This window comes from Trematomus bernacchii, unplaced genomic scaffold, assembly GCF_902827165.1.
Source record: "Trematomus bernacchii unplaced genomic scaffold, fTreBer1.1, whole genome shotgun sequence".
NCBI lineage: Eukaryota > Metazoa > Chordata > Actinopteri > Perciformes > Nototheniidae > Trematomus > Trematomus bernacchii.
In genome coordinates this window covers 927,600-999,688 of record NW_022987840.1, presented here as the reverse complement: position 1 = coordinate 999,688, position 72,089 = coordinate 927,600, and the positions used below count along the sequence as shown (strand labels likewise).

Genomic DNA, 72,089 nt, shown 5'->3' with positions numbered 1-72,089 from the left:
CGAAATTTGCAAACAGCACCAGACGCTAAAAGGGGAATTCTTAACGTATTTTATTTTATTTGGGGGGGGGGTTGATTGTTTTCAAATTATTGTTTTCTTTGCATGGAGCACTTATTCTTTCGTTGATATTATTATTGCGATTTTATATTTGTTAATACAATTGTGAGTGGAGCAGATCTCCATAGGCTTAAACACAATAAATCCCATGTTTACAGGTTCCTGGTTATCACCACAGAGCGCTGTCAGCTCACACTGCTCACTGCCTGTTAATCCTGTTGTATTCCAAACATTTCAAGAGAGATTGGTCAAATACGAAATGAAAAGTAATAGTAACTCAGGTAACTTCAGTGCCCCATGTCGGAATATCACGCCTGTACATGATTTATTTTGTTCCTCTGTGTTTTAGTTCTTTCAATCTGGTTACAACCACACCGTTTTCCTTTGTCCCCTAAATCCATTGTATTATATTAAAACGCTGGATTCGGAGAAAAAGAAAAATAATAATTCCTTAAGGAGGAGCGATGAAGGGACTTAACTTTAGATATATTTATTTTTTTCTGACCTGAAAAGAAATCTTGCATTGTGTGTCATTTTCTCAAAGTTGGACCAGTCCAAAAGCCTACAGCAATGCTATTCAATACAGATGAGGGAAACGTTTTTTTTTTTTCAAGAAAAAATAATAATAGTAAAAAAAGATTTTAGAGAAAATGTTGCCAGGATTATTTCCGAAATGTAAATATGTCCAATATGTAAACTTGTATTTGTTCTGAGATATTGTTTTGTTTTTGTTTCTTTCCGGGCAGTTTTGTACACTTACTAATTCCAAGAAGATATTTTAATATGATTTCATTTATGAATCTGACCATTTATATATATATATTTATTTCTTAAACGTGTTTGGAGCTTTTTGTTTAGCTCTGTTAATGGTTATGTTGCAGTGGATTTCAGTATGTTTTTCCTTTTTGTTTACTACATTGGTTGTATGTTGATTGCTAAATGTAGACTGCAAAGTCACATTTATATTTATGTTATAGTAATATTTTATTACTTACATAAAACATATATACAAGAAATGGTCTTTTGTCTTCATTAAGATGCAAACCACTCTCCCTTTGTTGTTGTCTATTGTAGCACCACCAGGCAAACAAGATAAACATGATCATAAAGTTTAATGCTGTTCGGTGTGCGGAGCAGCTCGCCATGTGTTCAGTTAGCAGTGATTCGTTATGTAACAAGAGGTCGTTTCAATCAGAGGCTGTGTACATGTGCTGTTAAAGGGAGTAGACAACAGTATTTTACCTCAGGCATTCCCTGCTAAGTTCACACAGTATCTGACGTTGTTCACATCTTTGTGTAATAATCGCAGTATTAAATTGTGCAATATCAACACGGAATTATTGTCTGTTCATTGAGTGACGACTATCATTATTTTTATGATGATAATTATTATTAGTATTACTCTTAGGATGATTATTATTATTATTATAAGTTGTAGGCCTAGTCTCTATGTTTATTTAGAGTAGTCTAAATAGGCCTCCCTCAATCATACTGAGCTGTTAGCCTTATATAAACCATCATCCCCTGTCATGTGTTAAGCGTTTAAAAGGCAAATTGTGACGAATCTTTGATCTGAGACAGAGGTGCCTGCAGGCAAAAAATCAGCCTCCTTTCCAAAGATAGAGAAAACACATTAAGCATCAACAAATAACGGCAGGCCCAGAAGTTTAATAACTGGAAGGACAGGCCAACATTTACAGGCAACATATATTAATGTTTTTAGCACCTAAATACATGTGAAAAATCTCTAAATCATATATATGTAATGTTGTCCAAAAGTTGTCTCATATTATTACGGGCCAGAGCGGCTGTGCGCAATGTTTCTACATTTACATCCAAATATTAGAGCAGGATACAGTTTGGGTCCATGGAGAAATTCAACGAGGCGTTGCATTTTAATTCCTTCTACTACATTTACGGTTTTATAGGCCTATATACTTTTTTTAAATCATCGTGGAAAGTAAAACGCTGAAGAAACAAACTCTACATATTCGAAGATACTTAGAATACAATTTCTAGGGTTTGTTGAATAATTTAATCAGTATACATTAAGGATTTTTTAATTAATTATCTTAGACACGTTACATCAAACATAGTTATATGTTATACGGCTGGTTCCTCAGTGAAAGTGTCTCGTTATCTAATACAATTAGCCTATACGCAATACCAAGTTTGGAGTAGAATCCGCTTTCAAAAGAAAACTGGTTCATATTTTGGAATTTGAAATTTACTCGACTATTATTCATTTTAATGCCATTTTTCAAAACCATTAACGCCTAATATCCACGAATATTTTCCTTCATTTAGTGTTTTGCGATTATGTTTAGAGAGATGAAGTTGGGTGCCACGAATACAATGTGTCATGCTTTGTAAGAACTATTTTACAAAGTTACAAGACAGAATATAGAGGCTTCCGACTTTTTGTAAATCAGGCCTTTTGTGCTTCTGGAAAACAAAAAGTCTTTGCACCGGCTGAGGTGTTCAAACTGTGAGGAGGCCAACATTAGGAAGCAAACGGTGTGAGAGAACAGCGGGACACAGGCGCCCCCTGCTGGCAGTATCCAAGTACTGCACCATCAAACCTGTACCTGAAGGTTTGATGGAAATTCACTATAATAACAACCGATATAACTATAACAAATTGTCTAATCATCATCATTTTACCTGTTTTTGTACGACTGTCCAAAACACAAATAACACAAACATGCTTGACAAATAACTCCAACTGCTAAATTACTGTGTGTACTACTGTGCAGGAGTTTACAACAGAGACTAAGTTGAGATCTACTTGTTAATTCAAATATCTAGCTAATGCATAAATAGCATATGGAAACAGGTGTGCAACACTGCTGGAGGTAAACTGTTGTTTCTGTGCAGGTGCAAAGTACCCTTGCCCCCCGTTATCTTATCCCCAGTCTGTCACCTCTTCACTGTAGTGAGCCGAGCAGAGAGACCCCGGGTTACCTTCTTAAAGGATTTAAATGTGACTCAGTCAGGGTTCAACTATTAAACCTCCCAGTATGAGGAGAGGCACCACAGAGGGCCTCTTAGTGACCACAGAAATGGCTTGAAATGCAATGCCAAACAGAGGCCTACTGGGTGAACTTGATAGGCAAACAGAAGGAGCCCAGTCGACCAGACAAGAGAGATAGTGACTGGTACAACTGTTGTTGTTTGATGATATGCAATTTTCCTTCTGTGGCATATGGAAGGACACAACACACATTATTCTGATAAATCAATAATACATGAGCATAACTCATCGCAAAACAGCAAGAACCTGCTATTTGACCATTTGACCATTGATTTGCATCACAGTTCATTGTTTCCTCCTATCCTCTTCCCTCTCAGCAGCTCTCCTACATTGAGGGGGCCCTCGGCAGCACGCAGAGGAGCTCCAGCCTCAGCAGGGCCCAGCGCCCGTGAATACGATGCCTCCTTCATCAGGGAAGTATCGTCACACACAGGAGATGTGGATTAGTGATGATTAGCAGGGATTATGGCTGGTTAATGGTGGGAAAATACATTAGGAACCATCGGCTCTGGGAGGGGGAAGGGGATTTCACTCACGCTAGCGGATTTGCATTGATCCACAGCAAATGAATGAGGATTAGCAGCATCAAGCTATCTGCCAACAGATAAATAACATTAAGCGTATTATACGCCAACGCCTGTTATTAATGACATTATAAACACTACAATGCTGGCAATTATGGAAATAATGGGAGCGGCTGAATAATTTACTTGGTTGGGATTCTTATGATTTCAGATCATCCTCATGTACAGAGACATGGGGTGATGGAGAGCCAAGAAACTGGTAGGCAGAGGGATAAGCCCTTTGTAAGAATAACTTTTGAGTTGTCAGACAGCGAAACAACCCTTTGGCTGTGGTATATTCTCTAAGCGACGCTTACAAAAGAGCAAAAGTGCTCTCTCAAAATCATCATGGAGACCCTTCTAATGGATAAACTGATTAATTATAAAGATTGGAACATCTGGATGAAAAGCCAAACATATAAACACATTTTCTTACTCCTTACTAACGCAACAAGTGTTCGTCATTTAAGTCCATAACCTGGGATTGCCCTTATGAATCTCTAATTGCTGTCTATGAAGTGTTGATAAATACAAAAAAGTATACATAATTAAAAATTGCTTTTATACCCTGCTGCAACAGATGGCACACTTAGAAAATAGCACTTGAAAATGTTTTGTGCATTATTTAAACTGTGTTAATACTGTAAGTCAGTGCAGATTTAAAATACAGTTCTGCTTTCAATAAATGCATCCTTTTCATTTGATTGCAGGTAATGTTAAAGCTCTTTTGGATCAATACGGAAATCTGTTTGAAACGTATTAAATTGCATAGAGAGGTCATCTACAATATACACCCTCTGCTTAGCCATATTACTCTGAAGGAGAAAGAAGTGCTCATTCCTCTATCCGACCCACATTCTTAACCCGACAGGTGAAGAGCCTGTAGCTTTCTTACTCTCTATTACTCCCTCTTCCTCCAGCCGAGTTCTCTTCTCCTCTTTTTACCGTTTATGTAATAAATACTCCACTCCCACAGTGAGTGGCAGAGAAAGGAGGGGGGGGGGGGGGCGGGGGGGACTGGAAAAAGAACAGAATAATGCATTTTTTCATCAAAAATTCCTTCTCTTCCCCTACCTCAAGGTTTCCTCCTCTGAGCCACTTGAAAGATGGGCAACAATGTGGCCACACAGTGAACACCTAGTTACCATATGAAACACTCCAGCAGTGAACTGGAGGAGCCGGAGACGGCAGAGGAGAAGTCTTGTGTTATTTATGATACCGGGCCTTGTAGCTATATGGGTTCCCCCTTCATGTCTACTCCAAGCTATGGCCCCCATATGCGATGGGTTTAAGTGCAGCTTTAGAAAGTTACTCTCCCCACCCCTCTGCATCTCTTTGCTCCTCTCTCTGAGGTTTTGAAGAAGAGAAGTAACCCGTCTCCCCCTTTCATGGCTTTGAGGGACATTTTATATCGCCTCAGGTGTCTGTCAGTGTGACTAACAGTTCTGAGAGTGGAGAACTAATATCTCAGGAACTTGCCTCCAGGCAGCAGCACATGGATGTTACTGTTGGTGGCATACAATGAGAAGAAAGTCATACTTTAGAGGCTTCCAGCAGCAGCAATTACTACTGATTCAGTGAGCTGGTAGGTATTAAACAATGGCTGTGACAACCTTAACCGGTGATAAGAACACAGTGGGAAAGGCAAGATAAATGCAGTCATCAGCTCTGCACAATCTGCCTTCATTTTGTGGGATGTCTGATAAAATGTTGCAAATAGCCCAAGGACACGTATTAGGGATAACACACTAACCAAACAAAGCAGTAATAATAATGGTTTCATTTTTTTTTTTCATTTCCGGATGACAAATCTGAAATCACACAGCCCAGGTGCTGAGGAGTCTTTTTAAACTACTACACGAGGTTGCAAAGTTAATTGTTGCGCCTAAGAGGACTTGACGTTCCTATGTTAAAGGTTGTCCCCTCTTGTCAACTTCCAGCCTGGCTTTTGTCAACTGTAGCAAAAGCATGGCAATGCCTCCTGACTTAAATAACAAGGTTCAGTGCAGGAGAGAGGAGAGTCAAAGGCAAGACAAGACCTTGCAGTAGAGAGACACACGCAGATAGACAATAGGAAGGTCGTCTAACCCTACAGCACTGTGATGGCCTTCCTTCATCCAGGGTATTCAAAATGAAATGAAAAAAACACGGCTATTCAGAATTCAAAAATGTAAAGGCACATCAGCGGAAATATCGCCTTTCTGAATATCCTCGGCAGCTCTTTTCTTTCTTTAAGAAGACTTATGGACACTCTAGAAAAGGAAAGCAAAGACTCTCACACAAAGGTCTTTGTAGGGCAAAAGTAATTAAGGAAGTTCCAGCTCTGCTTTATACTATTTGTGTACAAGCCCGATAATCCAAACCCAGAAATATTCTTTGCTGTGGGCCTTTACCCATGACTGATCCTTCGTCTTATGCATGCTGGAATGGATGATATATTGTGGACCCCGGTAAATTGGACAATAAACAGATCATCAAAGATGATCCCACTGCCCCCGACAGTCGACTTCGCGTCACAATGCTGAGTTCAAAGGACGAAGATCGGTCGGCAAATGAGTGCAGTTGCTCAGTCCTAGAGAAGCAACAACAAAGATAAGGCGGATGGAAATAAATAAGGAAAGATAGAGGAGAGGGGAGAAGGGAAAAAATAAGGCAAGTGAGGCGGGTAGAAACAGCACAGAGATGAAATGGAGACCTGCCACTGTGCTCAAGGACACCGCGTGCCACTTTCTAATTAGGAATGTACACAGATGATTTGGATGCAGCGATATGATTAGGCAAAGCAGTCCCCAGTCTTAGGACTAATCAGCTCACTTCTGAGAGATACTCCAAGAGTGCCGCTGTCTGTGTGTGCGCACGAGTGTGTGTGTGTGTGTGTGTGTGTGTGTGTGCGTGTGCGTGTGTGTGTGTGTGTGTGCATGAGTGTGTGTGTGTGCGCATGAGTGTGTGTGTGTGCGCATGAGTGTGTGTGTGTGTGTGTGTGTGTGTGTGTGTGTGTGTTACTCACTACTAGGTACTGTATCTCTCCCCCCAGTGGAAGGGTACACTAGAGAAACTGGCACACAGACACCAATGCACCTAAAGTTTGACATCCAGAAATGAGAAATGTCATAGCGGTGGATATGAGCCGCCAGTTCATTTGAACATGCAAACACATATGAAGCTGGATCCATTTGAGACTTAAGGCCATCATTTGTAGAAGAGGGAGCTATAACTAAATGTGCTGCATGCATTATCAACCTTTCTGCCACTCTCAGGGACTTGCAATGATGAAAACTGAAAGGATTGGCGAATAGCGAATGTGTAGGAAACCGATTGCCATGACGGATAATATCAAGGGAAGAATGAAAAGAGAAATAGAGTCAAAGGTGGCCTTCGTCATACAGTTTTTCTGAGAAGGCATAGTTAGTGAGTAATTCTGTATTTCACTCGGAGTAGGATTCGAGGGCATCACGAAAGAAAATGTGTCACGGCTCTACTCTAAGTCGCTTTCAGGTCGAACTTCAAACCGGTCTTTTGAGAGCTCCGCATTCTAAGGTCAGCTTAAGAAGAATCGAGCGAAAACACCTAAAACCCCAACACATATGGGCCCTGCAGCCAGAGGCCGGGACATGCACAAAAGAGGCGATGGTCTACAAAGACCCAAGTAATGAGCAGAGGCCAATTAAAAAGAGCTGCTCCCTCCTCCTTCTCCTCATCCACTGTCCTTCTGTCTCTCCTCCTCCAGTGGCTTGTTATTGATCACCTTTAACCCCGTCTCTCAGCGGTGTCAAAACTACCATTTAGGATCATCCCTAGAGCTGAGCGTGTGTCGATCGCACCCTGCCCCATAAATCATTACTGGGAGGGGGGGGCTCAGGAGGGCCTGGCTTTCGTGAAGAGCAGAGGGGATGCCTGACTTTCACAGACACATTTCGGCAGAGCCCAACCCAATGCCCCCAGGGGTCAAGGGTCATCGATGGTCCCATGGATTAGCACCCAGACACCCCCACTAACCATGGTTCCTCCAGCCAACCCACTTCTATTCCCCCTTTGGGCCCGGCAGCGGCACCCCTTTGATTTTTAAATAACACAAAAGGTCATTTGGCGTTGTGACCTGTCTTCGCAGTGATCTCCCACCCTCTACGTGGCGCTTCTTCTTTATTCATGCTGGATCCTAGTTTTGAAACTAAACCAAAGATGAATAAAGTTTTAGGTAAGATGTAAAGGGAAGTTTGCAGAAGGATATGGTCCAGAGAGTTTTTGTCAGTGGCGCGAGAGCCTGGAGCTGCAGCGACAGGAGGCTATTGTTGTCACTGTCTATCTGTTTGGCTATCTGTGTTGGCCTCATACAAACTCCCCTTCACCTCCTCCGGGGCTGGAGGCGCCTCATCGCCTCAGTACACGGCTTCATATCAGCCAGATGCTGCATCCACCCACAGCCCTCCTCCTCCCCTCTACGCCCCTTTCTTCCCCTCTCCATCCCCACTATGCTTAACTTCCCATGTAGAGAGGCAAATAAACACTCTTCTCAAATCCACCCTCTCTGTCTATTCCCTTCTAATATGCCTCTGTGTGTGTCTGTCTGTGTGTCTGTGTGTCTGTGTGTGTGTCTGTGTGTCTGTGTTTATGCGTGTCTGTCTGTCTGTGTGTGTGTGTGTCTGTCTGTTTGTGTGTGTGTCTGTACGTCTGTGTGTGTGTGTGTGTGTGTGTCTGTCTGTCTGTCTGTCTGTGTCTGTGTCTGTGTGTGTGTGTGTGTGTGTGTGTGTGTGTGTCTGTGTGTCTGTGTGTCTGTCTGTGTCTGTGTGTCTGTGTGTGTGTGTGTGTGTCTGTGTGTGTGTGGTGTGTGTGTGTGTGTGTTGTGTGTGTGTGTGTGTGTGTGTGTGTGTGTGTGTGTGTGTGTGTGTGTCTGTTTGTGTGTCTGTGTGTGTGTGTCAAGGAGCCTGGGGAAGAGGGGATGATGGGTGGAGGTGACAGGTCTTTTGTTGGGGTAAAGACTCATGACCCATGGGTAGGCGGGGAAAAGGAAGGAGTAGGGGAATCTATCACTTTCTTCACATGCTGACCCTTCACCTCACAGTGGATGATGGGTAGTTTGAGGTCATTTTGTCACTTTTATTTTAAGAGTTAACTATCAGTGTTAGATCTTAACCATATGCATTTATGCAAATACGACTGAAGCACTACCTTTTTATGCAACTGCATATTTACATTTTTTATTTTCAACTTTATACGTCTACTTGACTCACAAAGCAACTATTATATTTCAACTACAGTACATTGAAGTGACATGTTTAGTTAAAAGTTGCATTGCAGAACACCTTTAAGCTTTGTTATGGATGTATCTAACTAATCTAAGTATATTACATTGTTTGATAAATTAACAAGAGTACATCTTCCATTATTTTTAGCAAGAAATATGAATATTCCAATCTCTGTTGCCAAGCTTCTGTATTCACCTTAATTTAAATATGATCAATGCAGCTGCGTCATGTTCTTTTAAAAGAGTGAATCGGGGATCACTCATACCAATCAGCTTGTGTTACTTGCATATAAAGATGAAAGGTGATCCATTGATGATGAGGGGGGGGGGGGGGATGGTGGTGAAGTGGAGCAGAGGGTATGGATTTGGCACCCATTGTTGGTACTGGGTTCCCATGTGCCTCTCCACCCACTCCGACCCACCAACCTCTCCCCTGCGGGGCAACACTACCAGGGGGTGCAGGCGTGGGACAGGACACTACGCCACTGAGGAGATTAATTGGTGTGGCACCTCTTTGGTGCACATGGCCAAAGCAATTAAATAGTGGCCCTAGGCCTTCAGGTTGCCATTACTAAACCGGTGACAAAGCAGCAAATTGGGCCTTTCTCTCCGTATTTCTACCCACATGTGCGCACATATGCCGGTAAGATGAAACAGATTCTGTGTCATCAGAAGTTATATTATGAGGGGTTATTACTGGGGGGAAGGTCTACAGGTATGGCAGCATTAACAACATGAAGATGAATGAATTCAAACATACTTTAAAATGTGTGCTATGTGCTTACCGTGTGTTTATTTGTGTCCGTGTGTTTCTGCATGGACATCTGAATGCACAATGTGCAGAGTATGAGCGGGGTCTGGTGGCTTTCTCATCTCTCCCACTGTCTCTCCCACTCCCTGCAGCCGTCAATTAGTGAGCCTGGGTGTGAGAAGGCCTTGCGCTCTTTCACATGAGCCTTTGTTGCTTCTCTCTCCCTCTCTCTGTCTCCCCCGTGTTTGAAGATAGAGAAAAGACATGAGGCAGGTTACTGTAGCTCCTCTCTGGGGTGTTGGTTGCTGTCTGCCCCTCTGTATGCCTGCCTGGGCCTGAAGCAGCAGACCACAGTATCCACAGAGCCTTCAAACACAGGAGGGAAAACACAGGCCTCGCCATGGAGAGCCAAACTCCGTCAGAAAAGGATGGCAGTGTCAGATACACCATCACCTCTACCAGTGCAGAAAGACGATTGGCCCCTGAGATGTGTAGGTCCAGTAAATGAATAATGTTAGATGTTGGTAGAAGGTGAAGGAGAGAAAAAAAGAAGGACGGGGAGCAAAGACAGGTGATGAAAGGTTCGAGACGGGAAAGTGGAAGAACATGTAGAAAGAAAAGATGAATGCGCAGATTTGATCAGAAAGACAAGAAGTAAGTAAAGGGAAGGGGATGAAACTGAAGCAAAGGAAAGGAGAAAGAAAATAAGGATGAGTAGGAGCAGGAAAAAACTATTTACAAAAGAAAGGATGAGGTTTTTGAAGGAAATCATAGGAAACAAGTAAGTGTAAGGAAGAGCACAAACCCAGTGAGAAGACTGAAAAGGAAAGAGAAAAAAGTACATGTGGGGACAATCTATAATTGTTTTACTATTATCGAATTTCCTTTATGCTGCTCAGGCTAAACAACACTAAGCTTATATTACACTGTACACAACAAGATTCTCATTTTGGTCCTATAATGTTCCCTAAAGCATATCCGTCTATAAAAAGTGATATATAAAAGCCTATGACATATTATATGTCATTTGTGATGTCCGTTTTTCATATATAGACAGGTGGAGGATTTATCAGTTCACAGGTTCTAAGTCGAGGTAAAACCAGATTCAGAAAAACACAAATGTGAAGCTGTTTTTGTCTGTAAGCCGTCAATGTCAAACTGAGAGATCCATTCAGAAATTCAAGTGGTTTAGCTAGTAGCAAGTGTTCCATTTAATACAATTTAGCCTATAAAGCACCACTGAATACGTTTTTCTTTTCTTTTTATGTGGAGACAACCTTTGTCTCACAAAGGCCAGACATGTTCACCCCCAACCGCCAAGCCCCTAAACCCCTCCACCCAATACCATAGCTCCAGACACTGGGCTGGAGAGAGGCGTGGAGAAGGGGCCAGACTGCTAACCATCCATCACACCCGTCTGACCCGCGGTGCTGAAAAGACCACGGTTATCACTCACCCCTGACACAGGCATCGACGTTTGCCCTTAGACGCGCACACACACCAACTCACGCACACAAAGACACTGAAGCACACATATGGACAATCTAAAACACCTTAGCGGTCAATCCAAAATGTCCCGTCACCTCTTGTCCTTCCCTCCATTGAACCCTCATCACCATCCATCAACTCTCATCATTCACAAAATGCCATCGAGCTCAACAGATGGCTCAAAACCAATGAGAACCTGAGAAAGGGCAGGTAACTCCCAACAGGGACCAATTACATTAGTTTGCACTTTCAACAAGAAACAGTTATTTCCAGTGCTGGAGAACAGTTATGCATATCTAGTGTCTGCTTAGGTCTGGACTAGCGGGGGCCTTTGTGCTAATCTGAGTTGGGCGTTACAATAACTTGTATTGTCCCACTGCCTCTCAGCGATATTACATATGTATGTGTTGATTGCTGCAAAACAACAATGCTTGTGCATGGCATTAAGCAGTAACAATAACAGTGATGCTTGGCGCTCCTACTCAGCGTTGGATGTTTATCCAACAAACCTCTGTGTTGACGCCCAGTACCCAATAGTGTGAAATACCAGCAGGAGAGCCAGCTCGGGAAATATCATGAATGGGAACTTTGACTGCATTGTACATATTGTAAAAATAATAAGTAATTAGAATAACTTCGTTTTGGCTGTATCCAGATTGCTTTGAATAGGTTTGGACACTAAGCTTTGTATAGGAAACCAATGAGATCCATGCTGTGTAGATGTGTGCAATTGATACAGAATTCAATGGCACAATGCACACATATGAGAGAACTCTATAGGCTCAAAGGTCACCTGGCCCACCCACGTCACTGTGGTGTAGCAAGCGTGTGAGGAATGCCAGCGGGTCCTTCTGGTCGAAAATCTTGGGTTTGTCAGCCGCACAACCCGCCAAGCATTGTGACACACCCGAGCGGCCAAGCAATGTGCCACCCCCGCCAGCACCCCGTGGTATCAGAGACCTCCCCACCCTTGGTTCCCATTCACACAAACCCACACATGGGTGTACGCACACAACAGCCATCTCTGATGCCCTTCTGATTCTCCCTGTTGGCATTTAGCTGCAGAAGCTCAGTGTGTGTGCATATACTATGCTTCTGCCTGTGTGTGTGTTTGTTTCAGTGGGGCTAAGAAAGAGGGGGGGGGGGGGGGGGGGGGGGTGCTGAGGTGACAAGAGTTGTGGTGCAGATGTCCCCAAAGCCAGGGAAGCCTCATGAATGGCAACTGTTGTGATGGTGACGGGGAAACGCGTTGGAGGCCTGGCCTACGCACTCCAGTCATCTGAATGGCTGGAATTCATCTTGGTCGAAAAGACAAGCTCATGCGTGCTGACTGGAGACAATGTGCCCTCTTTATCACAATTTCTCCACTCTCTTTCTGCCACTCGCACTCTTTCTTCGTTGCCTTTGAATCATTCCCTCTCTCTAAATGTAGCTGTAGTTGTCATTGTATTGAAGGTTTCATTGTGACGATAATCTAGGTTCTTTGAAATAGTTGTTGAACATCAAAAATAATTGTAGCGTTTGACAAAAAAATATAAAAGCAAGATGAGTCATTCTTATTATTCCAATGAAGCAAATTATTGTTAGAGGTTGAAGCAAAATCTATTGGAATAAAGGTACAAAGATGGATAGGAAGTCACGGTATAATTGATTTGAAGTGGAAATGTTATGATTGATCTATTGATTAGCTGTCTGGTGCTCCAGCCCTTTTTAACAGCAGCCATACGGCTTCACTCAGGGGACCAGAAAACAGGGGCCTCAGAGGGACCCACACACACGCCAGAGGTCCATCTATTTAACAATGCAACTATCAGGACTGTGAGACAAAGGAGAGACACGATGAGGCTGCCTCTTTTAGCTTTAACCACTTAAACATCTGTTCAGAAAATCTAAGAAGTCGATGCTTGGACAAACACATTTTGTCACTCAAAGGCTGTTTACATCTTACAATGTATTGACAAATATTAGCACTTTTCAGATGGAATGGTGCGACGGGTAGTCAATTGATAAAAGACAGAAGGGGAATTGACTATGTGTGTTCAAAATCAGAGTAAATCTGCGATGAGTTTGCTCTAGATATGTAAACGACAGCACACATTTCCACATATGAAATCTATTGCCAGTCTTTCTGTAGGTTGCAGTAATGATCTACTAATGTGTGAATGTCCTCGAAATACTATGTACTAAACCAAACAACAAACATGAATTACCATCAGCTGTACAAACTGTGTGAGATGACACTGACCTATAGGACACTATCAAACACATTATTGAAAGCACACATGAATAGTAGTGAAAACCTCATACATACATTACTAAAAAGTAGTTCACATCAGTGTGGAAAAAAAGCCCATACACTAATGAAAAAGATAAATGTAGATACAACTGAAACCATGCACATGCAATATCTTTCAAAGTATTTAGTAGATGTTAAATGTTTCAGTTTGATAGCATTATGTTTCTATACCTTAGCTCCCATCTCCTTATTTTATTAGTGACAGTGAAGTGGACAGCTAGACTACAGTGAGGTCCTTTATCCTGACTAACAAACAGATAAATCACTCAGCTCTAACCCACACACTCTCACACACACAGGGGAGCGACAGACAGTAAAAGACCGACTTGTCCCAAGGGAGACCAAGAAAGGAATTCTTGTTTGAAGCAGGAAGGGGTTATTGTTCACTAGATGCCAGGACGTGGGCATCCAGGCGCAGATTGGCCACAGGGAAACATTATCTCTCTGGGCCAGTTTACAAGACCTAGTCTGACCGGGCCAGGCATAGTTTGGTCATCTAGGTACTTTATGTTCTGAGTGGCTCTTGTCTCTCATTAGAACAAAGTGAAGGCTTGTTTGAGAAACCCAGAGGGGTGAGTCCCTGCTCTCCACCCACCTTCTCTCCTCCCTGCTTCCCCTCCTCTCCTCCCCTCTTGATCCAGCAGTGCTGGAGTTCAAGACTTGCCACGTGTTGGCCATTACACTCCCACGATGACCTTGTTGAGCTCAACATTTAGAGTCCCATAAAAACATTATTGTCCGACTCCTGGGATCATTTGTCCACCACCACAAAGACTCAGAGAAAACCAAAATGTTAACCCCCCAGGGTTTTGCGGAGGCACATTTTTCAGATTCTGCCCCTTCTCTCCCGCTCCACCCAAACGCCCTCTCGGAACCACATTGCGCCTACACTGACGTACTTCTCAGCAAAGCCCACAGGGCACTCCTACACCAGCACATTCAGATATAGAAGTACGCTGAAACATGCTTTGCCATAAAATAGCAATTTCCTGTGTTGTACTCCTAAGAGAAAAACCAACAATAATATCCATTTTCTTCTGCATACATAACCATTTCAGCTTCATTTAATTGTCTTTTGCCCACAAATGTTCCTGTTTTTCATCTATTCATCCGTCCATCCATCTATCCTTCCCTTTTCAGATGCATAACTATGGACCCAGAACAGCTAAAAGTCCCTAATGGTCATTTAGTCTCTAAATATGTCCATTTCACATCGGCTGGGTGCATGTACCTGCTGAGTGAATGGGCAAGGTCGTGCCAGCCTATTAGCCATATTAAACACCGAGCCATTATGGTAATTGGGGAGGTCTAATGCATGTACAGGTTGCTTAGCGCCCATGTATTAGCTCTGATAGATGACTCAGTGATTAGCATTGAAAGGTACATTGTAGTGCAGCGCTGTTGCTTGCCCCGTGCCTGCCGTCCTCTGATCCTGTCTCTCAATGGACTGACCTCTACTTTGGACACTTAGGTCAGTTATGCATGTCCCTGACCAAATGTTTGCTGCTAGGAATCAGAATGACCGCTACGGACAAGGACATTCATTATTCACTGAGAAAATTACAAACAAATGTCTGGAGGTTTTTTGGAGGTCTGAAAAAAACATACTTTCCAATCGGCAGATATGATTGTGATTAGAAATTGGGGAAAGCACATCCTCATTACCTTACATAACAAACATGGATTTAAGATGCAAATGTAAATGTAAAGACTGTACATCCTGGGTTCTGATTCTCTAGTACAACACACCCATGGTCAAACATTTTAAAAGCCTTATTTTAACAAATATATATATAATTTCTAAGTGATTAGCACTGATCAACGACACTTTCAAAATGATGGGCTTCTTTATGGTTGGACAAACATATCTTAAAAAAATGTAGAGTGTAATGCTATATCTCAGTCATTTAAATGTTGTTCTAATGTTGAATGGAGAAGGGAGGGGAAAGAACTACCAGTCATACTGACATGACGACAGTGTTAATATTTCACTACAAGTTTGTAATATATAAATCCATAAGGGAGATACTTTGCCTTGGGTATCCAAATCACATTTCATTACATTTTACCATCTGTCCCGACCACCAGCACCCACCCCAATCCTCGATTTACTCCCAATCCAGAGCTCCCATCCCCTGCTCTATGAGCGGCCCTGACTGGGTCTCTCAGGGAAGGGAGCACAGTCTCCTTTCATCCCCTCTTAGAGGACAAACATCAGTCCCATCACGCCGCCCATCCATATTCATGAGCCGCTTATAAATATCTGATAGCAGCCTCGCTACAGCTATTTAGCTGGGAAAGCAACGTAAAGCGTAACGCACATACACACAAGCACACACAAACAAACATTTTGACCGGACAAACATGTGCACATACACAAAAGCTTAAATTGTACGTAATGTTCTCTCTTTTGCACACACATGTATATACTGGTCGGAGGCCAGATATCGGCCCCACATCTCCCTGTGGTTCTACCTGCCTGGCCCCCAGATAGCATCAGCTCATTGCAGGGCTATCGCTCTCTCTCGTTCTCTCTCTCTGGCTTTAATTAAAGTGTAAGTGTGACTACAAAATGAGAGAGGAATCCTTAAGTGCCGTGTTTACCTTCCCTCTGACAGGGCTCATGCTTATCAGTAAGGCAAGAGAACTAGAGCCAAGAGACAGGGACTTCTCAAAGGCCTGAGTAATCGCTCGGGCCTCTCTGCCTCAACACATACAGTACACAGACACACAAACACACACTTTCTAAATTTAAGCATCACCCATATTGTGACGCCCCTTTTCCTACCGATCTCGTGCATATGGAATACAAATGCTTTACGTTGGTTCTCATTAACTTCAGGCCTTGAAATGATCTAATGAAAGTTAGTACAAAAGAGTTGAGCTGTGAACCAACACTCGTACCACATAATTAAAGTGTATGAAAGGGGTTTTCTTATATTCAGTCAAGTGGCTGTAGCCAGTCATCCTAATTATTCTTCAACTCAATCCAAAAAACTAAAAACTTTAATTGTTGTAAATGTTCACTTCCTGTGTGCCAGAGGATTTCTTCCTGGAAAGATTAGAACAGGTAGTGTAAGAGCTGATTGTTTATGGTGTCTGTCCTATGGCCGTGTTTTTTAGTGTTCTGTATGTGTTTGTATTTTTTGCACACCGGGACAGAGTTGCACTCTGAATCTCGTTATACTCTGTGTACAATGACAATAAAAGGCTTTAACTTAACTTTAACTTAACTTAACTCATAACATGTATCTGTTGTATTGTTAATGTGCTACATAGCAATAAAAAAAAGCGATGCAAAATCAGATGTTAACGAAAACGTTGCCAGATATGCAAAGATATTAGAAAGCGGCAAGAAACACGGTGAGATCACTGTCTAATTCACCTTTGAAATGTTTCATGATCAGCTAGTCAATAATCTTGTCTGACGTTTGCTGCACAGCAGGTAATGCACAGAGGTTTTTTTTTATCTTGTAAACAGCTGGAAAAAAAACTGAACAAATTCAGATTAGACAATGAGAGTGAACCAAAACTGTATTATTTTGCAGCAATAAAACCAAAACAACAAGCTAAAAGATACTCAAATGTTTCATAAAGCTGGAGGACAGTCAGATGGTGTTCACTGTGTATTCATTTCAATAAGCTTCCACTTTCACATGTGTCTTATCCCTTGCTAATACAAAAACATTGTTAAGTGTAGCTTTAAAAATACATGTTCTATTAGACAATTTTTCTTTATTTTGTAATATTATGCTAGATAAAAAAAAAAGCAGTCTTGCATTTTTTGCATATATGAACAGGAGCCTTGCAGCCATTTACAATGCAGAATCCTTGAGAGAGAAAAAAGAAAGGGGCCTTTTTTCCTGGGGCTCCAGATTAGAACGGTGATATAAACACCTCCCTATCACTGTCTGCTAGTGGCTTCCTAATCACATCCCTGCTACTGATACTGAGGCAGAAACAGGACGTGAGAGGGAGGGAGGGAGAGAAGGGAGAGGGAGAGAAAGAAAGAGAGACAGCTAAAGGCACAATCTTGGAAATCAAATGGCACAATCCACTGCATGCTCAGTGTGGCCGAGATGCAAGCGCCAATATTCAAAGGTGACATTGGACAGTACTGGCACGGGTTCCTGCACTTTCAGGAACATAGAGGCCCAAAATCTGACGTTGAGGATATTTCCGGTGTTTCCTTTTTTTTTTGTATTCTCTTTTTATTTACCGATACCTAATCCTTCCAGTCACTCTTCTTCTCCAACAACTCATTAGAAACATTAGAATTGCTGATGCCTGCAAGAAAACACATTTTGCTTCGGTCTGAAGAATATCTTTGTTCTGTTTCCAATACCAATAGAAGATTTAAATATTGCTGCTCTGGAGTGTGCCTGTGAGAGAGAAGGAGGCAGAGAGAGAGTTTGCATGTACTGTGTGCATCTGTGTGGTGAGACACGATTGGTTGTGCATACCAAAGGATGAGAAAGTGTGTGAGCCTGTATGTGTGTGTGCCACTGTGTGTTCCCAGAGGGTGTTTCTGTTCCTTGCGTGGAGTACAGTTTAAGTGAACAATAGGCAGTGCTGCACTGCACCCTATGCAGTGTGATACTACAGAACTTAAGATATTTTTGTAGAGGAATCTGAAAACCTAGCTACTACTATGACTGCCCTTTATCTAAAGTGAAGTCATAGTTTATAAATAATAAGAGTGCAGGTGGATCAGAGAGGTCAATAGACTCTTGAAATATACTTGAAATAGACAACAGAATGTATTTGGTTTTACTGAGAACTGCAACAGGTGCATTCGTCTGTTTTTGAAGCCTACAAGTCATCAAAACAACAGGCAAAGGAATTAACAAGAGATACATAATGATAAGAGCATGCAGGAAATCTACAAAAGTTTAGGGAGAGACAATGAAAAAGGATTATTATTATTATTATAATAATAATTATTATACACTTTAGTGGAGGAGCCTAACATTGAAGCATAGCACAGGTGCAACATAAATACATGAAAAAAAAGAGAACGTGTAAATAGAAGGTGGAGAATTGAAAGATGGAGGGGAGGGGAGGCTGAAGCTAGCTAGCTGTTCTCATTAGCCATGCAGAGCATCTTGGCTGAGCTCCCACACCTCCCGGCTCATCATCGCCTGGGCCCTGGCTGCCAGCGCACCCCCACCTCCATGAACCATCCTTCCCTATACCTCCCTCCCCTTCCAGCCCCTATAATCACACCCGCAATCGCAGCCCCTAATTAGGTTAATTAATTTGTATCAGCCCTTGTAGGGACTTGGCTGATGAGCCAGCCGTAATAGCGATAGCCCCCCTCTTGCAAAAAAAAAAGGAAAGAAAGAGGAAAAAGATCTGATGCAAGCCTGTCAGTGACAAGACAGGACTATAAACCACGGGGTCACATTTACCTCCCCACCCCCAACCTTTCTCTCGGCTACATCTTTTCTCCCCTCTAACCCCAACACATCCCTTCCCCCTGCTCTTGTTATTCAATAGGGGTGACACTGACTCCTAAATAGTGATATATAACCCATCGTGCGACTGTTCTTCATTGTGTCCACTGGAATGAGAACAGCCTCTATAATAATAATTGAGTCTGCATCTTCCCAGTGACATACTTCCACGCGTACAGCAGTGTTGTTATTTGCTTGTTTGTTTACACTTTGGCAGGCTGTCGTGGTGTTCCAAAAGTTCGGGTTAAAAAGTGTGCGCCATGATAATGATTCTCTTAGCGGTTTGTCTCTGTAGTCGTCAGAGAGACCGATTGAAGCATCGCATTACAATCAGCGGCCCTCATCGCCCCTCATCAGGCCACTGACGAACAAACTCTGATTAACACCCCCATCTGATTACTGCAATCACCCAGGCTAACTACGCACAGGCACTGTCCCCCAGCAGCACACACACACACACACACATTTGTGCATTTTAACACCTTACTGTTGAGCAGATGTAAGGCCCACAAGTACACAAAGTTTCTCTCTGTTTGTCACGTAGTTGCCATTAAAGAGGTAACCATCGGGTGATCAACACATTTGATGGGAGACAGAAAGTGCACAGCAGGAGTGTGTTTGTGTGAAAGGCTGAAGTAAAAAATTAAGAGGCTGGGAATATTATAATGAAATGAAAATGAGCTTGACACAAGAGGGAAGTTATGAGTTTCAAAAACTTACAGTATCAGTGTCCAGTGTGTGTATTGACTGAATATTCTTCAGTATCCAAACACACAAACATCCCCCTCCCTACCGCCCCGTACACAAGTAGTGGGTGCGTTCAATTGTGATGCAAGCAGACACATGCATAAATATACACACACACGCAATCTCTGGCAGACAATGACACTGGGAGGCTGCGAGACAAGGACAGATCCGGTAGTTAAAGCGTAATGAACACGTCCCCCAGGCGCGCGACTGGCATTCCCCTGAATGATGGACTGACAGTAATACCGGGGCAGATGGGTGCCCTCCACGCCCCGTTCAACACCACACACACATGTACACACACATGTACACACACATGTACACACCCTCCCCCTGGTCTATCCTGTCCCTCTCTCCTGCAGAGAGATACCCCCTTGTAGGTCTTATGTGAAGGTGGGGGGGGCAGGACTTGGGGTGCTGTGTGTGTGTGTGTGTGTGTGTGTGTGTGTGTGTGTGTGTGTGTGTGTGTGTGTGTGTGTGTGTGTGTGTGTGTGTGTGTGTGTGTGTGTGTGTGTGTGTGTGTGCGTGTGCGTGTACCTAGAGGTGGGGGCCACAAGTATGAGGCCCCCGTCATGATTTAGGCTCCCATGCAAATTTAATCAATTCGAGTACCTCTCGCCAGCCAGGGCTCATTAGCGGCAATTTAAAAAGGGGGCTCTGTGATCCCCACCTCACTGCATGAGCCAGACATTCAACTCAGGCACACATGCACTCACTCACACACACAAACATGCTAAGATACACACACATATCCAAATACACACAAGTACACAAAAAGGCACACACGTCAGGGGCACTGTCAAGGCTGTAAAGATTTTCCTTCAGACGTCTTCCCCCTGGCATGGTGAGAGACCCTGCCTGCACGCAAGCCTAACCCCCCCCCCCCTCCTCTGTCCCTCCTCTCTATCCACTACTTCAAAAGCCCCATGACACCCAGCTTCAAGTTAAAGGAGAGAGCGATCCGAAGATAAAGACTACCTCTCATCCCCCCACCCCTCGCATTCTGAGACTCCCTCCCTACACTCAAACCCCAGGCTACCTCTCTCTTCTCCCCACCTCTCTCTCGCTCTCCAGCTCTCCGTAATTGGGGGATCGATTAGTATTGTCCTTAACCATCCTTAACCTTGGCGGTGTGCGCTGGCTTTGGAGCAGGGCAGAGCTGTGTTTGTGGATAAGGAGGGTGGAGGTGCAGCACTTGTGGTTTGTGAGGATCAAGTGCCGGGTTAAAACCGTGTGGGGAGGGGATAGTAACCACTTTGTTTTCTGTGTCATTCAGTGGTTGAGAAAATGTGATAACCTGCTATTGTTAAAATTACAATAAATATTTTATAGTCTTCTTTTTTTGGTTATTTGCAGAGAGGTTTCTGCTGCCATCCCAATCCAATTGAAGTAAGCATTGGAATATAAATTGAACACACACAGTTGATCACTTGCAAGAAACAGTGTCCCGATCACTCTTAATAATGCACAGAACATACTGTCAACAGTTTTCAGTGGGAGACTTCTTTAGTAGAAAGTATTTCTAATTAAAAATGTTTACATTAGGGCCTGTAGATTATCCAAAGTAACATGCCGTCTTTGAAAAGCAGATTTACATTTTTCTGAATTACATTTTTCAATACTGCAGGTCACACAAGATGTTACACATATACTGTATGGGATGGTGGCTGAAATGAGATGGATATTCTAAAGCATGGGCTAGTAAAAGCAAAAATATGAATAGGTCATTACAAATTGTTGTAAATTAGTAAATATATTTTTGAGTGAACAAAAGATAAATGATAAGTTCCCCCATAAATTCAACAATTAGAAAACTCCTTTCATCTCAAGTTTTACTCTTGCTATAACTGACTGTCTCGAACAATACTTAATTGAAATGTTAAATATAGTACAGCATTAATTCAACATTAAAGAACCAGGAACAGAAAATGTCCACCTGAGTTAAACGGTAGTTTTTATGCCATAAAATGTGTGATAACTAAACTTGTCGAACAAAGAACCATTGTGTTGCACCCCTTCTTAACCAGGCTTCACTTTTACTCTCAGTTACTATATATCGGGGTCAATGTCAAACCCTGCAGCTGTGTGACCACACAGCACTCCACTTCCAGCTCCCCCCATTCCTAAAATGACTCTTGGTTAGCGGACCTCCAGGGTCATTAACTTTAGAGATGGCGTGTCGAGCAACAGGATGGCCTGTGCGAGAAGTCAAATGAATTATGAGGCTTTTGACAATAGAGAAATGCCTGTCTATATCTTTAAAATCAGAAGGTCGCCCATTGCCCACCCCTGAGCCCTGCCACTGCATCCCGGCGTAAGAGTCCCGTTGCCGGGGGGAATGAAAGGAGAGCTTGAGGAGGAACAGTGGCTCGTCTGTACTTGGGTCGCACAGTCAGATAGGGGTCCCGGAACTGCGCACACAGTGTTTTGACCCCTGGGCTCTCCTCAACGACCTCCACCCCCTCCGCTTATGGACGTTGGGCCTGAGGGTCCCGATACACGCACGCTCTCTCAGCGCTGTGACGCAGTGGCAGAGGGCAGGGGAGGGGGGGAGGAAGGCGTGCGGAAGGAGGGAGGGAGAGTTGGCCTAGGACGTCAATCACTCTTTTACTGGGTACAACTCAATTCTGACATGAATGGTCAACATTGGAATGCCTCAGAAGGACCGTGCATGTCCGTGTGCAGATGTGTATGTTAAAATCCTCACTTCATATGTTGGAAAGACCCCATAAAATATATCTGTAAAAGCACAAACTAATTATTTATTTTCTCCGCCGCCTGAGGTTGTTCAGGGAGAGTAGACAAATTCTTCTTCTGTTTTTAACATCCGTGATTCTGAGTGTATTACAGTACTGCAATACTAGATGGTACAGTGTTTGTCTACCGCTTTAAAATCAAAACTGCTCAACAAGTTGAACATCTGCTCAAAGATTGTAGGTCAACCTTTTGAGAGACTCTGGATCAGCCTACCATAACTACATATTGAGGTTGGCCAACATCATTATCTCTGACCCCAACCATAACAGCGAATATTAATTGTTACATCAAATTGGAGATACAGGGTCCCACGATTGAATAAGGTTGGACTGAAGCATTTGTTTGTGCACCAGTCAATCCTTAAATAAAATACAGAGATAAATCCCAGGTCAAATGTACATTAGAAGGTCTTTCTCTTCAGAGATTGTGATGTTTTGTTAAATGTTTGATTCCTTGTATCTCTTCTTAAATATTTGTCCTTGTTGATGTTGGAAATGGAGCTGCTGTGCTGCAAGACAAATGTAAGACTCGATCTGACAATAGAGTATTATCATATCGTATGTTTACTAGACACATTTCTACTACAATTAGAGAACAGCTGTTAGCTCTGTACCGAGTATTAAATGAGTGTAATCAGTCCAAGTGGACCCACCATCACTCTTTCCCAGTTTTGGCCCATCTTGAGGTGTTGGCTCACCTTTGGTCTGGTCAGCAGTGTTTGGGCCAAGGCCTCTGGTATCTCTCCTCCAGCCCCTCCACCTCTCACTGCGCCTGGTGACATTTCTGCCTGGCTCCCTCTGTTTCCTCTTCCCCCTCCAGTGGCTCCCAGGAGAGGCTGATGGATGGGCTCTGTTTATGAAGCTGCTGCCACCAGTGATCAATCAAACCTGGGCCGCTGTGATCTGCTGCTGGACGCCAGGTCCTCAGTCTATTTCACACTACAGGCTGTAGAAACCACACATACAGTTTGTTAGTACTCACTACATGCAAATACAAAGCCACAAAGAGGTTGATGGAGAAAGACAGCACTATGAGAGATGTGGAAGGGGATAGATTTTGTGAATGCAAGTTGAGTGTGCTTGTCTCACCTGACATATGGGGCTTTAGTGCAGGTACTTGACTCAACAAAGTTCCATTTTGAGGACAGGGACTTGGTGAGGACTGATCAGCAGGGGGATCAACAGAAGAGTTGGTCTTAGTGGCAAACCAGGGATCAGCTAATCCCAGCTCCACCGTGGCACTCTGATCCACACACGCACACACTTTACTGAGAAGTCTAATTAGCCAGAGACGATGAGCCTGTATGAGCTGGGTAGTCTTGTGAGAGCAGATGTGAGGAAGACATGGAAAATGATAGGCCTTTATTGTGGAATACATTCTGATATGTCACAGTAGAAAAAGCACAGGTGTAAATTATTTAATATGTAATGGCTGAATCCCATTTAGCTGCGTCATTTTCTGGGTCATGGTTTTGTACATGCTGGCTGACTGTCACGGCTTAAAGGGACGCCTGAATGTAACAGAGCCGTCTTACATACTATTAGTGACACCTGCCATGACAAGTCGAAATATCTGCTGTAAAAAGGGCCTTTGGGAACAGGTAATGGTTAATACATTGGGTTATCTGATGACACATCACACCATAACAGACTGATGAGAATAACCTGTAGAGAAGGATGTAGCTGTAACAATAGTTACATTTGCCTCTCAAGGGTGTCTTTAACAGAGGTATTTTTGCATAAGCACAGCTGCAGCTAATACAATTAAAAATGCTAATTATGATTAAAGTGATCTAATGAGCGAGCATTGACAGTAGTATTGTTGTAATTATTAGTGCATGCTATCTGACAACTAAATCATACTCAATTGTACTAGCTGCAGCTGTGTGTTACCCTGCTGTGACATGTGAAAATGCATTTTCTGAGGAGTTGCTGCATTTTATTTCAAGGGCTGCAACAAACAAATAAGCTAAACCTGTGCCTCCACCACTCAAATTATTTAGTTGCGCAGACACCAACAACTTAGTGTTTCTGTGGATTCCTCGTAAAATGCTTAGATACAAATATCCAAGTTTATCACGAGGAAGTTACCCTCAAATCACCAACAAACGGCCCCAACTTGAGTCAATTCAGAGAAGTTAATTTCATGGCGGCAAAAAAACGTTAATCGCTCGCTTCCATCAGTTATACATTGTAAAGGCCTCTTCATCATGTCATTTACCAGTCCACCTTAATGAAAATACCCAACGAATGACATTGACATACTTCCTATCTTTATGAGATGGTAGGACAACCTGAACACACTCACAATAAGCTGTGAGATACTGGATGAGGCCAAAGTGTTGTTCTTCATAGCAGAAGATGAATGCCTTTTTTATAGAACTTTTCGAAAAGTACAGTGTGTTACGACAGGTGTGAAATGTGAATGAGGTTCAGCTCCTTGTGTCAATACCTACTGAACAAGAAAGCAGTTTGTGGCACTTGAGTCGGTGACATCTAATTACAGAAAATGTCATATCCACATTTTAACTCTCAAGTCTACATTTTTTTGCATGCTATAGACTTCCAGCTTAGTCTATTCCATATTCATATCCTGTGTCTTCAGCCATTGACAGTGATGAAGGACACTAATGCCACCTACTGGTACAAGAACTAAACACACTAAACTGCAGTCTGACGGCTCAGCACATATGACTTCCTCATTTCAAATTCAGCCTTAGGCCTCTTAAACTAATTATGCTGTTGTCTCTAATTTCTTGAGTTGTTCTAATGGCAACACATTAATAATAAAAAAGTAAAAGTCAACAAACTACTAACCCAAAAAAAGAGGTCAACCACAAGTTATATGCACATTTGACAACAAGTCACAACAAGTGTATGTTCTTTTGATATTTATTTGAAAGAAACTAAAAGTTGTAGATAAATATTTACAAAACTGCAACATCTTTTAAGGAAATAAAAATGCTCTCCTATGGTGTGATCTAGAAGTCCACTATTTCACCAATATCAGATTGGCAAAGTTGGTGATTTCTTCTCAGCATGACGATAACATCCCCCTCAGCGCTTCCTCTTGACATCAAACTTGTAGATAGCTGCAGCACTGTGAGTCTCCTTTTTTACCTTCACTTTCTTGTTCTTATCCTGGTGCACAGGGTTAAATAAGAAAAAGGAAACGTGTTCATTTTTCAGTTGTACTGCGACAATGCTTGTTGTCATATAAGACATCGTTTCCTCACCTGTAGGTCCTTGCGGGTCTGAATCTTCTGGCCAATCACAAACATTTTCTTTTCTCTGTCTATCCTCTGGGAAAGGATCTTGTACTGGTGATTCCTCTGCTTGGCCAACTTCTACAGTTAGAATGAGGAGAGAACCATCAGTGGGTTTGAATGCACTTTGAACCTTAAAGTGGACCTATCATGCTATATTTGAATAATATAGTGTAGGACCATACCTATATAAGGCATATTTATACTTTTTTTTCCTTCAAAATACCAAACAGATCATGCATTTTATCCATGCCTCATTTTGCTCAATTTGACATTTTTTAGCTCTGTTTTTGCAAGGGCAGATTATGTGAGAACAGCACCATCTACAGGCCTGGCATATGTACTACAGCGTCTCCAGCGCTTTCGAACGGCAATGGCCATGGCTGTCTCCTCCTGATTGGTGGAGTTGGCCCAATAGCCGTAGTGCCACTGTCCAGACGTCACGACAGTGTTCAAATCTGGATCAGTTTTTATCAGATCCGTTGCAGCCCCTTTTTTAGAGATTTGGGTATGGAGGAAAATAGAGAGGGTTGTGTTTTCTGACACTTGGTGAGTTCCCTGGAACACCGGGGACACATATTCATGTATGAAAGACGTACAAAAGTGCATTTTGCATGATAGGTCCCCTTTAAATTGACAGCAATATATTGCAAACAAATGTTTTGATGTACACTTTTTAGGTGAGCCAATGTCAACTCAGATTACAGAAGCTATATCCTGGTCCTGGTCACACACTAAATGACGCTGATCTCCATGCATTATAAGCACAAACCATCATAGTGCGAGGCTCTACAGCTCCCTGGATGCTCTTCGTCTCCAGAGTTTTCAGAGTTGGTCTGTTGAACACTCTGTCCACCAGCTCAGGGACAGTGTTGAGGTGGTTTGCCAGATCGAAAGACTGCACTGAGGAGACACAATAAAACGTTCAGTAAAACATTTAAACTTACTGTATTACCTAATAACTATTAAATCCCAACAAGCCAGGGATATCTGTTCACATTATAATTAACCAATGTGCATTAACATCTACCTTCTTTCTTGGAATCCACAAAGAATGTATGATGGTTTTTCTGTTTGCCGTCTGCCTCCAGAATATGGAGCTCTCCTTTCATCCTCTCAATTTTCTGAAATCAAATGATAAACACAAAGATTTACAGGGAGCAACAACAGGAGCTCTATTACAGGGAGGATTCCTTTATCAGTAGGAGGTTAGGTAATGGTCGGAGCACATCTGTAATTTAGGCCCAATTCCAAACCACACCCTACCCACTCCCCCTCCGTGATGGAGTGAACTCCGTCTGTAGTCACACTCGCAGCTTAACGAGGCTCCCTCCTTCCAGATGGAGGGTGTAAATACAGCGGCAAGCTTTGGGACGAACTCCCCTCTCTCCGGCAGAAACAGGAAATGCAATAATTTTTCGTAACAACGGTTTCAAATCAGCATCTCTTGGATTAAAAATAACAAAAATAAAACTCTAAAAATCTTTTATGGCATATATTTTTTGTAAACATATTTTTGTTTTAAAATCTGATGTTTATAAACTGCTTAGTTTTAGCAAAAGTCTGTGTAAATATACATAACTTTTACCGTTTTCTAGACTAGACATGAGTAAATGATCCTAAGTTTAAACAAATATGAGGTAACCATGAAGTTGTTAACATCTGTATGAAGATATTAAATAGCTCTTGTTGTGCAGTTTATCACTGAATGTTTCCACGGAACTGTTTGTAAAGAGCTTGTTTCATGACGGACACACCCAGCGTTGAGTGCGGTCAGGTAGAGCAGCAGGGGAAGTCAGGACCGATGCAGACTCGCTGTTTGAGGGCTTGATAACCCACTCCCCCTCCACACTCGTTGGTTTGGAACAGCACTTAATGTGGCGGACCTTCCGCGCAAATGGAGGGGTAGTGTGTAGGGGGCGGTTGGGAATTGGGCCTGAGTTTTCAGTAGACAATTAATTCCACTTTGATTGTGTTGTTGTGGCAAATCCACTTACCCTGGCCTCTGCCACCCTTTTCATCTCCACATATTTGATATCCTGCGTCCTCATCACTTTCTTCTGCTCCTCTGTTATCTCGTCCTCCTCACCTTCTTTTTTTGCTACATGAATTCCATCCTGTCAACACAAAATAAGCCATGTTAAATACTTCAGCCACAGAGATCAGGGGAGATGTACATAGGGTAGCTAATTGTCTCGTCGTGTTGCTTTAATGGTGATCCTTATCTTACCTGCAGCTGGGTGTTGATCATTTTGTAGTAAAACTCATCTGGGTTCTTATCCAGAGCTTTCTTTCGCAGAGCAGAAAGAGTGTTTTGTTTCTTGTGGTAATCACTAAAAAACAAAGCAAAGCAAGCCATTACACACTTTATTCTTCAACCATGTTACATTTCAAAATCCACATTCAAAGCATAGAAACAAAAGCATGTTTCTTTTACTTGATACAACTTACACTGCACGGAGTTTGTAGTCCTTTTTCTTCTCCAGCAATCCCAAATGTTTCCTGAAACCAGGCTGTGTGAAAAAAGTATACAGTTAAGATAAGTTATACACCACAATATGTATTACATAACACCACATTTATCAGGTTGGTTATAATATTTAGACATCTCTATAGGGCAACAGTACTTCATAACATAGCAGCAGGCTAGGAAGCTAGCAAGTTAGCCAACAAAACACTGAAATGCTCACCTGAGATCTTTCATGGTGATTTTTCTGTCGGGACTTCAACGCTTTCCTGAACGAAGACATTATGGCGAATGTCGTCCGGCGTAATAAAGCTAAATAGTTTAGGAAAAGAATATATCTGTCAGGTATGTATAACAACTGCAGTCTGAATCTCCCTGCTGCTTAGTGCTTCCTCCTGCTAGCTGCACACGTGGGTTCCTGCCTGTATAACAGCGAGTAGATTTTCCTTTCCGTACCGCAGATTCGCAACTCCACTTACTTTGAAAATACCAAAGTAGTGATGAATCGTGACAGAAAATGTATTAACAATAAAACAAAGTTTTATTATTGTTTTGCATTTTACAAAACGCGTACACATAATCATTTATTTGTTTCGATCTATTACAGTGCTGTGAATGGCATACTACGTGTTGTATGAGCGCGTAATAAACAGTAGAGGGTGCTGTTCACATTAAAATGCTATGTGATGTGAGCACCCTGTTGCACATTCCTGCTGTTTGAGCCTTGGTAGCTCATTGTAGATGTATTGTGCAGCTGTTGACAGTAATAAGGTAAATGTATTAAAGTGTTTGTACTTTACTTGAGTTTTCGATCGGATGCTAATTTATACAAATGCTATGTATTTCGGAGAGAAAACTACTATGGTGACTATTTACTTTATACTAACAAAAACACGTTTATAAAATATGAACCGTTGTTACAGTATGGATTTAAAATAAAGCATACATATAAATGTGTAGTTTGTTTCATTTTCACAAGGTAAAACAATTAAATGCATCTCACAGGTTTATGCATGAAGTTCGTTTTCAATGATAACTTTCTAGTAAAGTAAAGTTTATTTTTAGTAAAGTAACGTTTTCAATGCAGGACATTTACTTTTAGTATTTGAATATTGTTTTATTCTGCTTTTACCTCATTTAAGGAAGTTCTTCTTCCACCATTTGTATTAGTTAGATAATTCATTTGAAAAGGAAGGTCACTCAGAGAGCACAGAGCTCCACCAAGGTTTCCATGAATGAAATGAATGCATGTATCCGTCCGTGATTCAGATCTGCTTCAAAATTCGATGGGTTCTTTCTTTGAAAATGGTGAGATCCTCCATTTTTCATGAGACTCAGGCCAGTAGTATTCCTATAATCTTGCTGTCAATTAATCCAACAAACAAACCAAACAGAAAACACAACCTCTGTGGCGAAGGTTATGGAATAACATTTTAACCACTTAATCACCCAGTTTCCGTAATAATTGTTCTTATCTCATTACCTCATGTAATTGATGTTGAAAGCCATTTATTTTGGCTTTGAATATTCAAGACCACAAATGATACATTATGTGGTTTAATGGCAAAGGGAAATTGGTTTAATTATATTCATCCAAGTATAAGACCAATGCAATTGGCATCTGCCATTTAGATGTTGTATACAAGCCAGACTTGGCCCAGGATCCACAGAACAAGTGAGGGTCATCACACAGTGCTGCTGACTCAATATTTTTTGGCTGCACTGTTCATACATGAAATCATTTTGGTTATTATAATAAAGGCCTGCATTTGCCAGAGCGCACAAGTTTATGTTTTTCCAACATGGACATTTATTGCATGTTTCCGTTCGGGTTCCAGGCTGTTTTGATTTATGTCCAGACCAATGAGACTAAAGGAGATTACATTGAATCTCTGTAATCTTACTAGCAAGTTATTGACAAACTTTTCTATATTTTGAGAGGGAAAAAAGTGCTGCAGGAACAAAGACAATGAGGAGGTCATCCAATAGGCTATCCATTTCCAGACATGATATTTTGGGTAGTGGGTAGACAGAGAGAAAGCTGTAATGGCACCAGTCCCCTAATCTCACCCAGACTCCCAACTTGTTGTGGATGTGAGAAGTAGCCTTTAGGACAGAGAGAGATATTCCAGGAAACAGTCATTTCCCTCAATGGCAGCTCACTATCCCCTCACCAACCGCAAGGAATTTGTTTTATATGTGTGAGATTTGCCCGGCATGCAGAATGTTTTGCGGGTGATTAGACCTATGAATGGGGTCAGTGTTTCCACATTATGTCACAGGCTTGTTTATCAGTCTGATGGCTAATGACCCCGATCCCTGTGAAGATTTCAGCCCAAGGCCCGACTGGTCCACTCAGCCACGAACGTGTTTAACAAGGCAAACACAGGCGGCAGCCAGGATTTATGGGTTAAAATGTCTGCGTTCTGACTTACTTGGCTCCATGCTGTTTAATTCATTGGAGTATTTATCATTACAAGTGAAATGCCTGGTGAGCCATGACAGGGGTAAATACTTATTTGGAAATCAGAGGCTTGTAACAAGCTGATGCAAGAGCAGGAGGACAAGAGGCTGTGGGTTGGTTCAGGGTCAGCAATGGAGGAATGCCCTTGTGGGGCACATGCAGAACCGTTTGGTTTTCTTATATGACCCTGTAAAAATAACATTGCTGACATATTGTAAGACTGCTGCACTTGGGCTGAGCTCAGGACTTTGGTATGTCTCCTCTGACCATGGTTGGTCCTCATCTGCCGCCAGGCCAGCCCAGTTTAAAAATGCATGAGCCAGAAGTTCCCTTCCTCCGAATTTAGCTTCATCTCTTAAAATTATCAAAGGTGGCATAATAACATTATACAGATTCAAAAGTCATCCTGGTTGATAAGTTGTTATTGGAAGTGGAGGAATGTATGTACTTTATAGTTGTAATCAACTACATTCAGACTGAAATATTGCACTTCGTACTCCAGTGCATTAAATGACAGCTAGAGTTATCTTTTACCTGTTATATTAAAAATGTACAATAAGAAACATATAAGCTAATTATATACCATGCAAAGAAAAGTCCTTTCTTGTGTCTCCCCTAAACTGAACTCATAGTAAAAATGACCTCCACCTTGACCAGCAATTAAGTCCTTACATTACGATGCTTCAGTATTAACAATGTGCCTTTACTTGGAATATTTGTATTCTCATTATTGGACATTCCTACCTCAAATAATCCCCTCTACTCGTTGCCCAAGCCATATACACTCCTGGGTGGGATTCTCACCATAACCACAAACTCTTGTAAAACAAAAATGTCTACAATTAAGTGCCAATACGGTGCTTATTTTCTCTGCTGGAGTTTTAATGCATACATTGTAGCATGACTTGTTTTATACTCCCAGACAATCACAGCAGTGCAGTGGCAACAATTGGATGTGTTTCAGATGAGGAAAATCATGCTTTAACTGTACTGTAAAAAAGTTATATCGCCAATACCATCAAAAGGATCTTCCAGGTAATGGTGTTTTGCTTGTTTGATTGTATTTTTAAAAGCTAGCACATGATGTCCCTCTGTATATTCCTTATAATCTAAAAGACTATTTCTACACGCCATTATGTAGGTGAGGAAAACAGACATATTCTGAACAAGCCATTCCTACTTACTACTTTAGTGGGACATTTAACCATTTTATTGCCTCATTAGTGTGCTGCCATGATGCTCATTAGAGTTAATTTCTCTCCAAAACCACACATCCAAGAAAAGAGTTGAAGGTTTACAATTTCATTTGAGTTTCAGTAAGCAGCATGACAGTCACTTGAGACGTCATCACCTCTGGTTTCAAAATGTAAAAGTATGCTTAAAATTGAATTACATGGTGTTTTTCACCTAGGGTTGAAAATATCTTAAACACAGTTACGTTTCACATCAATCTGTTCAATTTTCACTTGTTCAATCTTGTATGTGTTTTCTTCAGTGAAAACATTCTCACTTTTTACTGATTACTTAGATAGTTAACCCCTATGACCCTTTTAACTTGTTTTTCAAAACTAAAACAGAGAGATATTTCATGAATTAGGTAAAAAGAGTTACACTTAACTTAACCAAGTAAACAGAAACAGTGAGGCCATTTGTCCTATGATGAATTGACAAGCATCTATCCTCTAATTTGTTGCACACAGTCTGACAGGACCACGCCTCAGAGTGTAAAATTAGGATTTCTAATTAAGGGTTTGTGAGGACTACAGGGGTCACAGGACCATGAAAGACAAGGGTCACATGTTTGGAGGTCTTCTGTGTTTATTGGGTTATTGCATGTGTAAGCCTTCGCGACTGCTTTTGCATTTCCAGAAAAATAACTAACACTTACATAAGAGTGTTAAAATGCTTTTAATTGAGTACACATCATTTTAACAGCTGTTAAACAATGGTAATCTTTAACATTTAAACCGTTGAACTATTGCTTCAAATAACCAATTGGGTCCATTACGCAGCGTCCACACGGCGGCGTGCGTTGAAGCTTGCCGGTGGGCGTGCCTGAAACTCGACCAACAACCAATCACATGAATCTCCCGCCCCGGACACACAAGCACGCAGTTTGATTGGCTAGAGCTTGTACTGGCATATGATTTGATTGGCTGACGCTTCCGTCGAAGCTTCAAAAGTTGAACATTGCTCCACTTTTGAAGCGAGCAACGCACAACCACAATGCAGTTCGGCAAAGCGTGACGTCACCCCATTCAAAGTGAATGGGCAGAAGCGTTGAAGCTTCAACGCACGCCGCCGTGTGGACGGGCCTTTAGTGTTCCCATTACTTAGTGGTTTTTCACCAAATTCGGTGGAGCGTCTGAAGATATTAAAGTCGGGGCCGTGGCCAGGCTAAATATGTAAATTATAAATTGTTTTCCTTTGAAGATGAGTCCAATGTAACTGAATGTAAAATAGAGGAGAGCTTTTCCTTAGAGACTTAACCGTCTTCAAGGAGCTAAACATTGTGTAAATCATGAAGGGAGTCGTTTTCCAGCTCGTCCTTCGCTCCCTTGTCTTGAAAAACAACATCACTTTTTTAGAGTTGTTTGTCTAAAGGGTCTTTTACAGCTTGAGGGTCAGTTAAACAGGTCAGGTTGCTCTTGTGTGAAACTTTCAGCTGTTCTTTCCGAGGAAGAACTTGAACAGCTGAATGTTCTCCTTCACTGCATAATGCATTTGTTAAGTTGGAATGGAGGAGTAAATAGAAACATTTGATTACACTGTTTGGGGTGGCCTAGAGGTTAGGGAAGATGCTTTAACGGGTGTCATCAGGATTAATCTGGTTTGAAAAAGTGAGAAGCCTCTTTCATTATCACCAACCATGTGTCATTAAGTAAGGCCCAGATCAGACTGTGGTTGTACTCAACAGCTTCCAGGTGTGACTGTTTGACGGTCAGGGTGTTTCTAATAAAAGGGAACATTGCTATCAGTGACTCTTCTCCTTGATTAAATAAAGGTGCCTCTGCTTCTGCCCACTACGTTGTGAGCACACACTGTTATTAATATTTAAAGAATCCATTCAAGGACAAAACAGCAGCCAGCTGCATCCAGGATAAACAACACTTCCGGTTTGTTGAGTCTTGAAAATGACCCATCAGGACTGGAGAAAGGGTGCACATTCTTAAAAAAGGGAAGTGACATTTGACAGCTGAGTTGGTCTTTACCCTGTATGGTAATGTCAGAGTGGATAAAAGGGCACTTTAGAGCAAGGTTGCTCCATAATGACAATTGATATGGAAGTATTTGCTGAGACTGCAAGTAATTATTGCTCAAACATTTAGATGTATTTAATGTTTCCTCTGGTATAGAAACAGTGTTTGGACTTAATCGTATTGATACTCAATATTTGAACCCAAGAATCCTTGCAAAACTTATTTACATAACAACAACTTTGAAAAGAGAAATGAACTTGTTCCAACAAGACTATTGAAACCAGACCCAAAATGTACACGACACCTACACAAACTATTACTTATTTTAAATCCTTGAAGATGTGTTTAAAAATGGCACAATGAACGGTCACTTGATAGTGAATATGTGATTAATAGCTATTTTACTAACTGTCACTGATTCACAGGTTAAACTACAGGATGTATCATTTACCAACAAAATAAAAACATATGAATTAGCACAGAGCATTAAATACAAAGATGGCATTTTATTTTGAAATGCAGTTTGTAAGTTGCAATGTATCTACAAAGAAAGGTATTTATGTCACTAAAACCTTTCTGTTTTTGTAGATGTTTGATTTTACTTGTTGGCTGATTGTTGGAAACCTAAAAGTACCAAATGGTGAGCTCTCCATTATTCCGGAATCTGATTAGGAAATAAACAGGCTCGACCTTCCTACTAATAAGCTACTTACCAATAAAACCTAATTATATTAGAATAGCCCGCAAATAAACGGCACCACAGCTCCCATCACAGCTTCCACTGACTTCTCTGGGTTCGTCTGAAGTCGTAGGAGAGAGGATGGGAGGGGTTTTGGGGGGGCGGGGTTTTATGACTCACCAGCAACTTCCTCAGTAGTAGGACAAATGTAACCGGCGAGCTGCATCACTCTTCGCCGCAGAGATTTGACTGCTGTCAGAAGCAACACAAAAAGTTTTACAGCTGACGAGAGTCACCGGAGCTGCGACCTGCACACTGATCCTATCTGACCTGAGCGAGGGAGGCGGGTTAACGGAACCTCGGAGAAGTTACAGAAGATACCTCCAGACTTCAGAAATACTCCTGGTAAGACTTTTTATCTAGTTTCTTTTTTCTTCTTATTCGTGTTAACGTTTATGTTGCCACCTCTTCAGTGGAGTTTCAGTAAAGGATACATTTCACCTAAATTATTCGGAAACTACTTAGAAAAAGTGTATTAGGTGATGTGGAAAGAAACTAGTGTATCCCCAATTGTCATTGAAAGCATCATTATGATTGTGGATGAGGCTTATCAATGAAAATCAATGACATACACTCTAGTGTGTTAAATTGAAGCGTTATGATAGCAATATCATTTTTAATGAATTAAAATAACAATAATTTATGAAGTTCTCCTGAATCTATATGTTCTTTATTATTATTATTAGTGGTAGTATGGTTAATTGCAGTCATTTTGATACACATTTGATTTAATATCATAAGATATATGAGATACCTATATAATACATATGTACTTTATACTTTGAGATTTGACTGTTATGCTCTTTGGTAAGAAATCTGTGAGTATGAAGATTAGATTAGGAAATTAGGACAAGCCTCAATATTTCACAACTTAGTCAAACACGTCACCTGTTGCAAAGTAAATCCCTGACATAAGAGGAACCACTTCCTGTACAAAGTGAGAGGATCTTGAAATCTTCTGTCTGCCTGTGTGTTTGTCTGCTTCCCTTGTTTATGACTGTATTTCTATCTTCCCTATCACTTTAATCACAAAATCACACCTGCTCCCATATTCCTCAGTAATGCAAAAACACACACACAAATAAGGTAAAAACAACAAACAGCCTCCAGTCAGTGGAGAAAGAGACTGTATTGGACCGTGTGACCCATTGAACTGTGTGTAGGAAGGATTAAGGAACAACTGTTGTGTTACAGAAGCTCCCAGCTGGGCAGTGTGTGAAGGCCTCAGAGAGCAAAGTCCCTCAGGCTAAACTGGTCTTTTCTTCGGGTGCAGGAAGTGGGATATGGAATTGTGCATATTGGAAGGGTGTGTCTGTGCTGCAGCCTCTAGTTTTGTTTTTGGCGTACATGATCACATCACAGCGTATAGTAGCTTTGTCCACCTGTTGCGTCATCTCGGCGCAGTGGGCACAGTGGGAAGGTAAAGTGTTGGGGCTTGTCAAAAGAGAAAACATTTGATCAAGATCTTACATGTTTTATAAGAGGATCACCCTTTAGTCTTCATACTCTTAAGGAGGGTAAAATAATAGGCTGTATGATTTCACTACAACACTGTACAACCCTTTTTGCTGCTGCTTGTTGACAAGTGCATAAAGGCTTAGATGAGGGGAATAGCAGAGTCGGGTGACAGTTTTGATCAATATAAGCAATTAATTACACATTCCATCAAGTCTTTTGATCCATTGTTAATATACAAATATTGATTAGTAGTTTAATTGATCTGATACACACAGAGATTCATGCAGGTTTGGTGTTGGATGAGGTAACATATCTGATATTAAACCTGGTTCCTTAAGCTGTATGCTATAACACTTGCTAAAAAATAACATTTTGAATAATGCATATCTCCTCTCTATCTGTTCCTACAGAAATTACATTTTGGAGGAATTTGGTCTCTCATACTATTCTTTCACAAACTGTTTGTCAAAGTAACAAGCAGAAATAATTAATTTGCTGCCAAAAGCCAGTCAATCTATCCCATTTAGCATCCGGGAAGTTTGCCTCGACAGAGCCCACGGCTGTATAATGTATTTGTTTGCTTTCTTCCTCTTCCTCTCTCCCTCTCTGCTTCATTGACCATGGTCACATTCTTCGGAGGTCTCAGTGTTTTCCAAAGGTTAGCCCCGCGTGGTGTTTGGACCCCGGCCAGCTCTGAACTGCAGTGGGACTGCAGCTAAATGACTTGGACTGGCTATGGCTGGTTTTATGCATTGGCATCGTTTGAAACCAGGCCAACGATAATGATGGAGATCGGCGGTCAAGTAGTTGCAGGTGGTTAGGGAGCAGAATTTAGATTTTTGTTGCAGCAGTTTTCTGTTGATGTTCTGCAGCTCTCTGCCCCTCCATGGTGTTTCGAAGGACACAGTTTGTGTTGTTTTCGTGACTTTTTGTCACATTCTGCGTAAGGCTACGTTCAAATAGGAGGTTTACATGATGAGAACCAAACGGCTGGTCATATCTGATTAATTTGACTTGTGCTTGTTTCAAATACATTTGCTCGAGGCATGTTTTTGACAACCTGAATGATTACACATTGTTAGAGTGCATAGTTTGTTTTCATCATCATCTTATTCATGTGGTTGTAACCAAAATCAAACAATGCAACCAAATCCAGCTTTTAGCTATTCAGCCTAATTAAAAAAACATCACATCTGTGCTGCATGTGAGACCAAAAAAGGGAAATTAGAAGATGATTTTGGCTGAATATTTTTTTTTTATTCAAAAGTTCACTTGAGTTTGTTGTACTGTATCTCTCTGTGTTTTCCCCTTGGTAGTTAGTGCCCTCTTCAATACTTCAATAGGCTGTGGGGGCACGTGGCTCGCAGCAGGAGTGTGTCTGAATTCCCTGAGAGGGAGGAAGTGACCTCAGGTTTCCTGTGTGGGGTTTGCCAGGTGCTGGGGTGTTATTGTGAGGGGCGCAGGACTTCCTCCATGGATGCTTTGTTGGTAAACGTCTGAAACTTGATCCTTTCAGCCAGGGCCCCCGTGGGAGGTAATATGCCCCCATCACAATCCAGTCATCCTTCCCCGTTCTCCTACCCTCTCTTCATCACTGTCTGTACACTCTGTGGCACAGCTTTCACTCCATGTTCCTGTGTATATAGAGAGAACATAAACTTTATATAGGCAGCTATGAGTGTAAAAGGCTACTGACTCTGTGCTAATGGGGTAATTACATTCCTTTAGGGATACAATTACAGGTCCATAACTAGCACTTACCTGCTACTCTCAAAGGATGTCCTGTTTTCAAAGGAAATTCCAAATTGTCAGCACAGAAATGCAGATGCCCCTCTAAATACACACTACGTAGTTTAATACAAACTAATTACGAGAAGAATGGAGTTATGCTTCAACTCGCTTTACCTTTCCCTTGGTTTTCTTCATTTTGCGACCATTATATGAATGACACATGAATCTGTCTACATTATCAGAGTTTCCTTGGCTGTATCTCACATGAAACAGATGTTGTTTGGGTGCAGGAGTCCTGTCGATTCACTGCTGCATCATCACATTAGGTTATGTTATGAAATTGTACTGAGAAAAGGTGTGAGTCAGGCGTGACGGTTTCCTTACACCCTTGCCTAGAGCAGGAGGGTAGGCACACAGTATCACAGGACTTGATGAAAGGAATGTTTTGCTATGATGCAAAACACGCTGCGGTTACCAACTCCTCCATCATGGGCCTAACATGCCTCTATTTGTTCTTTGGAACTGAATCCTGGACAAACCTGTCCTTATCTTCTGGAAAGTCCCTCATGTGTGCTTTTGGTTGGAAGATTAATTGCCAAAATGTGTGGAAATCTATCTCGGAGTGTCTAATGTTACTGCTTTCCAAATACATTGCCATAAAATAATATCCCATGGAAAAAAGAACATTGCTACATAGAGACTAAATGTCGCAAATGTCCATTAATAAGCATGGACTCCATGACAGCTGGAGGTATTTTGTCAGCAAACTGGCCTCCTGCACAAGTCTGCGGACAAATTGAAGTGGTTTTTATACAACTGGTAATGTTATGTGCATTACGAATTGAATTCATATAACTAATGGTTATGTTGGGCTGTGGCTAATGGCTAACTCATAGGATAACCTATGGTTAATGGAGGCACTTGAGCAGAAGAGTGTGGGCTGAGGAGAATTTCTCCAGTACGCAAGGTAATAAGATGTTATTTCACCCCGATACATCATTTCAAAGAGAAATGACAAAATAAAGAACCAAGGCTTATGCTTTTTACTAGAACTCCACATGTTTATATCTGGGAAATAGAAGGACCTTGTGACCTACATCATAATTGTAGGTCAATCGACCAGAAGGAAACACTGGTCCATTGACCTACAATTATGATGTTTGCTTTATTTACTAATTTTAGACTCGGTACATTTTATACCAAATTGTTGACACCTGCTGCTGACACTCCTAACCCAATGTGATATCTTTTGAATTTAAACTTTTAATCAAAATAAACTATAGTATGAGTATGTCTTGGATAACAGCAATCATGCCTGCATATAATTATATGTACAGAGTTGTTTTATGTCTATGGGAGCAGCAATGTCGTCTTCCTTCCCATTGGATGTTCTCGTACACTGGCTTAATTGGCCAATCATTTGAGACCATGTGGCATGCAGTCTTTAACCAGGGAGTGATACACAGCAGGCCTTAAACAAGGCAACAATGCCTAAGGCTCAAAATGTCACCTTTCAAAACACCGTAAACTCCTGAGAGACTTGGCCGTTAACAGTGTATTTCTCCACAACAACATGCTTGCAGGACTCTGTTCTCATAACAGATGTCTTAGAGAGGTAATTAAGCCTTGGCACTGTGTACATGCTTTGTTAGTTCCACCATGCCACTACTGTATCCCCACGTTCACCCCCTGCTGCTGCGGTAGTTGTGTCTTTATATGGCTAGTAACTTCAGTTTGCCACGATGCCAACTGCATTAGTGTTGATTGCTTCCCAGACACCTAATGGGGCTGGTTCCCACTTCCCACATCTGCAAAGAATGATCCCAGACTGTGACATCATGGCAGAGGAAATGTAGTCATGAGAGTGTGGGTGTATGGCGGTGTTGCTGTTTGGCATTAGCACATTTTTATTCATATGTGCTAATGTTCTCTGTTGTTGCACAACCGTCTTCCAGGAATGAACCAGAAGGACATGCATGCACTGCAGTTACTTGTTCTGATTAGATGTGTATTATCTTGTCTCTGATAAATACAAGACTGTTTATTTGGGGTGCAGCTGTGAGCGAGAGCATTCCCCTCGCTGAAAGTAAACAGTGTTAACATGCCTCTCTGCATGATGAAACTAGTGAGCGATAAAGAATGTGACTCCTTATCCAAAAAGTCTTACACCATCCCTCTCTCATCGTCGCTCTTTCCACTATGTCTTTTGCTCAATATTATTTACAGGCGCGCACACACACACACACACACACACACACACACACACACACACACACACACACACACACACACACACACACACACACACACACACACACACACACACACACACACACACACACACACACACACACACACACACACACACACACTCGTCTCACCCTCTCATTTTCATCTCCATGGCTCTGCTGGAGAAACAATAGTCTCTACAGCGGAGACAGGCTTAGACGTGTCAGACGTGCTGCGTACACTGTGGTGTAAATTTATGTCAGTCACTAGTCTGAACATTCAACTGTATACAGCATTGCACCTTTTTCAAAAATACACAGAGAAGAGTGCACTTGGCACTGCTCGGGTACACTTTGGCACAAATATTTAAAGCTGTCAAAGTTGCGTTGAATAACAGTAGGAAGCGGGAAGGCTGTTTCTTGGCCTCCTTTGCCTCCCTCTGTTCCCTCACCTTCATGGGATACTGAATGGCCCTCCTACTATTGGAGGAGCCATAAATGGCAGAAAGTGTCCTTAGTGTGGCTATAAAAGGATGTCAGCTCCTCGATTGGAAGATGAGGGTAATTTACGAGAAAGACGAGTAACGGAGAGCTGAGGAGGGATTCTTGGCTCCTTCAGGTGAAGTTTAAGAGAGACAGACTAAATGAGGACGGGATGGCGAGAGGAGTGGTGCTAGTTATTATTGCCTGTGGCCGCATGTGTCAACGGGCTGTCAACGAAAGGCTTAATTGAAGACAAATGCAAGTTCCTACTGTGTACAGTTTACTTTGTATGTATCACCTCTCCATCTTGGGAAAAAAGTGAGTTTTATAATGCAGAAACTATTTCCCTTTTTAATAGAACAAAATTACACAAAAGAAGGAACATGTCGAGACTCCCCCAAAGCATCCCTGCGTCAGCTCTCATTCACCTTGTGTAATCAAAGTTGTCGAAAGTGGTGCAGTGAGAACATAAAAGCAAAGTACTGCTTTGTTTGACAATGTATTTACAACCAGCAGATCATATTGAAATCAGGATGTTTGTAGTAATTAGACATAACTCAGTCCAGAGGGAGATCAGAGCATTCAACACAATTACCAAATGATTCACAGACCTCCAGAACCATATAATACTGTTGTTTTTGTTGTTGGTTTGCTTTAACTGTTATTTAGTGTAACAATCTTATGTTGGAAGACCGTAAAAAAGCGATAGAAAAAAACCTTTGGGGCTGTAGAAGGATCAATTCCTTTTTTTTATAATGCTCCAAAGGTCCTCACATGCAGTAATGAACAACAAGGCAATTATCAAGAAGACCGGTTTAAGCTTCCATCCTCTGCATTTTCCTACTATGTATATGTATCTGAGATATTTAAAGAAAAATACTTATTATCCAAATACAGTATTCCTCTAAAATTGCAGATTGAAACTTCTATGCTAAGGAATTAATCGCAGCTGTTAGTTTGGGCAAATTCAGAGACCAATACAGATTTTGGAAATATATACTTAAAAGTCCTGTGATGTTACAATTTTCTGGTTGAGCTGTCACCACAGTTTACAGATATTACAAAAAAACATATGCATAATCATAAGTATGCTTTATTACAGAAAACGATTCCAGACCATAGTCTCCTGTCTCTTTTCCACAGCTGGAAAAACATAGTGAGGTACAGTCAAGCGCACTCGCTGCAGTCCATGTGGTTCAGCAATACATTTACAGATGGTACAGTGAAGTAGAAGAACAGCGACTTGGTGTACTTTCTAACAATTCAATTTCATTTTATGGAAAGAAACTGAAGCAATCTTGATCTTATTGTCATCAGCGGTAACTTCAACCTTCAAATATTTTGAAGGCTTTCATCGTGCCAATCAAAACCTTTGACGGAGAAACAGATACTGCACTTTATGAGTTTTCAGTCAGGTGTAGATTAAGTTAACGATAGCGTGGTGTATGATGTCGGAGAAATGATGTGACAGACCCCATTACAACTGGCAGCTTGAAGTAGTGTATATGTCCAGGGCATTCAGCCAAACCACCCACGCGATGATGCTTGACTGCATTAGCAGCAGGAAAAACCAAATGTAACACTTATCTGCCATCGATCTACATATACGTGCTATAAATGCACATAAACTGTTACATGCTGACACAAAAGGTTCACTGGCTGCTCAGGCATTGAGATGCAATCAAGAAATACAGATTTAAATATGCAAGGTCATATTTTTCATTTCATACAGTAAGAGGGGAAATTATGTTTGTTACATTTTAAAGCCATTCATTGACATTTATTAAAAAACAGCTCAATTAAGAGCTAGGATGCAAGAAACTCATCAACACGAGGTGTTAAAAGGGGCATGGCTTTTCCCACCTCACTGGATGAATGCTTCACAAAACTCCGATCATCTCTATAGAGTCTGGTAAACATCACCGATTTGTTTTCTTCTTTACTTTTCCTAAGGTCCAGCATACGTTTGCAATTCTGTCAGTGCTTTAATGGGGCCTAAACATCCAGCTTCAAAAAGAACCACATCCAATGTTGGCAATGGAAATTAGATCAATGGGTAAAATGGGGGCCAGACGGTGAGCGAAGCACAGCACAGGGCCAATGACACAGGCAGCATGACTTCACTGTGGAAGTATTCAACCCCCCTTAAAACATCCCTCATCCCTTTCTCAACACTGGTGAGTGGAAACTGTTCAAGGTTTAATGATTGCTGCAGAAAAAAGGGTCCCATCGTACTAAAAGTCATGCATTATGATGGTCATTGGCCACCTCGTCATGCTTATGGAGATCTTCCAGGGGTTTATTACAGTGCCTGCACAGCGTTGTGTCTCAGTCAGTGCTATGAAGCTTTTAACCTTCATCTCCCAGTGCCACTGGATTCTGCTTGTCCAATAATCAAGGCAGAGCCATATATCCTGTTAATTTACACCAGGCGTGACATACATTTACACTTCACTTGATGAAAAGGCCGTGGAGCTGTTACGCGAGCTACGTGCCTACATCAAGCCTCTCACTTGTTTGTGTCTGTTTTGTGTTCAGTAATGTCCCTGCGTCCCTTGAAGCCAGGAATACTCCTCCATAGGAAAGAGAAGCGGGATAAAATCAGAATGAGCTCAGACAAGAGTCAGGCGAGAGTACTGGTTAATAGATTGAAAGAGATAGACGGGTCTGCTTGCGAAGCAACATAATTCAACCACGCTATCAGTGTTTACCAAAGCACCTGTTTTCACGTCAGCTCTCTATTAAACAACTGCAGCTAGGACTTTGCATGTTATCACTGATAATGAATTAGGTGGGGAAGATGAATGGTGTTTTGCATGGCTGCATGATAAAGAGATCCCAGTGTGTGACACTGGGAGATAAGGACCTGACGGATTGCAGCTCTTTTCTGGCAAAGTCGAGAAACTAGCTATAGGATTTGTGAACTTGCAGCTCTTCTCGAGACTTAAATGAACCTCAGAGAAATTCACAGACATCCCTTGTTGAACGGAGTATTGCTTTTTGGTACCAATGCTAATTGGTTTTAGGTAAATGCATTTTTACATCTACAACTACCACTCTATTGTTCCCGTTTCCTTCCGCTTTGATTCATTTCTACATGATTTGCTCACCCTCGGGTTACAACACAATCAAACTCAGCTGTTCTGGTTGTGTGGATGGTTGCAAATCTCAAGAAATGGTAACACACAAAGGCTCAAGGTCTAGGTGAACCTGGACTTACCAGGCCGCAGAGAAAAAGAGTAGGTGGGTGATGGGCGGGGGGCGTGGAGGGTGGAGGCGGTCCTCGGATGCATGGCAGCATGATTTATGGACACCTTTGAAGTGAGCTCATTCCAGCCACACGGCTGCCTGCTGCATTACAGAGCAGGGACCTTCTCCTGGCGGCACGGCGAGGGGGATCAATGACCCTTAGGTCATCAACCTCCACTACACACTCCTCCACTGCTACTCACATATGCACCTCTTCATTATGTGGCAATTCATCAGTGTTTGTTTGGTCTCAACAAGCATAAATGAGCTGCCAAGGCATCCAATGAACTCCTGACTCTCTCCTCAGTAAACTATTTAGAGGTTAAAGCTAACAGGGATGGTGACAAAGAGGAAAAAGAGGTGGTTCCTCTCTGGGATCAAGAGGGATTTGTTCCTAGAGAGTCTAGCTAGTTTTCCTTTTCTTGCTGTAGTATGCAGAATGTTAAGGGAAAATGTGAAGTTTCTCAAAAAGCGTCTGAATGGAAACTGATGTTAAAGCTCTCTCTCCAACAAATGGTGACATCATTGTTTAAATAGGTAAAGCTTCCTTCTTCTGTAGGATTGAGGACTAAGACTGGGCGTTTGGCAGGAGTCAGTTCCAGTGCTTCAGGCTGGTTTGAATTCATTGTCTATTGGATGTGTTTGGATTGTCATAATCAAGATCTCCCCACTTTGTTTGAAACTCATTTCCTTACTACATCAAATTGTTTGATCTTATCAGCGCCATTTATGTGAGCAGAAAAGCTGGGGATTAGGAATATTAGAAGTAATTACACTCAAGGGGAAGTCCCCACAAAGGGACTTAAACAAACCGAGGGTGTGTGTATGCAGCTGCTCACTGTGTCTGCTCTTCCTGCACAAGTCACCCATTGTCCCCCAGTTTGGCTGCTGTGTTTATTTTTGTGTTTGATCCCTCTATCCAGCCTCAGCTTCATGTATTCACATGTGTGTGTGCATGCACACTTCTGTATGTTTTTCAATACTCATACACATGGCTGCAGGTGTGACTGTGTCTCCGTGACTTTGTCCTTCTGCAGGACTGTATGTGTGTTCAGACATAATACGCCTGCTTTTTCCACGGTGACCTTGTGTTTGCAGATGTGTCGCTTTTCTGAGAAGTCCCAGAGATGTCTTTGTTTGGGGTAACGGGAAGAGGCACAGAGTGTTTGCATACTGACTTGACATCCTCATTGTTATCAACCCAGCACTGTTGAACGGGATAGTTGTAGGAAATGAACCTGCATGTAGTTTTCGCAGCACAAAGCAGACTAAAGGAAGAATGCATTATGTTTTATGACAGGAAAATGGGATGTTCAGAGGTCAACTCACATTATCTATTTTTAGATTTCTGGTTTTACGCTGTTGGATTTTGCAAGTCAAGTTATTCAAAATACATGTATAATAGGATACATTTAACCGTGTGCACTGGTGAAATAATAAAACTGATGGGGTTTTTTCTGGCACAACAAATGAACATTTGACATTGCCACAGCATCCCTAATAAAACGCTGGGTTGTACCCTCGGTCAGCGCTGCTCAGGATGAAACGAGAGCTAAGCGTCACTGCCAAGAGGTTTATGAACCAGGGGAATGAGGGCACTGTTTACACGTTGCCAGGGAGATGTATCTGGGAAAGGAAAAAATTGCTGTTTATACTGGAAATGACTTCTTCGATATTCACCCCAGTTTTCTTCACAGCTGGCAGTCCCACCTTGATTTTTTGAAGCACATGTAATGTTTTTTTTCCCTTCTTGATGCGCGCCCATCTTTTCCGATCTTCTCAGACAGGGAGAGAGGTGTGCTCTGATGCGGTTTTAGGATATAGGATTGTTCTTACTTTCCTTGAATGTATAATACCTGTGCACACAGTGATTGGAAACATCCACCTGCTTATAACAGCATGCTGAATATTCATGTCTGGGGATGTTGGGATGTATGCTTTAAAAAAAAAAAGTAAACGTCTTGTCTGGGCATTAACCTCAGGGTCAGGTGCCATCACTGCAGCCACGAGCCCAGAGTCTGAATGAGTTATAAATAATTGCTAGCAGTTGTGGGTGTGTTCAGCACAGTTGTGTGTGGCATGCTCAGATTGCTGAGTGTGCGGCCTGTGAAACCTTATCCCAGCTCCTTGATGTCCTGCTAGTTGCGCTGACTAAGCAACATTTGGAGACCACCTGGGAATGACCAGTCTGTGGAAGCCATTTTGAGTCTTTTGGTTTACAGTTAGCCTTGGTTTTAAGTACCCGTGGGATACTAATCACCACAAAGCTAGTCCGTAAACAGCAGTGGTCAGGCATGTTGAAGGAAAAACAATGATGATGATGCATTGATTTTCCTCAACTTTTTTGTTATCTATTTTAACCATATAATCTCCTTTTGTCCAGTTTCTTTATTTAAGTCTGTGAGATCTGCAGTAAATTCCTAGTTTTCCTAAAGTACAACTGATACAAAAAAAAAGAATCAAGGCCATATAGCTTTACATCACACTCTACAACACTTATACAATAAAAGTCATAGCCATAACAAATAGGCATAAAAGAGGGAAATGTGTCTATGACAGATTTGCTATCTTATCTAAAACAGAAATGACCAAGTAAAAGCACTCCACACACTTTGGTCATATTTCATGGTAAATAACCTTAGCAAAAGCTCAAAGGCATGTGACTCAAATCCATTTTAGGACTTGTGTAAAGGAGGCTAAATTGTCCTCTACATCTCTTGGCTTTGGCAGTTTAGAATACGTTTGTTTTATTTATAGTAGTCCAGAGGTAATTTTCCATTGTGGTGTCTTACGTGACATTTTCTGTGTATGCCTGGCCTTCAGCAAAGGCACAAAGACAGAGTGGATATTTCAATTTTACTACTAAAAATATTGCTTCCGAAAAGCTCTTTCTGTTCCCCCTGGAGGTTGGTCTTTTGAAAACAACATCCTCTCCACGGGCTTGCAAACCAGTAACTGAATCATACAGCTTGCAAGTCGAACCTCCCTGACCTCACTATATGTAATCATTCTGCTCAGATATAAATGGAGACTGGACTGAGTTACACATGTTAATTGTTCAATTGAATACATTTATTTAAACAATATGCAGGTCCTGCATCCTCTCCAAAACAAAGCAGGTGTCAGACCAGAGTCGGCTGCCCTTTTCAGTAATCAGCGACGGCTTCAGATTTCAAAGGGATGTCCTATCCCTTGGATCACAGGGTAGAGGATGACTGGGAGGATGTGAGGATATCAAGATAATGAATAAGATATCCATTTTTGGGCAGAAATCAGCCCTGGGAAACTTTGGAGTAAGGGGCTCTCTGGTATTAATGGGAATGTTTATTCAAAGACAAATAATATGCTATGCTCACACAAAGGCCTTAGAACAACTCTACTCCACTTATCAGTTCTAAATCCAGCGACCACACCAAAGCACTGAGTGAGCCAGAAAATGTAACTTAACCTGAGATCTTTCAGTTTTAAGTGTTCCTTTTATTATACAGCTGCTTATCTAGGAGACGGTGTAGTTCTGTTCAGCAGGCTTTAAGGCTTTTTGGCTTTTTTCTGCATTCCCTACCTTCCTATTCTCTCATCAAAATATTTACCGCCTCAAAGTGTATCCAAAGATCAGCTAGCAGACTGTCAATACAAGTTTTTCTTGCTCACTTTCAAGATTTGCCTCCTTTTTTCTCACTGTAGCTCCAGTTTTCCTGTCTGCCATCTTAACATATACCGGCAAATACCAGCACAGAAAGAGAAAAAAAAGCAACCTTTCTTGCATTCTCCAGGCAGTGACTCTCCAAAACCTTCACTGGCACACAGGAGTTGACTGCATACTTTCTCCAATGCAAACCAGATGTGAAGCACTAATGTATGGCAGCATTTTTTCTTCAAAGGAAGAAGAATGTAGGCCAAAACTGTAGTATTTTGGTCATCCAGTCACAGTGATATAAAAATAAAATCAGGTTCATTCCTAAGCTCCAAGCTTTCCCTGAGGGTAGGGACAGCACTGTATGATTAAAATAATTGCAATGTTATTGTTTGGTGTTGGTGAAGTATTGTTGAACAATGGGATTGAGACCGGCTTGTGAAGGGGACAAATGAGCTGTGACAATTACATGTTCAGCTTCAGTCTTCAGAAAGCTTTGCTCTACATCTACATGTAGTCCTCCTTGCTAACACGTCCTCAAATCTCAGTGTGCCAAGTAACTGTCAGATTATGACAAATGTATGTTTTAAGTATAACCAAACATACTTCAGTGCAGACTTGTGCTGTGCTTTTGTTTATCTTTTGAACACATTTAAATCACCAGATCAAATCCTTTTAATAATTGAGTCCAGAAGGTTTGACGTACAGTTATTTCAGGCCAGCTGCTATTCACTTGTAGCTTTCCTCTAATGCTGCAGAGTGGACAACACAACAGAATCAAGGCTAATATTAGGAGACATCAAGTCATATCCCAACACTTGCATGGTCATTATACGTTGCCAAGAAGGGACAAATTACAAAGGCCGCGGTGACATTTTCTGCTGCAGGTAGTCATTTTCCTCCTCCTGTTTATGATGTTGGCTTTCAATTGAGCCCTCTGTCACCTCCTACTCTTCACCAAGCGGTGTTTAAACGCTCAGGGACAATAACAGGTTAGCTTCCCAGTGTCTGGTCCTGCAGCCTGTTCTGTATCGTCAAGTCTGACCCTGGCTCCCACAGCGAAACAGTCTCAGGTGCTCCCAACCCCAACCCCAACCCTAAATCCAACCCCAACCCTAAATCCAACCCCACACCTTACTCCACCCTGCCCTGCAACAGCTCGTTCAGTGTGTTGTTAAAAAAGTACATTCAGTTGTTATCAGTAGTTTTATGTATGATGGTCATGTAGTAATGTCCTGACAATATGGGTGGCCCAGGTTCTCCTCTTATGCAAGACGGGGGATTACAAAATGACACACTCATAGTAGATCCACTTGTTTTTAACTTCATCTGAACATTTGCTGACCCCATCGTTTAAATGGTGACCGCAGATTACTCAAAGCTGTAAATGTCATGATGATGATTGTAGTTTTGTTTTTTCTGGCTTGCAATCGGTGTAACAACTGCACTAAACAGCTTGATGCTGTACTAAACTGCCATTTATTAGGACTTTTTAATAGGCAAAATACGTTCTAAACATGTTTTTTGTGTATGTCAATTGCTAGCTTGTATGCTTGTTTCAATAAGCACATCTGTTTATGAATGGGGCTGCAACATTAGCTCTCCTTCATGAGCAATTTCCTCCGCTTCCTGTGATAAGATTCATTGCCTTGGCGTGTCCTTACGGTTACTGGACTCAATTTATCTGATGCAGCAAAAGCCAACAGGAACTGCACACCAAATGTTTGACTAATATATAACACAGAACAATTGTATGTCCAACTTCTTGAGCTGTTTTATTGTGATCTTGTTGGTTCTGACCAGTTGTTCATACACGCAACACTTGTGGAGTTACTGGTCTCTTAGAATATGTGAATCTGGAAACTTAACCAAAGGACCAGACCTCGATTTTCAGTCTTTTAAGAGAAAACATGAAGGAATCCCTCTGACTTTGTGTCATAAACATTGTGGGCCATTACAAAAGTCTTGTACAATTCATTACTTGGCTATTCGCTTCAGTCACCACATGGAAAAGTCTTCCACGGTCATGAGGCACTGAAATAACTCAAATCAGACGACTTCTCCATCAGGCTGCTTTCAAGTGGCCACTGGAATGAGACACAAATGATTTTTTTTTCAAGTGTGTTTTTGACATTCTGCTTTATTTTTGATATGCTCAACCAGGCCCTCAAATGATATACTCAAGTGTCCAGCGCTGTACTTTTCCCCCCATCTCAACGCCAGCCAAGGAGCTTAACTGTGTCCGGAAGATTTCCAGGCACAAGACATAAGGCAATGTGATGGTATGTGTTTACCCAAACGCAGCCATTTTTACTTTTCCTCTAAATTGATTTAAGGCATGTCATCGGTTTAAGCTCCAGCATTCATTAGTTACTGAAAGTCACCTTCTTCATTTTTATTTTCTTTCTCTGTCTTTTGTTGTCCCACTCTTACTTCATCACTCTCTCTGGAGTTTGAATAAAAGGACACAGAGTTATGTGTGTGCCACACTCTTCCCCTGTTGTATGAGACCTTTGCTGCCAAACGATCAAACCATTAAAGGTGACTGAGTGGCTTTTGTTGCCGCTACTTTCCTAAAGTAAATCAGACCTTACTGTGCACATAAAATCCACACTTGTTAAAGTATCTACTTGGATATAAAAGTCCACTAGTCACAATAAACGAAGACCTAACAAATAGAGCAGTTGCCCTGGGATTGAAATAGTTTCTTCTTAGCATTGCTACAACCTTTGTACTGTCTCCCACTTGGCAATTAACCAAACTGTTTGAAATGATGTGCCAAGACATCATTTGGCCGACTGAGGCTATTTCCACCCCGGTCATGCGGTCTTATCAGGGTGAATACAGTTACACCACTTCCGCTCTGTGACTTCATCTTATCTTGAAGATATGGCATTCCCACAATGCTCCTGCATATATCACAGCCACACAATGTGTTGTTTGTTGTAAAAAGGAAATGGACAAACAGACTTAGCTGTTACCCTTATTGACATGATGTAAAGGAGTGACAAGACAACAGCTGCTCCACTGACATTGACTTGCTTGAGTCCTTAAAGGGCCCATGTCATGCTTTTCTGGTTATTACCCTTCCCCTTGTGTGTTATGAAGGTTTTTATGCATGTAAACGGTGTGCAGAGTCACAAACCCTCAAAGTACACCCTGTAGCGAGTAAAACTCTAACACAGAAAATACCTCCCCAAAACGCCTCGTTGGTGATACGTCATTGTCCATTTGATTCTTCCATTTCGTTCCGGGTACGGCATGATGTCAAGCCGTACCCGGAACGAAATGGACCAATCCGTGGAGCCGTTACGTTACGTCCGCGGAGCCGTTACGTTAAGCCCCCGCTGATTGGTCCAAATTGACCAATCCACGGACTTCCTCACACACACATCTGTGTGCAGGGAGCAGGCAGTGCAGCTGATTTCTCCTTCCTGGCTGCAGGCTGATAACAGACAGTTGGGATCGCGGCGAAATTCTCTCTGCAGACCCATTCTCACAGCGTTTATCAACCTTTTTCTTACTCAATATCAAGCCACACTTATTGTTTTTACTTCGGCTGTGACTTTGTGTGTGCTCAGGATGAGTTTGGCTGTGTTTCGCTATGTATCCTAATCAAGGAAACAACACCTCCACGGAGCTCAGCGCGATTCACAACGTCCCGACCAATCAGAGCACACTGGGCTCACAGGGAGGGTGGGGGCTCGAGCTATTGGAGCTACAACGAGCCGTTAAATTCAGTGAATACAAGTAGTTTACAGAGATGCTGTATGAGAAACCAATGTGAGTTTGGAAAATTGCACAGTATAAATCTATTCTAGTAGACCTCAACAATGGAATTATGATCAGTGGAAATGGCCATGACATGGGCCCTTTAACATTTAGAAAAACATAGGGCTTCATTTATTTGTAGCAATGAAAATCTAAATCTAAACTGAAAATGTGTCCAAAACATCACTTCTGTGTCCTGCATTTAGCTAGATTTTCTTTTTCTTTTGTTTAACTTTCTTTACTGTAAATAGAGCTTTGCTGAATGCAATATTACAATATATAAATAATACTTCAATATTGTATTACACAAACTGATCGACAGTAGGTGACTACAAACTATGAATCTCTAACCAGACATTTAGAGATAATACATCTTCATTCTGTCTGTTTGTCATGAATTGTAATGACTTTCCAAACCTACTGAACATTACTTACACACACAGTCTTCTTATCCTATAGTGTATGGTAGAACTTAATGACAGCAAAAGTCATTGGGGACAGTGACTTTATAGTTATGCTTGTACAGTACGTTGGTTTCTGCCCATTGTGTCCAAGATAATCTCTCCTCTGTTGATGTAGCATGATGTCAGGTTCTTTGTCCTTGGTTAAATATACATCTAACAAGCAGATTCTTCTTATGGATGTCAGAGAAAGAGGGGGGAAACTGGCAGGCTTGTTCCCAGCAGGTTGTGCGAGCTGCTCATTTGGTATCAACCAGAGCGTAAGCAAAGTTTGGGCTGGGGATTAACAGGCTGTGGGACCCGACTGGACAGAGTATCTAACAACCATGAATATGTTGCCCGGCAACAACATACGGCCAGCTTGCTTGCATTGGTCTGTTCCTCTGCGGTGTCTCTCTATTGGCCATGAACTTCACTCGTAGAACGAAGCATTGACATTCCTCCGCTATCTAACAACCCGATGTGTGAAAACAAATAAAAAGCCTAAATGTCTGTTTGCAGCCCTGGGAAGTTGTTAAGCTCATCACACCTCACAATGTTAGGATAACTCAGGACAAGTCACATGATTGTAATGGATGAGGGGCACCACCCCTTATCCTGCTTATACCATGGCCACTTGCCAACCAAAGGTTATATGTCATAAGAAAACATGTGTTGTCATTTAACACATACAACTCATTTTGATCTTGTTTTTAGTTCCCCGAGTGTCAACATTCCTGTGAACAACACACTGAGGATTTGGGGTCTTTATTAAGCCATAGTGGTGTGGCTAACATTTTAACGTTTGACATACTTGCATTTGACAAATAGATGGATCATTACAGACGATGGATTTCCTGGATATCATTATTAAGCAGAGATCCCCCCCCCCCCCCCCCCCCCCCAATACAAACTCAGTACAATATATCTGGACCATTGTTCTATGTGGAAGCAGAGGAGATTTCTTCATGGAACCCACATTTTCCCAGGAAGCTGAATTCACTCACAGCTCTGGTATTTGGGAACATTATTAACCCAGAGTGGAGCTCTTAGTCATTGAGTTCTGGTCAGAAAGGAGATGGACCTCTGCTGGGAAGTGGCAAATACAGTAGCAGATACAAAGCCCTGTGAGAACTGAAGTTCATTATGACCCAGATCCAACTCCTCTCTTCTCTTCTCTTCATGTGGTCACGTCTTAGTTCATTGCCCCGGGGTCAGTGTACTGACGTCATGCCCCTCTCTGTGAGAGCCTGTGCCATCAGGAGTTCATTTCTGGCTCTGCATTGGCCACTCAAACAATGATACACAAAGTCAATATTGCTTAAAAGGACACGCTACAAGACCTGGAATGCAAAACACACCCTTCTTCTGATTTCGAAACTAATTTATCATTCTTTTGAATCTTTGCAATTGAGTATAAGGTCTCCATCTGTGCTTTAGTGAGTTATGTTACTTAATATCAACCTGATTGCTCACAAACTATTCATTCTTGCTCAAACCTACATCTCTCTGGAGACCATAACAAAACTTGTTGTGGAAGAGGCTAACCACGACTGATATAATACAACCAGGGACACCATGAGTGATTCATCTCAGGTAAAAGGTAGTTAGACATCTGCGTTTGAGATGTTTCATGACCTACTTTCAACAGTTTTTTATTATGAGTATATGTCGATGATTATAAATTCAGGGAGGGTTCATAAACAACGGGCTGATTTTCTCTGGAAATTAAAGCTGACATCAGACGTCACAGCACTGGCCCTCCCGGCTTTGTGAGTCATGCCTCGTCTCGTTTCCTTACCTGGCAAGCAAAGGGAGCGCATACCTACGTAGCACGGCAGATAACATTAAGGTCATATTGCTCTTATTCAGCTCTTTACTTTGTTGATCTAATCTTGAGGTTGTGGTTATGCGGGCAGTTGGCAACGTCTGACTGATGGTTTGTCAAATGTAAAGAGATGTATGTAAAACCGCAGAGTTCAGCACCTTGCTGTACATTACACAGACCAACCACAGCTGCTTACTTTGATATTTCGCCATAACTTCCAGATGGATACTATAATACGAGACATCAGGTAATAAAGATGTGTCTATTCAGTCATTAGATAGACAGATATGGCTGTCTAGTGATGCAAGCCAACACACATGGCTGCAGGGCTGTCAAGCTTTTACACTTTACGTCTTGAGGTCTTCAAAGGTTGCTGAAAGTGTGTCTCCAGTTTTGGAGAGTTGGTGTTGTGTTAGCAAAAAGCCTGTCACCGGTTGAGATGTGAAAACTGTGAGCAGGTGAAGTCTGTTGGATCTTGACTTTCTCACCCCGGCTCATTAAGAGCTTTTGGTCTCGCAAAATGCTGAGACAGAAGAAACGTGAGAGTCTGGGACTAATGTTGTCTTTGATGATGGATCCTCTGTGATTTGGCTTTTAGTCTTTGTTCCCTTTTCTGTGTCACCCTGTGTTTCAGTGTGTGACAGTTCTCACTTGCATAGCAGGACTTTTAATGCATGTGTGTGTAAGACAGGAAGCACAGGTCGAGTTTGAAGTTTGATTGATTATAATATCAGAGATGAGTATTATTATTACTAGGTGGTGTGAATGAATAACCATCAGCACACCATGCCAGAGGGCTGTATCACTTATCACTGGGCTCTCCTCCAGCCATGCTGTAATGTGTTGGCAACCTGATATTGTTGCCATAATGCTCTCTCAATATTATTCTGTCACTTTGTTGTGTGTTCAGTCATGATCAAGGGCCTTATTGCACAGGTACCGAGACAGTATACCTCCTGTATCTGTATATGCATGTAACTGTAGTTGTTTCTTTATGCTGACAGGAAGACACTTTTTAGGGATTCATGTTCAAACAGCTTCAAGTGTCTGTGCTTTTGACACACACAAACACTCAGAAAAGCTTCATCGGGTTTCTGTATCTGTTGGTGGTCCACGCTCTCCTCGCAAATACACTCCTCATAAATATTTACAGGTTTGTATGATGTGTGGTTCTTACACTACTGTATTCCCAAGGAGAGGCGGCTCAGTTTGTATTAGCGCTTTAATATTTATGTCGCAGATTTTTAGGCGGTTGACAGCGACAGGAAATAATTTGGTAGTTACCCAGAGAAAGCAAAGTGGCAGCTCCCTTTCTTGTCCCCTCCCTCTGCATCAGCCACACTTTCATCACACAGTAATGAAAGTTAATAGGCATTTTGGGCCGCCTCTCTTATCGCTCTCTCTCTCTCTCTCTCACTTGTTTTCCTTGACTCTCTTTCTGTTCCACTTGCTCCCACTTGCACAGTGTGTTTTGTTTGAGCTCAGCTCCATCCATGGTACAAGCCTAGGGATTTACAGCGTAAATATTGGCACTGATTTATAACCCCTGTGTCGGAAAAGGTGACTAAATCATTCCTAAAGACTTTTCTGCCCCTCCTCATTTTCCCCCTCTCTTCTTGTGCTCATCTCTTATTGATTTGTTGGTGTTTGCTTTTGAAATTCTGTTGACTCAAGTATCTCCTTTCTTGTGTTTCAGGCTCACAGAAAATTACAATGACTGACTCTTTTGACTGTGACAGCTGCAAGGAGTCCTTGTACGGCAGAAAGTACATCCAGTCAGATGACAGACCCTACTGCATCCCCTGTTACGACAATTTGTTCTCAAACACATGTAATGAGTGCAAAGAGCTGATCGGCCATGACGCAAGGGTAAGGCATTTAATTTTCATGATCAGACATGCAATGTATCTGCTGCAGTAACAAGTAGAGAATACCCAACCTGAATAAAACAACACAATATTTATGTATCTGTGACAGTTACTGCCGAGGCCTAAGGCATTTTGTTTTCAGGTTTTCCATTCCTCAGTCTGGTTCTCATGACCAAATATTTCCTGTAGGTAATTTACTCAAAGTTGGCAAAATTGTCCACCTGGACTCAAATATGAACTGAATAGAAATTGTCAAAGGTCAGTGTGACCTCACAAAATACTGTATGTTTGTTGGCAAAAATCTTTTCATGGAGCCAATCAATTTTCTAGCTTACATTTGTTTTCAAGAAAAAAATGTGGGGCCTCTACCCAAAAGGTTTGTGTAACGTCTTTCTTTTTTATACATGCATTGGATTGAACTGCAGGTATGACTTCAGTCTTTCCGCACTTTGAGCTACACGTTGCAGTTCAAACAAAGCATATTTAATTTGACATGGTCTTGGATAGCTAAAACAGAAGTTATGTCATGTTAATGACGCATCATTTGTGCTAAATTGGGCGTGTTCTATGTATTTTGTGTGGAGAGACAGAGTAAAGGCCAATTTAACTTGCAATTACACAGGCAATTTCCACTAGGTCCACAGGCTAATTTAGTCTATGATTGTTAAAATGCAGCATGAGGGAACGTCTCCCTCTCCTCCACAATCAAGTTAAAATTCAAACTTTGCTTAATGGAAAGAACTAACATGAAGTGGATCATTTAAGACTGACATTAGCTACTTAGAGTTCACAGGATGAGGGCATGCTACATTGTGTAATAGTTTGCTTAGCTAAGTAGTCCAATACGTTATCAACACCCCTATGGGCAGTGAGTGATTAATAAAGCCAACATTTTCATAGCTCATTTCCTTTTAGACAATAAATGTAACATTGTGAGACTTTTATTTAACGCAGAAGATACTCACAAGTAGAGTATAGTCTGATAACGTACACAGAGTAACCACATGCTTGTTTAGGCCTTAAAGACCTTGCATGTGTCAGTTTTAAGCCAATCCAATCCAACACTCTTCTCATTGTTGAACAAGATACGTTTGATGGTGTAAAGTTTTTCAGTCGTTTCTTTATTTGCCTACTTTAGATTATACACGTAAAGAATGACTTCTGATTTTTTTTTCTTGTCTCCCCTTTTCCCCTCCTGCCAGGAGCTCTTCTATGAGGACCGGCACTATCACGAGCACTGCTTCCGCTGTTTCCGCTGCGACCACTCGTTGGCAGATGAGCCTTTCACCAGCCAGGACGACGAGCTGCTCTGCAATGACTGCTACTGTAATGAGTTCTCCTCCAAGTGTGTAGCTTGCGACAAAGTCGTCATGCCAGGTAAACCTGCAAAACATCGTGCAATAAGATATAAGGCACTCTAAACGACTCGTTTTCCAAAACTGTTCTTCAGAGAGTTGTTTCAAAGGAAATGAAATGAAAGAGGGAGTGACATGTAAAATACCTTGCACATAATGCATTTGACAGTGCCATATATAATGGTACTCCACTCGCCCACTAAACATTAGTTAGTTATTTTCCATGTAGTATACAAATTAAAATGTCAAGATGGATAGGCAAATGACTATGGAAAATGATGACATAACAGACTCCATGAAGCAGGGACACATGCAAAGTATAAAGTAACAGATCAAGCATATATAGAAATGGGTTTTGTTCAAAAAGGGAGAAGAGAAGGCGAGGGTCCACGATTGAGCAGCAGCCAGTTCTGAATGTGACAGAGTAATTGCCAGTCTGCTTGACTTGTTGTCTGTAAGCCAGATCCCTCAGGGCTGGAGGGCTGCCAGCAGACTGATGATAACAGGAGATAAGAGTCAGTTATTCCAGCTTACACAGCCCTGACAAAGCAGTAAATTAGTTCAGGAAAATATGATATTTCCCTTTGTTTCAACTGTAGGTAATCCCCCTTTCTTTTGGAGAAGTACATAAATACATTATGTTTGCATTATACAGGGATGAGAAGACCTTGAGAAGAATAACAGTTAGATAAAGTTTTCAGCTCAAAAACATTTCTCCTCACTTTTCCTAGTAAAGCTCCTGGAATTAATTAGTTTACAATAGTGCAAACATTTCACTGTATCACCCACAATTCTGATGCACTTTGGTTTCAATTAGAAAAAGTGTGACCTCTCCTTAAACTGAAGACGAACAGCAGCTTTGTCATCATATAAAAGTATGAACACCCTCAAAAAACAGGCACACACACTTGTCTTTGTTTAAACACTGCATGCTAGGCTGAAGTTGTTTATGTAGGCGACTCCAGGAAGGAAGAAACTTAATACAAACGTAGTGTAATTGGATTTCTCAACATGATTTGGTTAGAAGATTTCTCTGATAAAATTGCTGCAACTTTGATCCCGATGCATGACCAACATTCGTCACAAAGGCTGTTGTATGTCTCGCAGACAATGGTCCTTTTCTTTTGTGACTCAGTTTATTCAGTTTGGAAACCCCTAGGACAGACATGGTCTCTGTTGTTGCCGCCGTACACTGACAAATGATCTTATTTGAGATAAACACTGACGTTTGAAACAAACTATTTTTGCAAGAATAAATATACAAAGGAAATTCTTGTAAGGAAAGTCAAACTGGAAACCTACAATATATTCCATAACAATACAGTATGATCTGGGAAGGAAAAAAGGCCCTGTAGGGGAAAGAGACAGTTCTGAGCATATCGAAATTGGACTATATGCAAAGAAGATATAAAAAAAATACGTTGTGCGCCAATTCAATAATGTATTTATTTTGTCAAGGTTTTTAAAGTTGTAATGCTTATTCATGAGACCCCAAAATTCAGCTTGTTCACTTTTATTTTATTTGTCAGATACTTAACTGCTAATATTCTTGAGTCACTATAATTCATGTAAGCTTACAGTATAACCAAGAAGGTTTTTTCAGGAGATTTGGCAGTTTTTGACTCAAGAACTCAACAGCACACAGCCTAAAGCCGTGAAACGTTTAAAATGTCCCACACAAACCACTGCGTCACCATAGAATAAACCCAACCAGTATAATAAAAAACTCAACAGCTAAGGGATAGAAGATGGATTGGTTGGGGACCTAGAGGGGAAAATGGCATTATCCCCTTTCTAAACGGACTGCCGCCAGTTTCCATCAGTAGGAAAGAAGTATGGGGCTTGTGGTATTATGATGTAAAATGAAATCCATCTTAGTGAAACAAAATGATTTTTATATGCCTTTAAGCAATTGAAGTCAGTTCATAGTTAAATAAAATCACCATAAAATTCCCAAATGGCCATTACAACTCCATGAAGAACTGTAAAAGCTGCATAATCAAATAAGTTACAGTAAGTCAATCTTTCCATCTTTCTCTTTCCTTCCCTGCCTCCTATCATCACTCTTTCTCTCTGCTAGGTACGAGGAAGTTGGAGTATGGCGGCTCTACATGGCACGAGGGCTGCTTCATCTGTAACAGCTGCAACCAGCCGATTGGCTCAAAGTCCTTCATCCCTGACAAGGATGAACACTACTGCGTGTCCTGCTACGAGGACAAGTTCGCCCCGCGCTGCACACACTGTAAAAAGGTCGGCAGAAACAACCCGAGGGATAATAACATAAGTGGGATTTATCCTTGTTAAGCTGAAACGTGCAAGGGAATACATTTTAGAAGTGATTTAAAATGATGCCCAATTGACCTTTGACCTCTCTTATTTCCAGGCCCTGGCTAAAGGCGGTGTGACCTATCGGGACGAGCCGTGGCATAAGGAGTGTTTTGTGTGCACCAGCTGCAAGACACAGCTGGCGGGTCAGCACTTCACCTCGAGAGACGAGAGCCCTTACTGCATCAAGTGCTTCGGCAGCCTGTACTCCAAGAAGTGTGAGGCCTGCAGCAAACCAATCACAGGCAAGACAACATCACTATTCTACACTATGATATTGATTTGTGCGTCCCCAGGTGTTTATTTTGATCGACTGACTGGGTGAGGGTTAAGCACTAGAAATACTTGTAGTACTTAGATTGGCTGCCACTTTCTGCATTTTACATTGTGTGTAACCTGGTTGAATTCTTTCGAAGTCTTCACAAGAGTGACTTAACGCACACAGCCAGTTAAAGAATGATACACACAGTTCTATTCTAGGAAGCGATAAATGTATGGAACATTTCTTATAGCCCTTCTTTTCTTAAAATAAAAAGCTTGTTTTCCCAGTTAGATATGTTTTGAAGCATGCATGAGTCCTCTGAAGCTCAACCAAAATGTTTTATCTCTGTGTCATTGCTCTTTTTGCCCCAGGGTTCGGAGGAGGGAAGTACATCTCATTTGAGGACCGCCAGTGGCACCAGCCCTGCTTCACCTGCTCCCAGTGCTCTGCTTCACTGGTGGGCGCCGGCTTCTTCCCCGATGGAGACAAGATCTTGTGCCGCGAATGCAACAGCAACAGCAACAGCAACCTATAAACAGTCCTTGACATACCTGTCACCCTTCGTCACAGCATTTTAAGAACCCAGAGTTATTACCCAGGACGGTAACGCAGGCTAACAAATGCTGCCTCTCAGGTTGTTTTTATATAGAGATCAGTTCCTCGTGCTCACTGTCTGGGTCTGATTTCTGCAAAGTTTGAATGAACCCCTTAAAGGTTTCCTCTTTAACCAAAGAGTTAATGATTTTGTTAAACAAAGTTTATTGAGTGCCTTTAAAATAACATTACTAATATGTTATGTACTTTCCTACCAAAGAAAAGCAAAATGCGAGTCACTTTGCAAAAACAACCTTCATGTTTTTATAAAAAAAAAGTTGCAACTTCAGGTAAAAAAGAGAGGATACAGAGAACTGATACAGTATGGTATGTACACCCTACAGTCTGGTTTTCGAAGTATGGCGGAGGTACTGTTTTAATGCTCTTATAACTGCAGGTTAAGCATTTTAATAAAAATATGTCAGAAAGTTAAAAAAAAATTAAAAAACTGTGCTTACAGTGAGATAGCCAGTTCATGGTAGTTATGATCAATAAAGTCATTTGCACTTTTGATAAGATATTCTCTTGCTACCATGTTATGTGCACATAAAAAACACAACTTAAAAACATGGCACACAGACCACTTTTATGTCATCTGCTTTTGTTACAATTTGCAATACTACTTACAAAAAGTTTCAATATACTTGTGCTTTTTTATTTGTTGTTTATTTTAAATCAACATTGCTCAAAGAGCCAGCATTTATAACCCAAAAGAAGCTCAAATAAAATGTCTTGCAGGAGTATGCATGTGTGCCTTGATTCGCCTTAATAACGGTTGTGTTGCTTTTAACGCTGTTACTTTTTAGTTTTTCATTGTTATTTTTTAATATGTATGTGAGAAGTCATGCAAAAAGACATATTTCTTTATTTCAGCTTTGATGCTGGTGAGTCAGAGTTGGCCAAAGGACACTTAGGGTGGAACAAATGGCATTGAGGCGAAAACAGTATGGATTTACTGTATAACAAAAAAGATGATAATTGATACATGCTACATGGTTACTTTTTTTTTGTGAAGTCTTATTAAATAAATTTACACTGACTGATCTTTGCTTGGCAGTTTTTGCATTCTGTGTGAATGTGTGGATAAAATGAAATATCAATCTCTGGTTACGAGGTCATCGCTTTCTTTTGACTTGTGTTTACTGGAGAGAACCCTTCCTGTGTGTGTGTGTGTGTGTGTGTGGTGTGTGTGTGTGTGTGTGTGTGTGTGTGTGTGTGGGTGTGTGTGTGTGTGTGTGTGTGTGTGTGTGTGTGTGTGTGTGTGTGTGTGTGTGTGTGTGTGTGTGTGTGTGTGTGTGTGTGTGTGTGTGTGTGTGTGTGTGTGTGTGTGTGTGTGTGTGTGTGTGTGTGTGTGTGTGTGTGTGTGTGTGTGTGTGTGTGTGTGTGTGTGTGAGAGAAAGACAGAAAGTGAGTGCACCGTGGGACGGGCATAAAAGTCTGTTAGAGTGTTGGAGAGAGAAACCATGTGTGTGTAATAAAAGATGGTAAAAAGTGTTTGTGTGTGTGTCTGTAGGTTTAGGATATTGTGTGAGTGAGAGAGAGAAAGTCAGCGTTAAAAGGGAGAGTGAGTGCACATTTGTGTAGAAGTGTGTGTGTGTGTGTGCCTGAATGTGTATATATACACACACACCGTTGTTTATGCTGAGTCGACTGTTTCATCGCCTTGATGAAGCACACATACACAGACTCTCCTGTCGGCATTGGGTGAAATGTCCTCCTCCCTGCCTGCGTTTGAGATTTTTTCACCAAAAAAGGAAATGGAAAACTCGTAGCTGCTCGGGGGAGGGCGGGGGGGTGGACTTGTGGTGGAAGTGGGAGAGAAAAGAGTGTGGGAGAGAGATAGAGGGAGAGAGAGGGAGGATGTTCACATCTGGAGTTGCTCCATTGCACTTTCACTGGGGAGGGGGGGGTGGCGGTCAGCTCCACACACGGCTCCCTTTGGATTTATTGGGAGGAGGAGGCGGGTGGAGAGGTGGCGTTTCAAAGCCAGGAAGGGTCAGAGTAAGAGCTGTGGAGACGTTAACTGTATCATATGCGACGCACACGTTAAACTTTTACAGCTATTAGGATTCATTTCAAAGCTGCTTCCCGTCCTATGGTTTTTATGATTTTTTAGCAACAATATGTTTTCTTTCTCATTGATTTTCTCCTGTGTCTTTGTTATGACGTTCACCCAGAACCAAGTTTACAAAAAAGCAATCTTTTAGAAAGTAAGGCCTGCATTTGGCAAAAGGTTTGCAAACAAGCATAGTTGTCTCACATTCTTTCACAATACTGTGTCTTTAAATAAATATTAAAACGTTAACATTTCAATGAAATGGCAACCCAAAAGAATGCTTAGCTACTTCATCGCAACACTACAAGCTAAGTTGTGCTTGCTTAACATAAAAACTGTATTATTTTCTTGACTAGCACTGAATCATAAATTGCAGCAGGCTGTAAGTAATCTTAATAAATAAGTAAATCCTCAGTATCTAAAACTTTTAAGATCTAGAATATGAAAATGCTTTGCATGTGCCCATGTTTGGTCGTTAGTGGTTCCTGTTTTACATGACTAATCGGATCGTTTTTTCATTTGAAATAATTACATGTTCACAAGTTTTGATTCAATTTAGATCATTTTAGAACATTTTGTGCATGTCTGACATTTTCTTGATAAAGCGATTAGATTAAATTGAACTGGATCCATGTGTATCTGTACAGATTAACCAGATATACACTGGAAATCGGTAGTGTCCAGTAAGCGCAGTTTGAGTTTTGCCATTAAAAAACATCAACATCCCTAAGAGCAACTAGTTTTACAACATGCAGTTTTTGCTGCGAGGAGTTCACAAATTCTACCTCTTTGTGTGAGCAGTATAGTATAAGGAGCTGTGTGTTAGCATATTGGCAAATTCCTTTTTACAAAGCTTTAGCAATTAATGTCTTTGCAACTCTTTCTCCTGCCCTCTTTGTTTTATTGAGCCTGTTTGGACATGAAGTTGTGTGACCTCAGGTAAATCCAAGCAGCTTCACCCAGTAGCAAACAAAGCAGTGGCCTAATCAGCAATTGAAATCACCTGAGTGGGTGTGCAGGGAATTGTCCAAAAAAAGCCTGTTGCAACAAACCTACCTTAAAGGTGGGGTATGTAATTTATTTCAGAAACACTTTTTGCTAAAATAACTGGATGGCCTACCTGCCTGTCAGCCTTCCATCTGTGCACAAACTTATCTCGTGCCCTCATTGGTCATGTGCGCGTTCGTGTGTGTTGGAGGAGGGGCTCTATAAGGAAGTGGCAGATTTTTTCCGGTTGTGTATTTTCAAATTCTAGCGCACTCGAGCCGGTTTCTCCAAAATGACCTACCCCACCTTTAAGTCTTACCTACAAATATACGTACATACTAATTGGACAACATTTCCGGTATGCTATAACCTTAGTACCCCCAAAAAGAAAATGTATTGAAGTTGCAAAGTATCTAAGCTGAACATTTTCCTCCACTCGTCTTGTACAGAACTTGTGGAGAACACAGGTGAGTTTAACAACATACCGTATTTAGTTTCATACATATACAAGATCAGCTGATTTAATATACTTTACTCTATACTTTTAACTTTAGTATATGAGAAACTAACTGAGCAAAGCCAATGCTGGTTTAAAATAAAACTTCTCTTACCTTGTCACTTTTGACTCTGACATGACGTACACAGTTTATCGCTGTACCCTTTGTCTTTACAATTACCCCGTGACCAAGGACATTTAAAGGACACTAAATGAGTTACTTAATCAAATAATAAATTAATGACTGCCCTCATGCTTTTTATTTGCCAAAAATGTTGTATAGGCACACATAAAGAGAAAAAACATGATCAAGTTTTAACTAGCTGCTGTGAGTGTTGCATCATGTTGAGGTCACGTCTTGCACAATGTCTAGAGACAATCACACGGTGAAATGAGTCAGTTATACAACGTTACTGCTCACAGCCTGCTGTATGAATTCCCAGGTAACATATCTTATCAGTTTTATTCACAGGATGCGTTCATGGACAGGAATTTGGCATGATCCCCTACATTACTGCATAGCAACAAGGCACAATATTCAATGTTCTGCCACTAGGGTCCTCTCAATTAAAACAATACCAAAAGCTTTGGAAGTGTTGTAAACTAAATTAAGCTCATGGGACTTTGTTTTAGGAGTTAGCTTCTCTTGGTTTGAAATCTCTCTGCTGGCCAAGGTACACAAGTGGGACTGGCTCTCCTAAATGTTATATTGTTTTTTTTTTTTGGTATGATTTTATTTTCTCTACTTAATAAGTATTTTTTATATTTAACTTAAACCTTGCAGACGACTAGCGACCACAGTTAGTCGCTTCTCTAACTTATTACCAAGTACAGTATGATCCTAGATTCTGATGTAATTATCAACCCTGCTCTTCTTGCATTGCCAGTATCTTAAAATGAAAATGTGGTCTTTTTATAAGCAAGAAGTCACTGACATTGGATATCCTGTTATCACTACTGTTCTAGATTAAACTTTTGGTCCTAAACCAATTCAAGCAAATGTATCTTACTTAGCTTGTTGACACTTTGTCTCACATGCCCTACTATTCAGTTCCTCACCTCACTCCCTCCTCAATTGGCCCTATTGTTGTTTACTTGACTTTATTAATTGTTCCCTTGCTTCTGGCTGCATCCCTTATTACATCCCACATAATAAATGCCCATTTTTTCACTCCTGTTATTTAAAAATGTATCGCTAACTCAATTTTGAGCTTTTCTATAAATGATAAGCAAATTGTAAAGTATTTCGCAACAACAAACTACCAAAACTGTGTTTCAATCCTGGTTAATGTTCTATTTTAATACTTCTCAGATATAGTGCTGCCTTTTAAACTGTGGCCAGAGCTCTCTTATCAGTAGACAAAATCAATGTGTCGTTATTTCAAGGACTGCTCTTGAAAGGTTTGAAAAATATCACTCAAATAAAGATGAGAGTTTCCATCTGTAATCATGTTCCAGTTTCAGCTCCACTGATGCGTGGTGTACCCCAGGGATCTATTCTCGGTCCTGTTTTGTTTTTCCTTTACATACTGCCATTAGGTAAACATAATCAGTCATTTTAATGTGGTCTCTGCAAATCCACTTTTTCTTTAAGCCATATAATGTTGCATGTCTTGGCAGTCTAATGGAGTGCCAAGACAGCTGCTATTGAATAACGGATGGCTTTATCCATATTTAACATTTGATTCTTAACTAAACTTTGGATGTCAAAAATCTCATTAAATCTTGTTACTTCCACCAAAGATATACGACCAAAATTAAATCAGCCTTTCCTTTCCTAAAAAGGAAATTAAGGCCTTTTTGCACTTGGAATACTGCAATGCACTATTTACATGCTTTAGTCAGTCCTCAATGGCTCGACTTAAGCTACTTCATACTGCTGCTGCTAACATTTGAACTAAAACCAAGGCTTACCCTTAACTCATGTCTACCTTTATTGGTTCCAGTTAAATTAAGAGTTGATTTTAAGATTATTTTAAGGCTCGACATGGTCCGGCACCCTGTTATATTTTTGTGCTTTTGATTCCATATGCTCTAAGTTGTAACTCGAAACCATTGCTGGCTCTAGGTTGTCTCTAAGGCTTTTGCTAGCAGGGACATTTGTACATTTCTTAAGCACTTTGTAATCTTGTGTCTAGCTTTCCATTTTTGAAACATTTGGGTTAAACGTACAACAAAACTAAATATGACTTTTAGTCATTTATAGACCTTTTAATGCACAAATGTTTCATATTATAGTATTCAAGCAAATAAAACAATGTTTGTTTGTTTTTTTATTATTTATTTGGAGCTTTGTTTTTGGTCCCACTGACTCTCATTAGCCTGCATTGGTAGCATTGGACACACCTTGTAGAAATAATTGTGTGATTGTCTCACCTTGGTGATTGTTGATTGGGAAGTGATATGGTGTTTATATAAAGTGGTGTGTGTCTGTGTGTGTGTCATTTGCCCTTTTGGCTGCTCAGGGAAGTTGAGCAGTATCAAAACACTGCATAGGTTCCTGCAAACACTTTATGTGTTGCTCCTGTCCTGGATGTGGTTTTGATAGATGAGTTTGAGCAGTGTGGGGAATTTCCTCCAACTATTAACACCTCCCTGTGGTGTGTTGTTTGAACTTTTGAAATGGGAACTCCTCATGCAAGATAAAGTCTGGGGCATGATGATTAGGTGTTGTCAACATTCAATAATCTAAACCTTTTTGGTTTGGACTGTTCGTAAAAACATAATGGCAGCCAAATATCTCATCAATAAGCTATTCTAAAACAATGTTGAATCATTGAAGATGACTCCAAGACGAACTTATTTTAATTTTTACTTACTTCTTATAATCCCTTCAAAGTTTTAACCACACATTTGTAACTGGAAGTGTGAGTCTACTGCCAACTCATCGGCAGTGACTCAACAGAAGCTATAAAATAATCAATGAGGGGGCAATTTATCTAATTTTACACCAAACACGTCACTGCTTTCTGTTTTGTGAGTGAGTCACTATATGCAAATGCAATAAAATCCATGAAGATTGTAGAGACAAGTTTGATTTGTTTTGGAAGCAACACATTGGTGATGTTCTCTGTGTTGTCAAATGGATAACCTTAATTCTCACGGTCAAATATTCTCCCTCGGATTAAACAAAGAGATCTTTTGTGACCCAAGGGGGCAAGAATAGTTATTTGTTTAACAAGCAACAGAAGCAGAAACAACTGTAGCTAGTGAAAAAAGTACCCTGCTTGAATATCAGACGAATACAAAGAACTGTTTATTCTATGCAAATTGAAAGACAAAGGTGTTTTGATAAACCTTTTAAATAATTTCCATATAGGAACATTGGCGCTACCACGGAAAGTGAAGCTCCTTGCCCCTCTAGTTTCTTCCTGCTCTTCCCTGGCCTGTGTTGTTGCTCAGTTTACCGTTAGGTGTCCACTTGACAAAGTGTACTGGTCCACCACAGTCACGTCTGTAGTCTGTGACCTCAGCAGACGTGGGTTAACCCCAAATGTCTGAGGGATTATACTCTCACTGGTAATTCAGCATACCTCAGTGAATAAACTTAACTGTATGTTTGCTACTGGAGAAGCTGGAGGATTGGTCAATGCTGAGTCAGAAAATTACAAAGCAGTTTACAGTTTAAATCAAGTACTGATATTTCCATTCCATAAGCAAATAAATTGGAAAAAGTTACCTGCAAACCCAAGTTTTAAGAACTATATATTGAGGTATCTGTTCACTGATTACCTGTTTACAATGTGTTTGGTGTTTATTTGTAATTGTACGAACACTAACCGGCTCAACCAAGATAGTAAACATGCATTATATGGATGGAGGACTTCAGTTTATTTGTTCTCATCCCTCAGCAGTCCCTCAGCAGTAATGCACCACCAAGAGGGACTTGTTATCTACTAGATTTGTGTTCCTTCGGATGTAGTACTGTACCACAACAGACGCCAGCTGTAGCGGCTCCCTGTGTACTGAAGGCCTGTGGATGGAGAAAGTAAAAAACAACAACGTGTCCCAAGTTGACACTCCCGGGGCTGGTGCTTGCTGGCGAGGTTTGGAGCCTCTGTGGCTTGGCGCGAGCTCTCGTCCTCTCCATTCACTCACATCTGAGGTCAAGGAGTTGTGCTTGTTTGTGGGAAGCTCTTATACTGTCTTGTAATGAGTGCTCTCAGTAGGAAAACAAGGCCTTGTTTTTCCACAGTTCAGGGTCAGACGTGTCCACCGCTCTGATCCAAACACTATAAAATCCCTCCTATCCTGACGCATGAGTGATGACAGCTGCAACTCTGGACAGCATCCTAATCCCAAATTCTCATAAAGCATACCTGACACCTCAGCTGTAGTAACTGACCACATACATGCCTTAGACTACTCACAACTACTTCAAGAAAAGCTTGTTGAAAAAATCCCCTCTTGCCTTTAAATGTGCAGGAAATATTCTGTATATAAGCATTGAATTTTGATTTCACACCCAATGTATTTCACACATTTGAGTGTATTAGGACACTATGTTTGTTCTACTGCCAATATCTCCCTCCCCTAACGTTTTTATGATTTTTGGGGTTTGATGTTGTGTGGAAGTAAAGCGGTTCATTAATGTGGGAGTGTAGGAATGTCATGAATACTTATGAAGCAATTCAGGCTTGAACATCCTCGAGACACTGGAATCTTAGTCAGATCCATTGTCTGACTGTGGTCTATATCTCTGCCCTTCTTCATAATTGCTCTGGCGAAAATCATAAAAAATATAATGCCTGAAATCTAAAGTATGCTGTGAAAGCTTCTTTGTTCCTGGAGAGGAAAGAGAGTTGTGTCAACAGCTTTTTATCTCAGTTGACAACTTCTTCTTGCTCTTTCAGCTCAGTTTGAGAGCTAGATAAATGTTAAATGCTTTCCTCAACTTGAGCTGTTGTTAGAACAAAACTTTGGCAGAAATTAAGGTATTATTGAAGGAATCGAACAAATAAAGATATGTCTTCAACAGAGATGGAAGAACTCAGATCCTGTACTTCAGTAAAAGTGTAGGAATACTCTGTTACAATAAAAGTCCTACATTCAAAATGAGAATCAAGTAAAAGTACAAAAGTATAAGCATCAAAATACTTGAAATACCAAAAGTAAAAGTAATCTTTATGCAGAGTTGCTAAACTAAATTCTTATTTAAGTGTTGATTATATTTCAAAACATGAATCTGTTAAGTAACCAAAGGTATAAAATAAGTGTGGTGGAGTAAAACTACACTATTTACCTCTGAATTGTATTAGGTAGAACTACAGAGAATCAAGAATTTGAGTACTTAAATAAAGTACCTCTAAATTGTACTTGAATACATCTATAAAGTTACTTTACACCACTGGTCTTAGATTTTATTTTTAGTTTTTTTTTTTTCAACTTTGACCTGACTTTGAGGTTAATGGTGAAGGTGTACTCAACTTGTCAGAGGGTGAAAGAAGGTGATGGGCTGAGTCCAAACACTAAGTGAGCGTGGATCACAGTTCACTGATTCTCTGGTGATTGTCAGGAAAGAGTGCAGCCGTCACAATCAGGCCAACAGTGTGTGCAGTGAGGACGGTGAAAGACGAATGAAATGAGCCAAAGCTGTTGTCGGGAAATGAGAAACCTCTTGATTACTTTGCTGCTTTAACACGGTTGAAGGTTGTCAATGAAAGTGTGTATACTGCAGGACGTGATTGAATTAGTTGTGTTTATGAAGGTGTTTTGAGGCTGAAGGGCAGTTTGAGGTGCATTCATGCTTTAAAAAAACACTCACATTAGTATTCCTGCTCTTGTCTTGCAGGAGCAGCCCAGTATAGCTGCAGTCCTCTGCTGCTGGCAGCTGGGCAGCTCCGTTGGAACAGTTGTTTGGAGATGAGATGTTTGGTATGCAAAAAGTTCGGGTTAGGGTTAGTTCGAGGAGTGTATCGACCATGATTGACTGTAATTCAAACCGTCGAGAAGATTTAGCATTGAAAAAGAGCAGCTCTTCAACACTTTGTAAAGCATTGATCTGATCCCTATTCAGAAAAGGAACTTGGACTGAAAGAGAAAAAGCAAGAACATAGAGCCTGGATGTCTTTCATTTGATTTGATTTGATTTACTTGGAAAGGAAAATGTTGGAGATGATGTATTAAAGGTTGAGAGAAGAGTTTATAGAAATATCTAGACATAAATGGATGGCATCATATTCCTAATTGTCACAGATGTATTGACTGCAGGTATTTTTCTCACAAACTCGTATGGTAAAATAAAGACTACCACAAAACTACTTAAGGAATATGTATAATGATGGTCAAATCAGAAAAATGTAAGTCACACTTCTATCATCAAATGATTTAATTATATATATTTATATATATCATTTCTGTTCCTTTGCTAAACTTTCAAAACTCTTCAGTCAACCCCCTCGAAAGTAAAGGAAAGCTTTTATTACTTATTTGAAAGTGTTTAATGTTATATAAAACGGCAGCCCTCTGATCAATTGTCCATGCTCATGATAATGTTATATATTGAAGACTAATGGCTGGTTTGCAGGCCAGTCTGAATATTTAACCTTTTTTATAGCACCCTCTTGTGGTTATTTATTTTATTGCAACTGTGTTCCACCATGAGAGTGCCATATGAACCACAATCTAAAATATGTTATTGTGAAAATAAAACTAATAGCATAACATGAACTGTTGTCTTGCCCTGACACCAATATCTCCACCTTCACACTATAAAAAAAAATGCTACACCATTGTTGATCCACACCCTTCCTCCACCCTTACCCAAACTCATGATATTATTACATTTTGTATTTAAAGTCATGACATTTGGGATTAGATATAAGAGTTAGGAACAATAATGCATTGATTCCAGTCTTGAATACATACTGTTAATGTGCATTACTAATGTTGCTGCTGTTTGCGATTAAGATCTATGATTGTCACCAAAAATGCTGTTTTGAAAGACATTTTTAAAAAGAAAATGGAAATGAAAAACTACACCCAATACATAAACATGCATTATCTTTCCATTTGATAAATTGTACAAATAAATTCTGTATAAATAGACTGTGCTAAAATCAAAGTATTACATTTGACAAACTCAGTCATTTTAAATAATCCTCTGGAAATATGGAGATATTTCTAATGATTTAAATTATAACAAATTATAGTTAGAGAGTATCACACAGTATCACACACACTGTGTTTGATGCAGTTTACACACATGCAGTACTGATGACTTCCAAAAGGGGGCAGAACCTATCAAGAATCATATCTTCCATTTCTTAATGTCTTCCAAACTTTTCCTCTGCTGTATGAGGAGTCTCTGACCTTTTCCTGAGCCTCAGATACATTTGGATTTAATTAAGCTTTGCAAATAGCAACTAAACCTTGTTAAGTATGCTGCTATTCTCAAGTAAACCCAGGATTTTCCACTTGCTTATTACAAGAAATAGCTTGATACATCATAGCTTCTCTATGGGAAATCCTACTTTTCCTTTCTTCCTTTCGCAGTAAGCAACAAACAGAAAATCAGCTACAGAAGAAACTGCAAAATGAATCAGCAAATCTCTCATGTACATTTAAACATATGACATTGAACATTAAACCCTGGTTTACCAAATGAGTTCCCACTACACCACTCGCCTTAGTCACATGTCCATTTCAAATGACTTATCTCTTTTAACTATGATCAGATGTAGGTCCATCTCTCTCACAAAGAGTCTTGGCTTCGCCGAAACATGAAATATTTTGATTTTGATTTAGCAGCCCTGATTTTATAGATATCTGTTGCAGATCAAACATGCCAGGCTTTCAGTGTTGATGTACAATTCTTTTGAATATTTATTGTGTTCCAATTGAAAAGGACATTTTCTCTTTGTAGATTTCCAGATTCAACCTCTCTGATCTCAAGCCATAGAGAGAGGACGGTTGTGGAGATCCAGAGATGGAAATGATCACGGATCAGTGGAAATGCTGACAGGACTTCTCCAAAGGCTAATCTTGAAAGAGCTGGAAGCCATTACACTGGGAGGGAAGAGCCCAGTAGATGCTGCTGGCGCTGATGTTGACTCGGTTGGAGACTCCAGTGACCTCATTGACCCGAGACCTCCTCTTCACCCGGCTGATGACAGAACATCATAGGGAGTGGCTCAGTCAGTAGGGGCTTGGACTGTGAGCCGTAGGGTCGCCGGTTCAAGTCCCCGACCAGACCTAAATATGGAGTGTGGACTGCTTCTGGGAGAGGTCCCAGTTCACCTCCTGGGCCCCTGCCGTGGTGCCCTTGAGCAAGGCACCGGACAATCCCCTTCCCCCCCCACTCCCATTGCTCCCTGGGCGCTGTACAATAGCTGCCCACTGCTCCTAGTACTAGACTCCTGGTGCTAGGATGGGTTAAATGCAGAGAACAAATGTCACTGTGTGTGCTGTGTGCTCTGCAAGTGTGACCATTAAAGAGGGGTTTCATCCCTCCGATTCTATCTATCTATTAAAGGTTCCTGCAAGAATTATGTCATTGAGGTTGTGCATTATAGTGGAACTGGATACACAACTAAGATATAAATGTTTATCAATCAAACAATGTTTTTACATTTTGAGTTTAAAGGGCCATATCAGCCAAAGAAATGTGAACTTTTGAGGGTAATTTTTGAGATGATTTTGACATCCCGTTACAGGTCATTCGAGGTAAATGGAATTATAATTCAATCATAACGATCATTTATGGTCCTTACAGTATTGCACAATTATATTTGAATAAAGGAACGTTCCCAAAACATGCCCTTGTCATTTTTGATAAATCACAGCCCTTTCTGTGGACA

General features: G+C 41.1%; 3 protein-coding genes across 3 annotated transcripts in view; 2 read left to right on the top strand and 1 right to left on the bottom strand.

The window, feature by feature from the left end:
* Nucleotides 1–959, top strand: part of pou3f1 (POU class 3 homeobox 1) — a 2,914-nt gene extending 1,955 nt beyond the window's left edge. Inside the window, exon 1 of the mRNA XM_034112726.1 lies at nucleotides 1–959. This exon is cut by the window's left edge and continues 1,955 nt beyond it. The gene's annotated coding sequence lies outside the window, so the exon portion shown is untranslated.
* Nucleotides 960–25,266: 24,307 nt separating this feature from the next.
* utp11 (UTP11 small subunit processome component) lies at nucleotides 25,267–28,538 on the bottom strand. Its single transcript, XM_034112709.1, has 8 exons — nucleotides 28,347–28,538; nucleotides 28,108–28,169; nucleotides 27,887–27,989; nucleotides 27,654–27,773; nucleotides 26,687–26,780; nucleotides 26,429–26,559; nucleotides 25,627–25,737; nucleotides 25,267–25,531 (listed from the first exon to the last, which is right to left on the bottom strand). The coding sequence occupies exons 1-8, from the start codon at nucleotides 28,404–28,406 to the stop codon at nucleotides 25,448–25,450; spliced, it is 765 nt and encodes a 254-aa protein (XP_033968600.1). The 5' UTR covers nucleotides 28,407–28,538; the 3' UTR covers nucleotides 25,267–25,447.
* A 6,146-nt stretch (nucleotides 28,539–34,684) lies between these two features.
* On the top strand, nucleotides 34,685–60,796 carry fhl3a (four and a half LIM domains 3a). Its single transcript, XM_034112708.1, has 6 exons — nucleotides 34,685–34,871; nucleotides 55,045–55,217; nucleotides 56,419–56,593; nucleotides 58,652–58,821; nucleotides 58,955–59,141; nucleotides 59,530–60,796. The coding sequence occupies exons 2-6, from the start codon at nucleotides 55,062–55,064 to the stop codon at nucleotides 59,691–59,693; spliced, it is 852 nt and encodes a 283-aa protein (XP_033968599.1). The 5' UTR covers nucleotides 34,685–34,871; nucleotides 55,045–55,061; the 3' UTR covers nucleotides 59,694–60,796.
* Nucleotides 60,797–72,089: the final 11,293 nt, after the last annotated feature.

Bases quoted from the DNA above. Each gene is read 5' to 3' on its own strand.
- fhl3a (XM_034112708.1), top strand. From the start codon at position 55,062: ATGACTGACTCTTTTGACTGTGACAGCTGCAAGGAGTCCTTGTACGGC. The intron at 55,218-56,418 runs GTAAGGCATTTA...CCCTCCTGCCAG, and splicing joins TGATCGGCCATGACGCAAGG to GAGCTCTTCTATGAGGACCG. The intron at 58,822-58,954 runs GTCGGCAGAAAC...TCTTATTTCCAG, and splicing joins GCTGCACACACTGTAAAAAG to GCCCTGGCTAAAGGCGGTGT.
- utp11 (XM_034112709.1), bottom strand. From the start codon at position 28,406: ATGTCTTCGTTCAGGAAAGCGTTGAAGTCCCGACAGAAAAATCACCAT. The intron at 28,170-28,346 runs GTGAGCATTTCA...TTTTTCACACAG, and splicing joins ATCACCATGAAAGATCTCAG to CCTGGTTTCAGGAAACATTT. The intron at 25,532-25,626 runs GTGAGGAAACGA...CCTGTGCACCAG, and splicing joins AGACCCGCAAGGACCTACAG to GATAAGAACAAGAAAGTGAA.